Below are 72,089 nucleotides of genomic sequence, written 5' to 3' on the forward strand. Positions count from 1 at the left end.
CTCTACAAACACGGAACGCTACTTGAACATGTAGCTGCAACCTCGTTCCAGGTGTGCCACATGTCAGCGCAGGCTTTAGAAAACCAAATATCTTCAGAGACAGTACTTTGATCTTTCTGTTCCTCAAGTACAACACTGAGATAAACTAAACGTGAACATCCTAGTTGAGCATGTTTTAGTAATCTGCCCAGGAATGCGATGTTCCCTGAAAGCAGATGTATGGGTTTCTCTTTCTGTCCTTTCATAAATTCGATCCCTTTTTGTTAAGGGATATACGAATTAGTTTTTCTAGCTACAAATTCCTGAACAGGCTTCTCATCAGCTCCTGTGTAAGTAAGGACACACTGTTTGTGTCTAAATTCCCCAGTCAGACCACAGCTCACACGGACTTCTGTGTCTTTCCTCTAGTGCAGATCTTGGGAGTTTCCGTTTGTCTGAGGAAGGGTTCATTTATCGTTCATGTGACTCTGGTTCTAGTTCACCTGAGTCTCATGACAGTGTTTTGGAGACATAATGGTCAAGATCTCAGTTTATCTTAATATTGCAAAGCAAATTTCTAGCTTCTGTGATTGAAGCAATAGTTCTGAAAATGTGGAATGCTCCTTTAAACTGCAGAATCCAGAAGGCAAATAAAACACTCTCCTATTCTTTATGTTTCAGGTTTTTATGGCTTTTAGCCAGTTTCTTTCTTATTACTTTTTTTTCTGAAGAACAGGTTTTTACCTACCAATTTTTTTATTCTTTGAGGCTGACAAAGAGCTTTTGCTGGCCTTCTGACTGTAAATGACATCAGGGTAATGCCGATTTCATTATAACTGAAAGAAAGGGCAACTAGCCTCCAAACAGCAGCATCCGCCAACTCCTTCCAACAAGAAAGTTAAGGTCAGTGTGCCATGATCTATCTAAACCAAAGAAAGCTCCAAAGGAACTCCTTCCTTGCAGTGCTCATGGCAGTCCTAGAGAAAAGGCTGGGGTAAGCCCCTAAGAGGAGACACAGCCTGACTGACAGCATTCGGTGGATCAGAGGAATTTGCAGTGCATGTGTCAAACCAAGTGTTTTCCTCTCAGTGTTCTGAGAGGGGTGCAGGAGGCTTTCCTTTTCGCTCTTACAAACAGCCCTGCGGCTTGAAGGTAAGGGTTTGATGCTGGACAACTGAGACTGCGCATTTCTTGTTTGTTAGCTCCTTTCCTGTATAATTGTAGATGTGAGTAATTGGGTTTTTCCTCCTGTCTTTTCTTCCTTTCTTCTTTTTTTTTTTTTTAATTGCGTCACTGGAAACAAAGTATCAGAAGTCTGGGAATATTGGAGCAAGTGGAAAGAGAAAACAGCCGTTTTCCTGGAATATAGTGTTATGTGATGTGGGTCAGAAGCAGATGAAGCTAAACAATGACAAAAGAGAGTGCCTTCATATGTACATTTCTTCTCATTCTTTTTTGAGACATAAAATATTTGAAGTTACTTATTTTACCGTAAAAACAATTACTTTTCTACCCTCTGGGCAACTGGATTCAGATTGAAGCTACTGTTAAATGATTGGTTTCTACTATTTAATTTTTTTTTAATGTTAGTACTGTCAGTATATTCAGTGCCTGTTTAAGTAAGGCTTATGTTGCTCAAGAAAGATTGCAACAGACTGTTTTGTACACACAAGAAAAACTACTGCGTGTAGCTAGCAGGAAAGATGTGAAGGACTGAGAAGGGAACTTGCTGATCTGTATTTAACCCTGCTATTTTGAAAAACATTTCAAGAAAGGGTCATTTCCACAGTTTAGTAGGGGCAAAAAATTCTGAAATGGAAAAAGCTTCAAATAAAACAACTCATCCTCAGAGAACCCACTGGGAATCATTCATTTGAGCTCACCCAAGAAACATTACTTTAAAGTTATTTACAATGCCAGATTCTTGGATTACAAATTCAAGCTATTTTCTTAGTGAAAGCGCTTTTTTCCTCCTCCTTTTTTTAAACAAGGTTCCATTTTAAAATAACAGATTTATTTTCTGAAGAAACACGTTCCTTACAAGTATAGAAAAGAAGTTAGGATTGTTTTCTTTGTTTTTTTTTTAATGGAGGAAAAAGGAATTAATGTGTCTGAAATGCATATTCACCAGTTTAGTTTTGTATGAAGTGGTAGCTTTAAGAATCACTCCTGATTAACTCCAAATGCTAATGAAGTTAGCAGGCCTTTGCATATGGTTCAAATTAAATACATGATCAAGTGATCAGCTGGATCTGACAGGCTGTGCTCTTGAGGAGATGCAAAAAAACACTTTTAGTTGTTTTTTCTTGTTTTTTCCTTGAGAATACATGTAAGGCCTCATGACCTGAAGCATTTCACAAGTTCATTTCTGTGTTAGCTTATCATTAATGCAAAACCCAAATATTAGTCAGATAAAAGTGTTTTGTAGTTTTATTTTTGGGTAGTGAAGAGTTCAGAAAACAATTTTTCATTTAGAAATCGTCTTCTGATGTAATTCTGACATATAAAAAAACCAGTATTTGAAGGTTTAGAACTTTGGATCACAGGGACTTTGGTCTAACTTTGTCAGACATGAAATGAAATTTTCCAGTCTGGTTCCTACAATTGTTCAGGCAACCCAAAATGGCTTTTCTGCTTCAATTTTACAGAGTAGGCAGGAAATTTGTTGTTTTCCTTTGCCCAACATTCCACTTTATCTGGAAAACCTGTGTTTGAATATTAGGAACGTGATGCTCTTTAACAGTGTTTGTTAATAATTTAAAATTCTTGGATCTCTTTCAGGTAGTTCAGACCCTGGGAAAGCAAACTTTTTCACTACTAAGAATACACTCCAGTTGACTCAACCTCTCCAACTTCAGTAACTGTCATCAAAATGAACATTACCCAGAAACATTTAATTTACCCTACCTATCTTCCAATACCATGAAAGAGGCAATAGGTGCTGCTCTGAACCTTAGTGACTTTTTCTCTCCAAAAATGAGTCCATAACCAACAATAAAGAATTTACATTATACTTCCTACAGATAATATTCTTCCCGTGCAAGTTGTTTGTGCCTGGCAAGATCCCTCAGCCACCAGCCCTTGAAATCCACAGACAGACACTTATTTGTGCTAACAGCAAGTCAATTAACTGTTTTATTTTAGCTGAGAAGAGCAAGTTTCCGTCTGGACAACTGTCTCTAATACTTTACATATACTGGAAGATGCCCCATAACAATGTAAAAAACAAAGCAGCTACAGAACTTTGGCTTGGTACCTACAACTTACAGTAGCTTGTTTTGTTGGCTGCAGTACCCTATGGAGAGAAATGAGTACATGAAAGAACTCCCCTGATACATTTGAGATCTGAATCAGAAATTATCCATGATAAAAATGGCTCATGCAAAATTACTAGACCTCTGTGCTATCACGCAACAGCATCTTTGCTGATCATCCTGTGTGTAACAACAGAGGCACCACCTAAAGTGATACCCAGTGATCTTTATCTTCCTTATTATTCAGATCAGCCACTCTAGAAATGCCTTTCTATGCTTCTTTTCAATTTCTGTATTAGATGCCGGTCTTTTTTATTTTATTTAAGGCCTGGTACAATTCACTAAAACCTACAATACTGTTTTATCTTTCTTCAGTCTCATGTGGTTTGGGAGACCTCCTAGTCCCCTTCCATCTTTTTTACACACTTCCTTTATGCCCAGTTACTTACTCTGTTTAAGTTACTGATTTTAAATTCTTTACATTTACAAAGCAGTGAATTCTCAGTCCTTTTTTCTCTCTTCATCATCCTGCAGCTGCTGCTGCAGCTTTCCAGTCCCAGGATAGCATCCCGCTCTCAGAAATACTCTTTTCTCACCTAAAACCAGCAGGGCACCTATTCTTGGAGTAGTTCCCCTTCCCCTTTGGCCAGCGTGCTGAGGCCTGGCATGCATCCCCACTGGACTTAAGGGAAACTCACTTGTCCTTCTAACCTTCTCCTCTCCTGGTGCATGGGGTGCCTGCTCTATTGCTGGAGAGCAGCTAGTAGTAAGGTTAGACAGTGGTTAGCAATGGTGACACGATTACCATGATATTAGAGGCTACATGGAGACTACAGTTAAGGTCTGCTGTCTTCATCAAGCTTCTTCGGTGCCCAGTAAAAAAAGTAACCCGGTATCCTACTACTACTACTCAGACCTCAGTATTTTCATCCGTTTCTCATTTTACTGAGAATTTTATTTTGGCCTCTTCCTCAAAACACGCTTTTGTGACACTCCCATCAAATCACAACAAAAATTGTCAAGAAGGGTCATAAAGAAGGAACTTGCCCCACCCCTGCCACCAGGCCCCAATAAAAGCCAGAAACTGTAGAGAAAAGTCAAGAGTGATGAATGAACTGATTGCTAATTCCAAACCTGCAATTCATCCACTTGTGACTTGTTACTCATGTGAGTGTTTTCTTCATCTGTAGCCCATGAAATCCAAGTCAACAGCAAATACATTTACAGATGTAGTTTGTTAAACTGATGATCCTGTAAAGACACTGCATAGCTGAGCAGGGCCTAAAAAGAAGCCTGTGATTTCTATGGAAGCCTGAGCGTGTATCTTCTGAAATCAGACTCCTCTAAGAATTCCTATTTTCCAGTCTCTCTGTCACTCTGGCAAGCTCCTGGAAGGTTGTGGAGTTTCTTTCAGGAGAAGTTTTAAAAACACAAGTAAAGACAAATACTTGCTGGGAATACTCTGGATACAAACAATTCCACTGGTAGTTTCCAAAGAAAAGCTTCTGGCTTTTTTTTGTGAGATGATTGCAAGAACTCCCTTAAAAAGTTCATCCTGATTTTCTTTACTACTGCTCGCACTGTGCAGGATGGCTGCAGGACATGAGAATTATGTAGATAAAAGTCAAAAACAAGACAACAGAATGACAGGAGGCGAAAAGAAATTCTGGCAATGATGACCTCATTCATTAATCTGTTACTGACCATCTGCAATAACATATAAAGCTGTGAGAAGAAAAGAAAGCGATGGCCGAGAGTTTAAAAACATCTACAAACAAAAATGGTTTAAAAGCAGTAGCAACCAAACAAAAATCCCAACTCCCTCCAGAAGGAAGTAGAGCTAAACCAATTTCTATTCACAATTCTGTTCTACAAGAAGTCTCAATGGAGCCTTTGGGACTATGGTCCCCATATTTCAGTCAGCCATGTGTGTCATGAAAAGTTCAGATCTGAAGATTCATGGATTTATCGACTATTCTTAGCACACTGTCTTTTGTTCTTGCTTACATGCTTTTGCCCCGCACCTCAGCAGTCAAATAAGCCCTTTGGGACTTGAAAAAACTGGGGTTTTCCTCCCTTTGTGCAACAGAATTCTGGTCTAAAAGCTCTCTCCAAAGGTGCCCTGGGACAACCTGGTATGGGAGGAGCCTCCCAAACCCTTCTATTTGGAATGAAATAGTTAAATACTTGTTAAACTGTTGGCCTTGAGATTACAGAACTTGCCTGGAAGGGGAGAAGTGAATATTTCAGCCTGCTCTGATTAATAGCTCACTATTTTATGTTAATCCAAGGACGGAATAGATCTCTAGCATTCTCCTTCGAAGTAAGCCTTACTTTGAAGTCCTATTCACACATTTCTTTTGCTTGGTTTTTCTCCTTTATATGCCACCCCAACCTAGGTGAGGGGTGTGAATACAACATAACTGTAGGGAATCTGGAATTCAGTGCTCAACATTTCCTGTTGCCTGGCTTTGGTGCCTCTCCAGGCATTACGTCAGACTTTGCAAAAGCCTGTTCTTATGTGCCCAACACAGCCTTGGTACCTAACTAGAGTCTGGTGAATCAAGGTATTTATGAGTTCCTTCTCTGGATTTCACCTCTGACTATTTTCTTGTTCTTTATCAAATTCCTATTCAACTAAAAGTAAATCCCTCTGCTAATTGTAGCAGGACATGGAAAGCATTTTGCTGCAGCATTTATATGGATTAGAAGCTGTGAGATACCTTCTGCAGGACCCCATTTGGTCTAAAGTTAGGAACAAAAGTTGAAGTTTAGCTGCATATAATTCTTTGCTCTGTCAATGCATGCTGGTCACATTGTTCGAGGTGATTTGATTCAACACGTAAAAAATGCATTAACATTCTTTCCCGAGGTTTCCCAACTGCTGAAGTAGCCTTCACACTACTCTCTTCTGCAAGAGTATTTTCAGAGGCAAAGAATTTGGATGTACTTTTTCAAGTAAAACTACAGATAGGTTTATCTTTCCACCCTCCCCCAAAGGCAGGGAACTAACTGTACCCTCAAGGGGTGCACAGTAAAAAGCTGCTGAAGATTATTTTTATGATTTTTTTTATCAGGTCTATAGTATTGAAAGATGGTGGAGCCATCTTTCATCCTTTAATTTGTTTTTTATATGTATATTAGACTACATTGGAGTGACTGGGATTGCTAATATTAATGCTGTTGTTTTAGATGTAGATGTCATGATACGCAAAACCATTCAGTGCCAGATATCATAAGAGTCCAAATGCTACGCTGGCTGAAAGAAATCTAAACAACTCTCTTCCTTTAACAATTGTTACAGACAAGGCAAAAGGACCTTAGATGGTTGCAAAATGCTGAAGTTGTACCCATCTGACTCTGAAATGTCCCTGTAGAGCTATTTTGAACTTTCTGGAAAAAACAGAGAGGATATGAGTATCAATTAACATATTACTTCATTTGGCATTTCATGGGAATCTGATACCTGGGGAATATTAGTTATCTAGGCTGACAATAATAATCTAGTTTCTTTCATCCCATACGATCTAGTTTATAGTGTTGCTTCCAGGTGATGATGTTGCATTTAATTACAATGCAATAAGAAATTACTTGTCATACAATAACTTTAATTGTCCTTCCCCGAAGCTGGTCTTCCTTGCAGCTGTGTAAAGCCCAACAGCTTGAGCAATTTGACTCTTGTCCTTGGATAGCTGGGCAGCTTCTACTTACCAAGAGTTTCAGTTCCACCTCAAAAAAAGGCGCTAAATTTCTTGGGTGAAAACACCAATAATTATATTATCATTGTGGTCCCCATGGAGGATACATTGAGGCTGCCACAAAGCTGAGAAATAAAGAACTCTGACTGAGAATGAAAGTGATGACTATCAACAGATTCTGCCCTGTTGTCTGTGTTGCCATGTGTACAAAATGTTTCTCAACATTTGCTAAGAAAGCAAAAGAAATACAATTTTAGTGGTGCTCCTACTGTGAAAACCAAAGAGCCCAATTGCTTCTCATCTTCAGAACAGAGAAATAAATAACAATCCAAAGCAGCAGGTTGAAGGACTCCAATAGTCAACCCTTTTTTTTCCTTCTTTCCCATTTCTTCAGTGATTCTTCCAGTTCCCACTGTTCGGTACTGGTGAATCAGCACTTTGCAGAACTGTGGTCTTAAACCACAGCACTTGAAGGTTGATTCTCAGAGAAAGCAATGATCTTCATTTCACCTGGGGAAGAATGCAAGAACTAGAATTTAAACCTCGTCTGGTTCATTAATAAGATTGTGACTCTGGCATGAGCTGTTGTTATATGGAAGATTTACAGCTGAGAAGAAAGAAATGGTGATGGGGAGGATGGGTGCAAGACCCAGAAGAGGATTACTATGTGTGCAGTTACTATCATGCTAAAGCCAACTAGGCCTTAACATATGCCCAATTGCATTCAAAAATGATCCTTTCTGGATGGTAAAAGTTAACTATAGACACAAAACAAGAAAGACACAGCCTCTTATTAGGTTAATGTGTCTTTAGATTTCTGACTGCTGCAGGAGGTCTGGAAATGAATGTTGACTGCATTGAACTAAACAGACACAGAACAAAGCATTGTCAAAACCAAAATGCTGAAACATCTGACAGGAGTATTTGGCCACATCACTTTTTTTTCATACCATGTTTAAGTGAACACTGAATCTTGGAACAAACCCAGTGAACTGAGGGCAGGGGGTTCCCAGCACTGTTCAAATCACCAGTCTGCTTCATCTTTTCTTTTCTTTATTCCCCTTTTTTTTTTTTTTCAGTTGGACATTTTTGTCTGCAAATCTGACCCTTCCCTTAAGCATCTATACATGTCGCTTAAGGATTTAATAGTCAGAGACACTGAGAGACTGTCCAGATCCCTCTTTGACAGTTCAAGAGACAACTCCAAGAGGCTGAAATACTACTGGGATTTGAAATAGCGTGTGCAAAGAGTCTCCATTTCTTCAGCTAGTCAAAATGGTTTGTTTCTATAACTTCATATGCATTAAAAATAAATGTATAGCAAGTAATATTTTAAAGTAACTTTCTGTTATACTGCTGGCATAATCTCCAAAACAGTCATATGTCTTAATGACATTTCATTTATTTAACTGCTTTTCTCATTAAAAACACTGCCCTGGTGGTACTGACTGCTCAGCTTTTGACTCTAGATTACACAGGTCTGCCTGTTCTGAAGAGACAAAAGCCCAGGGCAGAGCAACAACCCCAGAGAAGGGAAATTCCCTGTTAATAGTTTATCAGGTTGAGGAACAATGTGCATTGCCCGATGCACTTATTATCCAGGAAGTTACTCATCACTGTTAGTTATTCTTACTGAAAATACTAAAATAATTTCCAGTACTTCATCCAAGAAACTGTGTCCTTCAACTGACACTGTTATTAAAATGGCCATGCATGAGTCTTCAAATAGAGCTTTGGGGGTTTTTTTAAATTAAATTAAACACAAAATCTGATGAGGTATTTTTATTTTCATTTTATTCTATTTTATTTAGCTGGAAAGCAGATTTTACCAGTGCCCTGAATGGGTTTGTTACAACACAGTCCAGATCTATGCAATTCAAGACCCTAAGTCCTTGGTATTTTTCCCTCTTCATAAAGCTGGCATAACCAAGGCTTTGTTCCCTGAGGACAGGCTCCTGAGCTAAGGGTGTGAAAAAACATTATAGAGTTTTCTTATACTCCCAGTGTGAGAAAGCTGTTTGCATTTAAGCTCTCCCCTAACTAAAGTTTGGGTTTTGCCCTTGCAATGAAGATCTTAAGCATCAACAAAAATCTGATTGATTGTGAAAAGTCTTTCAACTCACTCTTTCAATGTGCCAAAGGCCGGTGGGGATGTGAAGGTCCCATGGTGCTCAGGAGCTCTCTGAAAGCCTGCAGCAATGGCACCAATGAAGACTTCCCCAGCTGCCCCACTCTCAGGAGGAGAGTTAGGAGTGCTTAGGAGCACAATATAGATGAAGCCATAATGCTCCAAGGATGCCTACCAACTGGAAATACCCCTCTAGGACATGCATGCAAAGTTTTGTTAATGAAAGGTCCCATGTGCTCTTAATTTCCAGTCAGTACATGGTGGCTCAGTGGGAGAAGAGGTGCTATATCAACCCCCCAGGAGCACCCTGAGCATGTCAAAATGGCACCTTGAACCTCTTCTGTGTTTTGCAGGATGTACCTCCCGAGGGTGGTACGCTCAGCAGAGTGTTTGTATCCACTGAGCATACACTGTGTGTTCTGTTTCTTGTGTTTGTGCTTCAGGAAGCTCTGATGTGTTGCACAAGACCAGCTGTTATGTGACACAAAATCGTGACTTCACATGCTCTGTGAAATCAACTGATGATGCTGACACAAGGAAATCCAAAAAGCTGATAGAGAAGTGGAGACTACAGATTACTGCTTCATTTTCTGACTTACACTGTTCATGGACCACTCTGCGTGCAAAGATCAGAGTTGAAAGATGACTCAACAGGTTGCCATTCGCTCAGTGATCTGTGGACCAGGAAGACATGAGTTAACACACTGAGATTGGAGCGGTCTAATAATACAAACAATTCAGTGATGTACCAGGTGTTGCCTAAAGGCACCAGCTTTCAGAGGAGACCTCCAGCTCTTTATCTGAGCTCCAGTGTTTTGCAGATAAATGATGACACTGCGCTTTTGAAAAGAGTGCAGGGACAATCCCAGGTTTCTAACTAACATTCACTTTCTTAACACATAATATAGCATGTGGGGCTGTTACTGACTAAAGCTTGGCTGTTAATGTTTGCCTACATAGTCACTGTACTTACCAGCACCTAATTCATCTGAAAGCAGTCTTTAGGATTTTGAGAGAGATGTTAAATAAAACTAAATTACATTTTTCCATTCTGTCGCATCTGTAAATCCCTACAAACATAAACCAATCCTCTGTGTGCAATTTGAACGCAAGCTTTGCTTCTAAGTAGTTTTAAATGAGAGCTTTTCATATCCTTATTTAAATGCTGTATCATTTCTGCCTTCAATGTTAATAACAGACCCAAAGGGACTGGAAGGTTTGCAACAAAAAAATCACAGCCTGATCTGTGAAGAAGTATCTGAATAAGTAATGCAGCTCAGAGGGGCACTTCTCTTACAGGACCTTCCTGAATGCCTGTGTCTGTGTGCAAAGCAAAGGCCACGCTGGCAGCAGAGTTACCATGCTAGCATTTCCATCCCCATTTGTTATCATCAGACCCAATTGTTACTTCTGCAAGCAGCAGTTGACAAGTAATGGTTTAATTCCTCTGGACCCTGTAGGCTGTTCCCTGCAGAATGCAATCTCATGTTAGGATTTAATTATTTCAAGAGTTTGGAGAACAAAAAGATCTTGACAGCAAGATAAGTATGAGCTCAGGGAAACCGGGGTCCCCGTCCAAGTCACTTTCCTCTGCTGATTGTGGATTTGGTAAAAAACAGATTTAGTTTCTATGTATTATCTTTGTAATATCTGACAGAGTTTTTGAATGCAAAGGCAAATAAAGAGGTTTATGTGCGGAGTTTATAGTTTGCTGGGAAAATTAATATCAATTTATAAGGCCACCAAACCCCTGCACAAAACTACAGTAACATAGAGAAACGAATAAGGGATGGTGCTTGAGAATATGCTTTCTGTTTACCAAATAATTTCTTTTTAGTATGTTGTCTTCCCTAGCCAGACCTTTCATTCTCCTAACAAAAACCTAAGTAAGTCATGTAAATCCCATGTATATGCACAAAGTATAGAACTGTCATTAACTGCAAATCCAACATGTGCAAAATTTAGTGTCGCTGTTATTTTATCATATTTTTTTCTAATAGAAATAAAAAAACCCCAAACAAAACCAAAACTCAACAAACAACCTAATGAAGATAGATAAACATTCAGTATTGATATAGAACATCAGACAAGCTCAGAGTTTTTTATGGGAGAATATATCAGCCTGGGAGTATCTCTATTCAACTGGGGTTTGTTTCCAAAAATTGCAAGTGATAGAGTTGGGCAGAAAATAATGCCAAATCCCCTGCAGACTGTCTCAGGTTATTTTTGGTGGTTGCATCAAGTTTTGTAATTAAAAAGAAAAATAAACAAGAAGAGAAACCTTAGAATGCTTATTGATTTTCCTGGAAAGCAGGATATATGTGTAGATTATAAAATACAAATAATAACCAACACTATGTTATTGGCCATAATGTCTTATTTCAGTGTACAAAGAGGTAGAAATACCTGAGAAACTACTTATAATTGCAACTTATAAAAGTTGCAATCTTTTTAGCTGGTGACTTGCTATGGGAGAAATGTTCAAAGTAACAGAATTCTTAAAGAGATCAAAAAAGAACAAAGAGATTCTGTAGAAACAATGGACCAAAAATATCTCAAGGATAACCCCACTGAGATCAGTGGAATTGCACTAGGGATATACTTGGCCCAGTGACTCCAGAAATGATGTTAATGAGGAACCTTAACACTACTGCTAGAGAAATCTCTATTTAAACCATGCTGTGGCAGTTCATGTGAAAAAGTAAATGGGACCTTCACACGAACTGCACAGCATGTGAGTGTGAATCAACAGGCTATAATAAATTGGTTTGGTTTCCTTCTCCCGGACTTAAGCAAATGTATTATATTGTAGCATTATAGATGTTAGAAAGAAGGTTATGCCGTTATTCCATTATGTTCAAAAAAGCCCAATTGTCTTCAAAAAAGGCAAATAATTAAGAAATAGTTCTTACCAAAAAAAAGAATCTCTCGATCAAATTTAATGAGTGATAAATCCCTGTTAAAGCTCCCGTTTGTTTAAAACCTGATCTGGTAAATGTCAATCAGCTCTGGGCGAGGAAATGTTTTGTAAAATAAAGGCCTCATTTTTTTTCCAAAGGAAAACAGACCTGAGCGGGTTTCCAACAAAATTTTACTTTCTTATAGAAAGAAGCACTGATTTAAAAAGTGTGGAGGAATGTAATATCTGACATCCTCTGACATGATACATCCTGAAGCTATTTAAAAACACAGAACTCAAACTACCAGAGAAAGGAGCGACCTTTTCAACTTAAACTGTTGAGCGTAAAAAAAGAGTAAGACAGGATCAAGATTAGTTTTAATTTAGGGTAAAGTACTCACAAACAACAAAGGCTGGATCTGCCTGGGTTGCTCTGGCCTGCCTCAGACTGAATGCAGCTCTTTACGTAAAGCTGTTCGCAGACTTGAAGGCACTTAACATGTGTTGTTCCTAGGGACAGATGGGGAAACTGAGGAGCAGAAAGATAAGGTGGGCAGCACCCTGAGATGGGGGATAGTGGTGGAGTCAGTATCTCATCACATCCAGCAGCCTTGAGGGGCAGATTCCAGTAACAACATCCCCACCCCAGGTCACCTACATAAAAGCTCTTTTCTGTTTGAGGACTGTTAGGCTTCAGTCTCCACCAAAGACCAAACTCTTGTTTCCGAATCTGCTGTCTGTTTGCAATGAAGTGTTCAAAAAAAACAAACCAACGCCTCAAAACCCCAACTTTCCCATCACAGTCTGGTGTTCCTCTTCCCTCTCCTTGGCCAATGCATGCAATTTAAACACAAAATTCAGAACAAGAACTACCTTTTATAATGTGATTACACAGTGCCCAAGCTCCTTCTTTCAGCCATTTTTTACAGTGTGTTTGCAGTACAAATGATGATGTTGAAAACAATTTGTGTGTCCCCAACGTCACATAGATGGATAAATATTTTTGATAGAGATATATTCTTTATGTGCTATCTCTTTGGTTTAATATTCTGAATAAAACTCAATTGAATTTAAAAAGTACTAGAAGAGACAGAAACATTGCATGCAAGTTTGCCCCCACTATATGAAGGCCATGGTATTACTATGCCTTCATTCAAAAGTTAGAAGCAAGCAAAAGCATTGACTACGCTTTAATCCATACTTCATGGTATGTAATTATCATTCTGCTATGTGTCATTTCCCTCTATATTGTTACAATAATACTCTGTATTTTTTCATGAATCCTTTGGGTTATAAATGTCCCGCAAAATAGAATGGAAAACATTTGTATAGAAGAAAACATCCATACAACCCAGCATGATCCCACTCCTCATCATTTGTTCTAGGATTAGTCAGAAATGTTAATTTCTCTATCATCTGGATTTCATAAATAGTTCAAACGCCCCTGACTGAGCATAAAAATAACTTATGTTTGATGGAAACTGTCTTTTGGGTCCTTAAACTGCTGCTTCTAAATTGGCTATTTTGGTTCTGGTTTGGGTTGTCATGTATGGCACAGAAAGGAGTTGGCAAAACACCTTAGTTATTCCTACAAGTCTTCATTTTAGAAAGTCTTGAACCAAACCCAAGAATCTTTGCCATAGCTCAGGACATCAGGAAAAGTGAGATCTTGCAGACTTGTCATTAATACATTTCTTCAAAGGAGGAAAATACTAGTTCAAGCTTCTCAGTCTTTTTGTTGGGGCTTAAGGGATCTCTTCCTATTTCCTTTCCACTGCCAGTGTCCCATTTTGCCTCCACTTCCAAGGCACGTAAGAAACCCCTTGCACTTATACCTTCTCTTCTTACCTCATTCAACGGATGCTAATCTGGTCAACAGACATAAGAACTGGCACAATGATGTCAGGAAGCATTCCAATCATCAGGTTAATTATCAGATTTATTACTGTTAAATAGCAGTAATTTACTCCCTCTTTCATATTGCAGGAGGGAGTAAATCCCAGTAAACACATAATAACTAACACTTTCCCCAGGTCCCTCTGAGAACAAGGTGAGAAACTCTTAAGTGATGTTATAATATTATAATCATGTCTGTTGAACTCCCATTCTGTTCTATTATAGAATAATAGAATCATTCTGTTCCCTATTCCTGGACAAAAAGATATCCCCAAACACAGAAGCAGACTACAGTTAGGTGCAGATACTGAAGCTAGATTTTAGAAGAAATGAAATATTTTGCACCCATTTTCAGTACCTTGAGGAGTAAAACAAACAAAATAGCGAGGAAAACGAGTCTGAAAATCAGGCTGAGCATCACTATTAAAAAAACCTCAGTGCTTGAGGTATTGCTGAAACTGGGCAGATGGGGTACAGGAGATACATTCTACTTAGAATTTTGAATGAGCAAAGAGATGATCTAATAGCACTCATAACATACTCACATGATATAAATATACCAGTCAGGTGTATTTTCCAGAGTGTTACAAACCCAGCAGGAATATCAATGAATGCTAACTGCAATAAACAGTTAAAAAAAAATAGAGGAAGAGAAGGGGGGAGGGGGGGAAGGCAGAAATTGTGAAATGAAAAAGAAATCTATCTGGTTTGAGGATCTTCCATACTTAGCATGTGCAACGTGACACAGTGGTGTTGTCTCTGATTGCCTGGGAAGTATTTATAGAGTTCGATAGTGTTTTTGCAGTTGTGCTGAACAAATTCTGCATGTAACCACAATCCAAATAGGAGCAGCTATTACAATAACAAACTGCTGAGAATCACTCTGTAACTACCTTCCAGCCTGCTAACAGTAAGAGGGTTTATCATTTAAACAGTATGCTACATTTCCATGCTTTATTGGAAGCAGTATTGGAATCGGTTCCCATTGCACTGGCAAGGGACACTGCTGATTTTATGTCCTGGCAGTCACTAGATGGTTAAACACTAATTTGAAAACCTATCAAAAGATTCCTGTAAAGTGACTGGGTCAGTCACAATCGTTCATGGAAAGGCAGGAAACATATCAAGGCAACAGAATACAGTTTTGCTCTAACATGTAGGAAGAGAAGCACATCAATCACTGTGTCACAGCATCTAAAACATTACAAAACTGTCTCAGCTTTTACAGCAGGCTGCTAATTCTAATTATTGTCATTATGGGTATTCAACTTTGGTACTTGTATTTCCTTAGAACCACTCCTTCAAATGATTTAAATTACAAATTTCTGTTCTTGTATAATAATTTCACCTTATTGCTTTTATTAGGATGACCAAGAACCTCTCGTTCTTGGTCACTTCTTCAGTTTATAGGTAGTTATGGGTAAATTAATCCTCATGAATTACAAGTGTTTTCCCCATTCCGTTGAAAAAGTACACTGAAGTAGATCCTGTTTCTCCCATAGTGACAGAGAGAACAATTCCGTTTCAGCTTCTGCTGCGTTCTATGCTGTATTTTGCCTAATTTTTATTTCTCAGTGGGGCACTTCAGTTGCTCTGAAGATTCAGCCACAAAAGAAGAAACAGGTTTCAACTTCAGGAGACCAAGCAGAACACTACAATAACCTGCAACTTAGAAAGCAGCATCCACAAAAGCTGGAATTGATAAAGGAGCTAAAAAGGCAGAAACCCAAAACCAGAAAAGGACACAAACTGCTCTGTTCTGCCAACACTGCAAGGAAATGAATAAAGGACAACATAGAAAAAAATACTGCCTCATCTATCATAAAATGGTTGAGGTTGGAAGTCTCCACTAGAGATCATCCAGTCCTACCTCCTGCTAAAAGCAGAGTCAATGAGAGCAGGTCACTCAGGATCTTGTGTAGCTGAGGTTTTTGTACCTCTAGGGATAGAGACTCCACAATCTCACCAGGCAGCTTGTAGTAAAAATGTTTTTTCATTTCTCCTGATGGAATCTCCTGTGTTTCAGTTTGGGCCCATTGCCTCTTGTCCTTTCAGTGGATACCACTGAGAAGAGCTTGACTCTGTCTTCTTTACACTCTCCCTTGGGTATTTGTACACACTGGTGAGATTCCCACCATGAGCCTTCTCCTCTTATATACACTCAACAGTCCCACCTCTCACAGACTCTCCTCACATGTCAGCTGCACTTGTCTCAATCATCTCCCCTCACTGGACTGTCTATAAGGATTTCTTACTCACATGAAGATTATTTGTGCATATTCCCTATATTTATAAATCTATTACATATATTTTTACAAATACCACACACTCTCTTTAGGGGGAATGCTCTCGGGAATGCTAGAATCAGATATGCTGCACAGCATTAATTCAGTCCATGTGGTATACCTATTATGATTTTTAACCTAGTTTGGGAGGGACTGGGAATGATTCATCATTCATTCAGTCTACAAAAGGTCAAGCCATATGTGTTTGTTTCTTCTTCACTGTCCAGCCTGTGGCTCGAGGCCTTATTTTCACATTTATAGTCAAACTCTGCTCTGAAAAGAGGTTTTTCTCACAGCCTTTGCAGTAAAACTTCTCACTGGTGTAAGTAGCTGTGCTGCAATGTTCACGGCACTCCGCTAAGGCAAGGCTGCATCTCTGCTCCTGCTTTACAGACAGCCTCTGGCCTGGATTCCTAGAGAACTCTGCATTTAATTGCACTTTAAATGTCCCCACTGACTTTGGTTGCAGCTGCCAGTGCTCAGCACATTTGAAAATCCAGGCTTCGAGGGCTGCAGACTGGCTTGTCCAGCACAATTAGCTTAATCATAAAGCACAGTGTTTTTATCTAGTGAGATAACAGTTTGGAACAAGGGAAAACCCTATTCAGTGGAATCCTTATGGTTACAGTTCCCCAAATAACTGTCCTTTCCACACTCCTTCATTTCTTAACCACTGTATGAGATATACAACATATGGAAACGCATTATGAAATGCAAGCATTTCACTGAGCAAATCTCTCACTTGAAATGTGAGGTCTTGGGTTTGAAAATAAGCATGATTCAGGGCTCAACCGTGGAAGTCTATTTGCTGCTCTGACAGCCAGGTCCCACTATCCTTGCTCAGTCAGCTCTTTTGCACAGCATTACCCTGATCTTACACTTTCCCTGTGACAAGTTTCCAGATGTAAGTGTGAAAAGGCAGATCACTTTCCACTACCCACAGGAAACGAAATGACCCTTCTGTTGTCAGCTGGATGATACATGAGCTGTATCCCCTGCAGAAGCCAAAGCTAGTACAGACTTGTTCTCATTAAACAAAGTTAAAGATTGGAAGCACATTTAAACTGCAATGTAGGAGCTGCATAAGTTCCAGCCGAATGTCTAGAATTAATTCTGTTGGCTTTAAACTATTCAGCCTTAAGGCTGAGGTGCTGGATGATGCCACTACAGGCTTTACCTTTAAGACATAAAAAGGGGGGTGGGGGAAATGGAGGAGAAGGCTAAAGTAGGTGTAAGTTACACTGCTTCTGTCTACTCTCAGAGTATCTCAGAGTTTTAATGGCCTAATGTAACAGCTCTAGAGAGTAGTTTGCATTATAGCAGCCTGAAGCCAGCTGCCCGCTATTCAGAGAGTCCCCAGTCCATCACACTGCCTTTGCCACCTGCTTGGCACCCCCCGCCTCTGCTGTGCCAGCAAACTGCACATCTCTGACCACATTTATCTGTAGCCTGTTCTAGCCCCAGCTCCTGAAGGAGGCAGAAACAGGGGGCAGAAAATGACCTCATGAGAGTCAGGATCTCTTGTTTGAGAGGCTGCATCTTTCCTCGCTGCCACAGATGAAATCCAGACCAAAATAATGCTCCCAAGAAACCTTTCTGGAGATGGGATGAGAGGAAGGGGAAGGTGGATTTCATGATGCTCCATGGATGGCCTGCCTCAGATAGCTTTTCTCTGACTTCCCAGGCACATGGCAAAAGCCATCTCCGTCCTCATCCATGCACTGCCTGTGCTGCTTTGCTTAAGTTATGACTAGGGATGGTATATTAACAGGTCGCCCTTCTGTGTACATTTAATTTCTGAGGCTGATGACCCAAACATGATATGAGCACTGACAGACATTGTAATTGTATAAACTTGGGGGGAAGGAGGGAGTGAAATTAAATAATCATAACAAAACCAATTGTCGAGAATAATAAGATTTTCCTTTTAGTGTAATAATAATGTCATTAATTATTAAAGAAGAAAAAATAACAATGAATCATGGATGTTAAAAGTAAATAAGCCTAGGGACTGCAATTCATTCTTATATAGGAGTGCCCTCTGCAGTCTTGTTCCTGGGGAGTGATGCTGTGCCAGCTCACAGAGTGCTGTGCCAGAGGAAACCAGGAATAACTTGGTCAAAGCCAGCCCGTGCAGTAAGCTGGAATGTGGAGTCATAATGAACACCTGGCATATGAGATTCCCATTACTAACACCCCGTTCGCTAGACTAAATGCTAACCCCATTTTTCTGACAGAGAAGCTGAGAGACCTGTGCACACTTAGTGGTGGTTTTTCAGACCCAAATGTTGCAGCTAAGAAGTAACAACTCTTATAATTGCTGCATAGACATGGGGCACTTCACGCTGTGTTTTAAAGCTTAGTAGAAACTGTAAAGTGATCGTCAGGAAAGTTCTTCAAAGGGGACATTGTCTGTGTCCTTTCAGGATTTTAAGCTCTAAAGCTGGTCACATGCTGCCATAATATTTTAATGTCATTCCTAGCCGGCAGGTAGCAGCTTGCTTTTCATCAGTGCCTTATGCAAGTAACCCAAGCATTAAGACGCGACCTCAAGCCTCCATTGACTGCAAACTTCACAGGAGCATCCTTTTGCCTTTTATGATGCTTCACAAACAAAAAAATACTATTTTAAATAAATAAATAGTGTGCAAAGGAGTATTTAATTTGCGAGGGGAAAAAACCAAACAACAACTAAGCCTCTAAGAGTTGATACCGCCTCCCAATTACTTTTCATGCTTGAACTATGTGGCAGGGAATACTTCATTATAGCAGGTCACCAACTTTGACATCTCTAACCTCACAATAATAGTCCTTTTTGTAATGTACCAGAATTGAAAATCAGTTTAGTTTATGTTCTCACCAGGTTCATGGCTCTGGTGCCTAATATATTGCTGACTTGTATGCCAGCATTACTCCCCAGTGAGGAATATTAAATAGCCACAGCATATATTAGAAGGGGTGAAAAGGTCCAGCTCAAGTCTGCTGTATAGCTCATATTCGTTAGTGCTTTAAAAACTCAATAAGTTGCATAATGTTTCCACTTATCCACAAAATTGTGGTATGATTCATATCATAGGCATCTTTAAATGATTTGTAGTCCACTATTTAAGTATGTATTCCACATAAAGAAATATTTCCTGGGTTTGTATACATGACTTGTGCTAGTCAGTATCATAAAAGAGGCACAATAGCACCTGACCTTTATTATTATGGCAAGAAGTTCATACATCTAATGAAAATCCCCCAAACAGCCAGCAGAAATGGTGTAACACAAAGCACTTCTCTTGGAAAATGCATTTTTGGAGCTTATTGAAATGTGAACGCTATTTCCCTCCATCAAAAACTTCTGTTGTTTCCACTTCCAGTATTCTCTGTGCCTTCTAAAACATTCATGAACTGTGTTGTTAAAACTCATGTTAGTGTGTGGGATACAGTGTTTGACTGTTTCTAGTTCCTTAGCTCTATCTGTGAAACAAATTGGACTACAGCCCTGTCTCTCCAGGGAAGCTGCTTTACCAGTGAGTATTGGGGTTTTTATTGTATGGAGTAATGTTGCAAAAGAGAAGATATTTTTAGCTTTCTGGAAGCTGAAGGATAATAGTTGTTCAGAAAAAACAACTATTGTGGTGTTCTTTCCTCCACCATGATAAATCTTCAATGTCTAGTAAATTATTTGCAAGAAATCTGAGGGTGCTAAGTTGATGAGAATAAAAGAGAAGCTGCAGCAGACCCAACAATAGATGGGCTCAGTCAGCAGTCTTCTAAAACAAATAGTCTGGCCTGTAGCTTTGTACTCTTCTTGAGGAGTCTTTTGGGAATCACTTATTCTTCCAGTCACATTTCCCGGGGGTAATGGTTGGACTTGATGATATTAAAGGTCTTTTCCAACCAGGTTGATTCTATGATTTTTGGGAGCGCCAAATGATGTTTCACTGAACTACCATGCGTCAGAGAATTCACTAGCTGCCATGTTCTCCTCTCTGGACCTTAACTGACTTTCTGGAGCAAAGTGTGTCTTAATGCTTCTTGTTGCATGTTTGTGCAATCATAGCCACTGCTAGTAAACCTGCATTATGCACCTAGCCCGCAACTATAAAACATGGCCCAAATCCTTGCTGATTCCTTACCCAGAATGTGATGATGGTAGTTTCATCATGCTTTTGGTATCAATACCTTGTAAGATTCATGTGGTATTTTGCATCTCTAATGTGGGTGTGATTAGTTCTTTTAAAGTCATTGGGACTAAGCCTAAGTGGAATCAGATCAGATCACAACCTTTTAATTAGCAGTATGTTGTTTGTTATAAGCTTGGTGAAACAATTACTGAAGGAAATTGTACAAGCTGATTTATATGAGTCAGATGAACCAGTGATCATAACAGACTGTTGGCCTCGATGTCTATGAATCTGTAGGAGTCCCAACTAAATAAGAGAATGAGATCTATTTTCTCTGATATCTTTTGAAAAGAAAAACACCTACACTTAAAGAAAAGGTACTTTCTGCAGAAAAAATCCATTACATACTGTGGGTATTTTCTTTCCACAATAAAGTTTCTTCTTTGTTGTCCTTTAACCATTTTGTTTCTTGTTTCCACAAGGTGGAAAGTAGAGCAGCAGGCAATCTATATACATCACTATTTTGTTTTATCATCATGATGGTGGACATTTTCATCTCTCTCAAAACACTTAAGTATTCGCTAGAACTTATTATTTAAACAAAAAGTGATGTTCTTTCACTGAACCAGACAGCCTGATCGGTCGTAATGGTATTTATATTGCTATATACTGCACTATGTTCTTGAATTCTGATTCCAGGGTTTCTTTTTACTGTCTACTCCATTTTTCACACCTTTCTTTTAATCTGATTTCCCTTTCTTCTGTTGTCCATGCCAAATCACCTAAAAGATGTACAAGCCATTAACATGCATGTGGGTCTCAATGAGCAAAACAAGCTGTGTGGTGTGCAGACAGACTTTGCAGCTTAAACGTCTGAACTAGATCTCCTCTGTGACACTGTGTAGGCAAATTCTGAAGTCCTGGAGCACGCTGCTCATGCAGTGCCCTGCACAGATGACCCTGTTCCCCACAGCTGAGCCCAGCTGCGTTTCCCTTGCAGTCTGAATGCCTCACATCTACTGGGCTGATGGCATACAGCTCCGGCCTCACCTCTTCCATGGGAAAGTATGTTAACTCTTCCCAGGGAAAAAACTGACACAACTCTGACTTCCCTACACATCTGTCAGAATAATTTCCTCGAAAACTATTACTTTCTTGGTCAGCAAGGTGAGAACATGGTCCTCTTCCTCCCCAAACTTACATATAATAGTTATGAACAGTCAGAGACAAGACAGAAGAACAGTGGACTCTATATGCGCACAGCTGTTGCCTATAAATGACACACTGTTTCAGACAAAACTATAAACAAACAATCAAAATCATCATTGCAATTTCAGAACCAGCCAGGGAGCACTTGGACATAAATCACTTTGTGTGAGCAGAAACAGAAAGGAAATATTACTGAAATGTTGGCTGGCAGCCACCTTACAGAAGGTCAGATTTTTTGGTTTTAAGTGAACCATACATAAAGACATGACACTTCTGGCTAACATCTTTGGGATTTTCCTTCCTTGAAGATCACAGTATTTTCAGTCAACACTGTGCTTTTTCTGCACGTAAGAATGTGTATTTATGAGAGAGATAACAGCTCAAATCCTCATTACTTTTCATAATTTCACCATTATAGCTGCCTTACATGACTTTCCCAGCCACACCACCACACTAATTTGCCAGTGAAGGAGTCTGCCATCACGACAGAGCCACTGAGCATTCATGTAGGGATGTCTTGGGGAGGACATAGACCTGGACAAGGGGCAGGACAGATTTCCAGTGGCCTTGGGCTCTGGAGACCATGACAAAAGTCAATTGAGAGGCTATTTTATTTGAGACCAAAAACCCTGTCTGATTCAAGGCTTGCCACCTACCTATATTGCCCTGTGCGCACCGTGGCATTCACATGGTCAAGCTCAAGAGTTCTGATCTGCTGCCATGACTGCAAGAAACAACATCATTCAGTAAACCATGTTACTTTTCAGAGCTTTATGAAGCTCACAGAAGCTCAAAATCTTCTGCAGTGTAAACTCAGATACAAAAATCTTACCTTGGGTTTTCTGTGGTGAAACCAACAGCTCTTGTATGAGAAAGTTAACTCCAGTTTTTGCTTACGAAACCAATAGACTAAATGTTACAGGCATTATGAAATAAATAGTTTTGTAGAGCCACTTCATTTACAAGTTCTGTCACTCATTAAAAAAAGAGAATTCCAGAGTTTATTAATTATATGCAAATTTTCATAGTGAGAAAATATTCAGTATTATCATTGAAATAAAATAAGATAGAAAGTATTTGCTGGTGTGCTCATGGCAGCCAGTCTCACAGAGACAACACGTGTATGCAGTGTGAGTACCTAATGAGGTAGGAGTTTGGAGGAGAAGTTGGAATGGCTGCTGCTAGCAAATGTTCTCAAGGTGATTTTCCTTATGTTCTCTTCTGTCAGCCTCAGGCTTGTTGTCCTTTGCTGTGGTTGTCATTCAGGGTCACCCTCAGGAAGCTCCAGGGAAAGAGAAGGGCAAGCAGGGTTTGGCTGGAGGGGAAGAGGGCAGTGTATGGGTCACTCACAGTATGGGGGCATCAGACCTAAACTGTCTACATTGTAGAGCAATTAGAAATGCTGTAAGTAGCTGTAAGAATACTTTTCTGTGACTGGCACTCTTTTCTCTGCTACCCACTACTTCAAAGGAAGAGAGGGAAAAGCTATAGCCTCTCATCCATCCACCCTTCTCCTGGTATTAGCGTGCAGGCAGGGACCCCCACAGAGGGCTGTCCCCACCAAGGCAGAGAGACAGGAGTCTGGCTCTCAGCCCAGTTTGGAGAAGGGGATGTGCCCCAGTGCCCTTTTTAGTGCAGGATGGCGAAGTTCTCCCCTGGCTTTCAGCTGTGCATTGCCCAGCTCTGTCACCAGTTTGTGGAAGGTGGGGTGTTTGCCTTCGTGCATTCCTGTAATACACCCAGTACCCTGCAACAGGATGATGCATGGCCTAAGAAAGCACAAACTTCATGCACTCATTCAAAAAAAGTCCCCTTTCTAAGGATGTGGGTAGTCTTGAAATTTCTTTAAAGCCAACTGCAGCACACACTGAACAATGTCAGAGTCCTCCGGAGGCTTCAGTAACTTAATTATGCTTTATTCTCTTTCTGTCCCACCCACATACATGTTTTACTAATTTAAACTTTTTAGAGATCCTCCCAAAGTCTCTTCTGCTGTGTTTTGCTCTTAGCATCACACTTGTTTTGTTTTGCTTGCTTCAGCCCTTGATCAAGTACAGAGTGCCTTCCTGTGTCTGCGTAATCCTGTGCAAGACAATTTCCATACCTCAGTGTGAAGCAGTGCTAAAAGACGGAACAAGGAAGAAGAAACAACTGGACTTTACCTTCTGCCACACTTCTGTTTGGCTCTTCCATATAAAATACACACCACTGACTTAGGAGCTTTGCACCTTGCACGTCAATAAATTGCTGGAAGTAGACATAAAAGATGATAATGGAGCCATACATGGATGAAACCTAAAGCACTGATAACTTAAGCAACTTGTCACAAAGCAAACCCAAAGTGTTAATTGTATAATTAGGTCCAGGCATACACTCCTGAAACTGTAAAGAGTGGATCTTGCTTACAGATGAAGGCCATATTCTCTGTGTTGGACAGGGTGATTAATATAATTATATAATATTAATTATAAATACACAAGTATATTTAAATGAAGTATCTAAAAAGTCATACCAACTTACTTTTCAAATCAGGAACAATTCGAACCATTTTGAGCCCTATTATTTTCAGCTGTGAGACAACAGCTGATTCCGACAGGCTCTCTATCACTGAAAGGCTGTGCAGTGTTTTGCAAGACAAAGTTCAGATTCATGCTAAGCTAACACATTCATTCCTCTTTGCAATCTTCTTCCCCAGCTAAAATTCTCTTTTGTATTTGAGTAGTTCAACAAATCCCTCATGAACTCAAAGGGATACTCCCTAGAAAAGCACTGAAGTTCAGGACTAACACCAAAACTTGAACTCTTAGAAACAAAAAGAAAATGATGGAATATCTTAGTTGGTAATTACCACCTTCTTCTAGAAGATTCGTGTGCTGAGTTGAACTGACTATAAAATACAAAGAACAGGTTTCCTAGCAAGATGAAAATGCTGTCTTAAAGGAATATGCTTTTCAGATCTAAAATACAAAAGTTGAATTCTATTTTCAAATGGGAAGCATAAACTGACGAGATTTACATAGGAAAGAGCAATGTGCAAAATGTGTAAAGTTTTTGTATTAAGGAAAATTATTTCTGGCAGTAGCATCACTTGAGATAAGGGGGGATGGAGACATGAGCAAGTATCTTGGCATCACTTGGTGTGAGCTTGGAGCTCTGCCTAGCAACATTTCTAAAATGAATCAAAGCTCATCTGGCGTCCTGCTTAATCTTCAGCTAATGCATACATTAGGGCTTGGGCTTCCCTTACATATTATGATGTTACCAAGTCACTAATGACTATTTCATTTCAGTGTGGCATATGAAGGGGAATATTTGGGACGTTATATCCACAGGCAGAGTAATGAACATACCTTCACTGAAAGTCATAGGGTGATGCTCATTTGTACTAGTCCTAATCGTGCAATAGGAGATCAGAATATGCTAACAGCTTGGGCGCAATAAACAAAGCATGCTCCACAGTCTCTCCACCTGAGAGAGTACACAGCACTCTACAAATTCATTTTCTTTAGAGTTTACTGCACATTGAGCTGAAGAACATGACAGCAGGTTCTGTCGGAGGTGAGTCTTGAATGGAAGATGTGAGTGGAAGATGTGAGTGGCTGTTTCTTCTCATGTGTGGGTTTCTGTATTTCTGAACTCCACTCAGGACTGCACTGGGACACAAGGAAGCCAAGCTCTAGAATCAGCTGTATGGTACTGGATGGAATAATTTGTTCGTATAGAGGGCAGATTGTTTCAGAATATGGCATTAGTTTATTCTCTACAAAACAGGAAAGACTTGCTTCAGGCAACAGAAGGAAGCAGCAATTGCCCTTTTTATTCTCTCTTCTCCCTGAGGGGGTATAAGGCAATGAGTCAACTTTGATTCTCCCCTCAGTCCCACTGTCAAAGAGGCTGCCAAGTATATATTGGGTTCCCAAGGGCAAAAGGCCTTCAAGCTGATATTTGTGATGCTTATCCCTGTGGCTAGTGCTGAAAATTAAAGACACATGATGTTCAAACCCAAAACAACAAGCATAGCTTTCCAAAGACAACCAGCTGCTTCACTGGGAACTGCCAGAGCAAACAATTAGGAATTCAGCAAGGCTATTCACATGGCCTGCATTCTCGCGGGATGGTTTGGTATTTTCTGCCATGAGAAGTTTGATATTTCAGAAAGATGATAAGAATGATTCCTCATTGGCTTTGTCCAGCTAGGGAGGTAAGGATATGTATCTGTTTTGAAAGAAAAAAGTAACCGAAGCTTCTCAGTCATCAAGGAAGTTCATGAAATACACATTTTCTAAGTACTAAACATGCATTACGTTCTAACTCAGAAATTATCAATAAAGGAAGCTGCTTAGGAGGCTAACCATCAAAACGGAGAGGAACTGACATGCTTTTTTTTCAAATGATTTTCTGAATGAAAGTAAGAGGGATGGACACAGACCAAGCTGCCAAATTCACCCTCCTCCTGCTAAGCTAATGTAGGACCAGATATCACATATGCTGGTGTGGTCTAGTATGCATAACAGCTCCATCACTGTAGTCAAACTAACAGAGAGGCAGACTGTGGAGTCAGATCTGCTTACAAGAATCACTCCAGATTTACCTGGGTAAGACTGGCAATTGAACCCATTCCATAAAGTCATCCATCTCCTATACGGCATCTGAATCATGTGTAATTGATATTGACTAAAGCCTACAAAATTGAAATAACCCTTGAGTTCAACAAATGCACATTTCTTCACATCTGCCAATACCTTGGCAGAAATTGTAGACAATGCTACAGAAACAAGAACAAAACTAGTTGTTGGGCACAGCTCTAAAACCACATAAAAGGTGTTGCCAGAGAAATACCATTCAGGCTGAAAAAGATGGAGATTTTTAAAATGCAGTACTTAAAAAGTTAAGAATAAATGAACTGTGTACTAGCTGCATAGCAGGTGCTCATATCAGCTTTAGATCAGCTTCTTCACCTACGGACGGTGAACCATCAGGATGTGAACCTTGCCTAAACCTTCTGTAACTCTTGAGCTACACAGTGACCAGGTTTCAGTAGGGCATGAATTTCCAAACAATGATTAAACTTCCTGGTTCTATTTGGGTTGAACACTCTCAGAAAGATAATCCTCTCTGCAAAACTACTGAATGCTTCTTGTTGTTTCACTGAGTTATCTTATCACTATCTTACCACTTGAGAAGTCATACTGAGTATTCCACCTCCAGTGTCACAAACCAGTCTACTTCTTGGAACCAAAATCCCATCTCAGATCTTACCAGAATATTATCACAGGAGCTTAAATACAAATAAACAAGAGGAGTCCACACCACCAAAGGTTTGGCAAAAACAGCTTTTTAACTTTTAGCCATTCAAATCCTGTTGGTTTGAAAAATCATCTGAGAAGTGAATATAATCTTTGCATTCCTTCAACAGAAATAAAATATGAATGAAAAAGAGAGAAAAGAAGTGAAATGATTGCATCTGTATCCATCTATTACCCATTTATAATTTTATAAATATAGCTAGATGAAAAAAGATGAAAAGATGGCTAGGAGAAAAATATGTTAATGCTCAAGGTAAGAAGCAACATTGCTGAATGGCTGATCTTCACAGCTTTTCCTGAAAACCCAGATTGTTGTAAGTGATCTCCCGAGAACTGCCCACAAATGAAACTGGCAATTTAACCCCTGTTCATTGCATATTTCGACCAGGCTTTTACTGAGGCAGTTCTGATTTCTGATCAGAATCCCTTTTTTTTTCCCTTCTGCTAATAACATTTTGCATAATGTGGAACAGTCCTATGGAAAATACAGGGTTTAAATTACTGAGGACAGGGAATTGACAGTCCAGCTGAACTACACAGGCGTTTGAAAACTAAAAGCTCCTCATAACGGTTAGTGAAAAAATATTCTTCCATAAGTTAATATCTTCTTCAAGATATTATTTCTTAAGTTGGTCTTTCTTAAATAGAATTTTTTTGATAGTCTTAGAAACTCAGCATAGGAGCAAAGAGTCCATCTTTTCTTCTCAAGAACAGTACCTCCTGAGCCAGGCATTCAGGGTTCTCTTTCGCAAGGGATCTTTCACAAAGAGTGCAGAAAGGGTTGGAGGTGCTGTATTTGTTAGCAGGCAGAGAATGATGGTTTCCAGTAAAGCTTTCAAAAGCATTAAATTCACTCTGAAACTTGGACTTTTCCTGTGAGCATATGATACACATGCCTCAAAAACTTTAAACCAAAAAACCCATTCAAAATCAAAACCACAAAACCAATAATAAAAAGACATTCAGTTGGAGGTGTACTGTAACCATGATCTGTTTCTAGAAAACGAAAACCAGCTTTGCTCTCTTTCTCTGCATGCATAGGCTGCTGAAGCCTACATTTTGGTTGCCTCTGTTTGAATACACTGCATTCTGGCAATATGGCAAGAAGCCAATAAGATAAAACACGCCATGAGGTCATATTTTGGAAATCAGAACTTTCCCAAACAGCACTAGTGTCATAATATATCTAGAAATTAATATAAAATATCAGCAGTTTCTATCTTGAAAAGCTGTTTATCTTTATACCTATTTACCATCATCTGATGTTACATGAAATTCATAAAAGTTGAGTGCAATGTTACTGAAGAACTGGACTGGATAACCAGTTTAGGGACCTGGATGACTAAAGCAATAGCTCTGAAGCAAATGTAAAGGGATTAAATTTTGTGGTGCTACACAACTGTAAATCTGGATCAACCCTTCTGAGGCCCCTGGAAATTCTGAGATGTTCTAGCAATATAGCAGAGCTCCAAATCTGCCCAAAATCACTGTAATCCTATCATTCCTTCCTAAACTACATGAAAATATATGTATTTACAGGAACAGAAATAGCAAAGTTAGAGACACAAATTCACAGAAAGAATAAATTCCTTAACAGAAAAAGCGAACACCAAGATATCCAAGCTTGAATGCTTTGGTGTTATAAACTACGATAACTAACCAATTTTCCATTTTCTTTCAAACGTCCCCCACACCTAAGCCTACAAGCAGGTTGTGCTCTTAAATTATCTCTGGATGTAATACTGAGAGAAAGACACAAACTGTAAACAATGAAACATGATTAAACTGGTTTGAAAAGTGCCTGTCCAAGTACCTATGACCAAGTACCCAATCTGGGTACTTATTCCTATAAGTAATACAGTTCTGGTTAGATAAATTTGCTCTGTACTTTATCCTTCCTCTGCAAGCTGCAGTTTCACAGGTTTTATGAAGGTGCAACTATGTGAGAGGAAAAATATTATACATGTTCATAGTGGAGTTCTTGAGACATAGAACTTTAATTCCCTGTTCACTATACACATTAAACTTCACCATTTCTGTACTGCTTCAGAGCAGTGTTATAACATTTTAAAGTCACCACAAATAAGTGTTCCTTTGTGGGAAATACATAGAGAACCAGAATCACTGAATGCTTGGGGTTGAAAGGGACCTCTCAAGATCATCTAGTCCAACCCCTCTGCTAAAGCAGGTTCACCTACATCAGGTTGCACAGGATCGTGTCCAGGTGGGTTTTAGAATGTCCCCAGAGAAGGAGACACTGTAAAAACTACAGTAATCTGTGAGCTATTGCACCTGAATTACCTGTTGTGTTCATAGCTTGTCAATCTTTTGGTGTGACCACTTGCAAAAGCACCTGCTGATTCTTTGGCTGCTCTTCTGGATGCCCTGTAACACATAATTAAAAGGTTGTGACTTACACCAACCTTTGCCAATGTACATGCACTAAGTGTGCTTAATTCTGTGTGTGTTAGTACATGACCTGGGGAACCCGAGATAACAGGAGTAATTTTACAGTGTAAGTAGGCTGTTAGGGTGACATTCACCTGCAGAGTCCTAACTTGGCATATGGAACAGGCTATGTGTAAAGCAAAGCCTGCAATCTAGATTTCACTCACCATACCTCTCATGATTAGTCAGACACCTTTTTCTCTCCCTATTTGCATGAACTGTACACAGAAAACTTGTTTTCTTTGAAGAAATATCAAGGATCTTCCTCAATTAGCCACCTCCCTTCAAATCGAATCAAAGTTTTAATAAGTTGGCAAGCAAAGCAAAACTATTAACAACATCCTAAAGGAGAAGGGCATATTTCTTGCCATCTCTCAGTGAGCTGGAGCCCATTTTGATAACCTGATTAGCTTCCAGCTTTGCAAGTTATTGAAATGTTTTTGGCTCTAGACTATAATCATACAAGATGAACCAAAGGGAAAACAATCATTGTAGTGGTTTTGTTTCTGGAATTTAAATCCTGCCAGCTCCTTCAGTTGAGCAAACTGACACCTTTCCAGACTCTTCTTTGTGATAAAAACTCTTTGGTGTGCTTACAGTGCCAGCTGAATGGCAAATGCCCACTACAAGACCGGCAATGGAAAAGGCTTACTTCCCTGCTCCTGCAGCAAACTGCCCACCTAGCCTTGAACTTCCTCTGCAGTTTTGCCTTTAGCTATGTAGTTTGATCTTTACTGCACAGTCTAAATGCTCACTAAAGATGGAGAATTTTGTCTTGACACTGGCAGAGCTGTTCTCATTTCTCCACTGGTTGTGCAGAAAACCATATTCTGTGCTTTGCACAAGAGCTCAGTAGCTCTTTTTTAAAAGAACTTCCTCCCTTTTGGGGGTCATTTACTTGAAACATACAGAGCGTAAGTCAGGGAGCAAATGAAAGAGATGGAAGAAAACAACCCAACAACAAACAAAACCCCAAATCCCATTAGAGATGGCTTTCTGGACATGGCTCTCATTCTGTCCTTCTCCAGCTGGGATTCCTTCTCCTGACAGCAGCCCAAGCAGCCTTTGACACAGACAATCTGCTCCCTTAGTGTTCTCCCAGAAGAGGTGCCCAGTGCCCCCAGGCCAGTCTGCAGAAAAGGCTCAAACTCTGTAAGATTCTGAGTGTTTTTGCAAAGGTCTGAGGATCCTCACAGACTGGGTGAAGCCAGTCTCTCCTCTCTGCAACAGCAATGGATTCTGATGTTGCTCAGAGCAGGGAAGGAGAAAGTATTAATCTAGGCTACCTCAGGAGGACTAGATTGAGAACATGCCAGTCCCTCTTAAATTTTTGGATGTCTTAGAATATTTATAGGACATAGGACATCTTTTTCAGACAATATATGTTGAAAATGCTGTCTTTTGCTGAAGCTTGGAGAACATGAGGCTAACTGCTTAAACCCACAACATACATATGTGAAAGCATGTACAAACCTAAAGTACAAAAAAGAAGTAGGAGTCTGATGTTCTTTGAATCTGGTTAAAACTGTTGGTCTCTTTACTGTTAGGTGAATAAGAGCAGATATTTTTGGCATAATAATACGCAAAAATCATGTCCTTATGCACAAAGTACCAGCTTATACTTTGCAATACTACAAATCTCCATTTCGCCTCTAAGATCTTTCCTAAACAGTGAGTAATTTAAAAGAGGAGCTCAAGGAACTTTACACCAGATGAGGAAATATAGAAGATTTATGCAAACCTTCATTCCCACATTAAATGGCTGGGCACAGCAGAGACACTGCAGTTTATTCAAGCTGAAACTCTGTTTCAGTTCTGTGTGACCTTTCTTGAGGAATTCACCGCACAGAAATAAATCCATTTTAAAGTGTCCCAAAATATCCAGAAGAGGAGTAAACAAAACATTTTGACTTGAAAAGGTCAGAAATGAAAATCTGTCAATTAGTGCTATTAACTTGATTAAACTACTGGAAGAGCAGGTGAAAGAGCTATGATGAAGGCATTTGGAAAAGTTACTTATAAACAACAGCGAAACCCAAAGGTAGGTGTAATCCTGTAGACAAGGACTCCTTCTGTGCAAAGACATTCCCTGTCACAGGACAGGAACAGTGTGCCACAGTGAAAGATGCCAGGAGCGGGAGGAAGCACATAAAATAAATTAGCCCTCTCCCCTTTCCACCAGCATATCCATCTGTAACAGCTGTTACCTATCCAGTTCATACAATCTCTTCTCCAGAATCTTTGATGTCCAGACGGCTGGAAAATCTAATCGTGTCTTGGGAAAGAGAATAACAAAAATATTGAGAAAGTAACGAAAACACAAACAATTCTCTTACTGCAATACTTGCTGAGAAAGTGAGTTCTCCAGATCTGGTTAGTTAGCAGGCTCTTTTATAAACCAGGCATGAATGGATTAAATTTACTATTCATGGTTACGGAAATAAAATTTAAAAAAGGACTTGTATCATTCAGCAATCTTGAGAACAATGATATATTTTCATTTGCTTTGCTAGGGACAACTAGAAAATGAGAGCATTGAAAGTCTTCAGCTTACACAGCCAGGGCATAGTTTAGTCCATCAGCCCAAGGGCCTGATTCTCCATTACATCAGCTCTAATGGAATGACATTTGTGCAATGAAGACAACAATGAAATAAATAAATAGGTTGCAATATTTCTGGTACTACTATATAACCACACTGGCCAGGTACACCGTATGCTGGGAGGGCTGTGGGAAGGCACCAAGCATGGAGCAGCTTAGCTGATGTTTGCCATGCCATGGCTTCCCACGGATCCCCAGCAAGGCACGCCAAACCCAACCATTCAGCGGGAATGATGTAGCTCCTCTCCTCGGCACTGACAAAAGGGCTTCTAGATGTGCTACCCGTGACACATGGCCCACAGTAATCAAATGAGGAACAAGAGCCCTCTTCTGTCCCTTTTGCCCTAGATGAAAAGTGGCAGTGTTACAAAAACAGGCATCTCTTGGGACACATAAGCAGGCTGCAGTGCATTGGCACTCGCTCCTGTTTGGTGCATCAGGCTACCCTGCACTGGGGTCAGCTGTGCAGGAAATAAAGTGCAGCTCCTTTTGGAAAACAGAGGGAAGAGGCCAGTCTGCACACAAATGTTAAAACAAGAGTATAGGGTTTAGGTTAGGAATGCCAATATGCTTTTCCTGCATGGATGCTGCAGGCACTCCTGTGGTACCTACCAGAGATTGCAAAACTTAGCACAGAGCGGACTGCTCTCACCACTGTAAAACAGGAGTAGCACTCATACCAGACCCCATAAGTGAGAGAGAGAATCTGAATTTTAGATATCAATTTTAAAGCTCTCCTTGAATCACCATTCCATTCACCTATAGATCCTGTGCACGCAGATCTCTCCAGACAGGCACCTCATTTACCCCTCAGATAATACCCTCAAGACAGCTATTTTTTTCCTTTATTGGGAGATTATTCAGTACAAACTCTCATTTGCTTATTTTCCTTTTAAATCACTACAAAATGTCTCTCTCTCTTAGAGGGGGAGGAAAGTAGAAGTGGGGAGAGGCTAATGCATTTTATATTGTAAGGGAAGAACCCCTCCAAAGTACAAAATCTCTAAGACAGACTTACATGGTTTGTGAAACTTGTGTGCGACTGCTCTTCATAACTTGTACCACACTCTGCCTCCTTCACCCTCTGACACATAGCAAGAAAACTGGATTCAAAACGAGATTGCACCATGGTGAATTAATTCCTTGAATTGCATCGTACGTTTCAGCAATACACAGCGTGGGAACACGTCGATTAGCTCTCACTTTGAAGAAATTGGATTTGCAAAGGTCAGCAGTGGCTCGGCCCATTTCTCAGCAGATCTTTGGCTCGCTTTTCATCCCAGGACTAGCAGGGAGGAGGTCAGAGAGGAATGACAAAAAGAACGAGCTTTTTGAAGCAAGCCCAAAGAATCTGGCTGTGCTCGTAGCAGCGTGGAGGTTTCTTTTGCTCTGAGTTCATAAATAGGTAGATTTTAAACCAGATTTATGGGAATAACTTTCTGGGTTTACTTTACATGTTAAACAATTCATTATTTTGGTATAAACTAAGAAATGCTTCTCAGTGCAACTCTCAGTCTGAAGCTAATCCACAGAAACAGCCACTCACCCTCCCCCACCCATGACTCCTTTGTGTGACAGGGAGCAGCCAGCCTGGAAAAAGGTGGAAAGAGGCAAAACTTGGCCCCTAGTGGAAGTGCAAAACCCAGAGAGTTTGTGCTCTGTACTTCTCCTTTGAAACATGTTCCCCAGTGGTTTAGCTTGCTCCTGCACCAGCGCACTGAGACAGAGGCAGCTTCATTACCCTTTCAAGCCAGAAACCTCACAAAATATTTTGGCCACCCTCCACACATTATTAACATAAACTGGAGTTTCCTCCCGCTACTGGCAGGGGAGGGTGCTGGGAACATGAGATCAAGGTGTTTGTCACCGAGGTTCGCTTTGGGCCAGTGGTGATGCATTGCTCCTGGATCCCAAGCAGGGGGTTGCTGTGGCTGCTTGCACCGGAAAGCCACAAGAGAGGGAAGGAGGTGGGGAAACTGGAACGAGGGCAGGGTAGAAGGAGGCAAAGGATACCAGCAAGCCTGAGTTCCTTCACCTGTAAATAATAAACATCTCTTGCAGAAATGCAGACTGAAAGGCATCTCCTAGAACACCGGAAATAATGGACCTGTTTCATTCGCTAGCATATTTTTTCAGCAGCTTCCATTCATATGTCTCAATTTCTCTGGCTCTAAAGTCTCGTGAAGGCTTGCAGTGTGGGGAGAGAGCAGAGAGAATAGCTCCAGCTGCTGTCACAGGTCTCTCAAATCTCGAGCTGTAAAAATTTACTTTTGCCTGGATGTTCCAACAAGTAACATGACAACATTCTGGCACCAAATATACCTTAGAAAATATCCAAATCAGTGAAGACCACCTCCTGATGCCCTGTAGATTCTTTTTAAGCAGCCAGTACCAACTCAGGTGCATTCTCCCTGTCATTAACTGAGCAAAAGCTGCATGCCAGCTTTTGGCCTAATTGATTCGACTCAGAGAATTCCCTCCAGAGTCCGTCCCAGTGACTCCCAGAGGTTTGCCTGCTGCAGAAGGTGCCAGCAGATCCTGGAAAACCTGCTGGAGAGGAGCACTTACAGCATGTTGAAAAGAGGTGTGGGGCACAGTATTTCAGGCAGTCAAGGAGATGAAAATAGAGTGGCTATCGTCAAAATGACAGATGAGTGATGTTTTGGTCACCTAACAGGAAGTAATAAACACTGGTTTTAGGCTTTTAGTGGGGAAATGGCTTCTTCACCTACTCCTTCATAACCACATCAGCCTTTCACCAATCTAATCATCCCCATGAAAGAATGAGTCTATGGAGGGCTTATAACAACTGCCAAGGAGACTGTGCCAGCTCCTCTTGCAAGTGTTATGTTACCACAGATCCAGGCATACCCTGGAGTTTCTCATTACCTCACGGTCCAGCAACTCTTTAGCTGAGCCCTCACTTTCTAGCTACAGATGTGGAAGCAAGTAGAGGATCTGAGCAAGGCTGCCCGGCTAAGGAGGCTCTTTCTTCAGAAACAGCACTTCCTGCTAAATACGAGTTTCCCACCTAGAGGCTTTGTTAGAGAATCATATCTAGGGATAAAATTTGTAATTTGATCGATTTCCACAAAATTTGACCTGTAGGAAATATTCACATGCATCATTTGTGCATTTTACATCTGTGCATGTGCAGGTAAACATGGATTGAACACACACAGCTCAGGAATCCTTTTCTCTCTGTTTTCATTTTTAACATGGTCTTTTATGTGTGATACTTTTATCAACACTTACTTCAGCTTCCTTCAGTGGAGAAAGGTGTCCTTACTGCACCTTTCATATGTGGATAAGCTTCGTAACAGAAAACACAAAGTGCTGGGTTTAGCTTTCTTGTTTTCAAAAACAAAGGGAACGGGAAGGTGAAACAACTGCAGTTGAGGCCACCTTGCTGAGCTGCAATGAAAAAAGAAGAGAAAAGATTGGTCTGAACACACATTTTTTGATTAAAAAGGAATGCACGTAAATCACAGCTGCTGACCACGTAGTCATTCTTTTTATGAGGTGTTTCCCTGTACGCATATATGATTTCCACATATAAATTCCCTGAGAACTCCTCATGTGAAACTGATGTTCTCCTAAATAAATTGTCTACAGAATATGTATTTCATCTTGGACATAAAAAGTTCATGAGGGAAAAAAAGCATCCCAGTGTCCTGGTGGAAAGCAATGCCAGACACTATCCATGCTAAAAAAGAAGATCTGACTGCTGCTTGCAAAGCATTTGTTTTCCCTGCTTTTCTACTTAATTATTTTCCATAATTGAATAAAACCCAGTATAACACAGCATACCATAGAATGGTGCCTGCAGTAACAGCCATCCAGGCCAGAGCAGAAAAAAGCAATTTGGTTTTATTGAGGATTTCAGCATGTTAAATTTAATTTCCTTTAAAATTCTCTTGGAAAGGGAATAAGCACCTAGCACTGAAGCAGTCTGTCTCTGAGCACAGAAACCTTGAAGTCCTTTGCTCTGAAAGATGCTGATGGGATGCCCTTGAACCATGCAACGTGGAAGCCTGGTAACCACTCCAGGTCTGCTTACCAGGGTCTTCTCACCAAGGAAAATCACTGGACACAAATTCAGATGTTCCATATGGCATGCTCAGTGAAAGCACTGAAAATATCAAATTGTGAAGAAATTTCCCCAGAGCACGCACACAAAAATAAACATCCACATTCATCGTTACCTCTGTTACTCCATTTGGAACAGAGGCAATGCTAAACTAAACCAGAGAGTCGAGTATTAAGGATCATCTGCTGCTTTTACTATTGAAGCACAGCTGCCTCCTGAAGAAACCAGCAGAGACAAGGTGAAGAATGTGCTCCTAAGAGATTACTCTTTCTGGAGGAAAACACTTGGTTTGACAAACTGTTGGATGTGTGTCAGAATGTGATGAGCGGGGGACATCTTTAGCAGCACTTCACTGAACCAGCGTAGCAGAATGAAGTCCCCAAAAGCACAGTTGCTTTCATTCCCATAACTTACTTTCATCTGCCTTTTTCAAAACCTTCCCTAATTAAGCTTAATTGCCAGGCAGTCACACATTAGTGCAACATTCTGTCCACTTATGGACCACCCATACAATGTTTCATAGCATTAATCCCGGAAAGTGGTAGATTGCTTGATTTGTTTTGTTTTCTAATGTGCATAAGTGCCTATAATGCATAGTGATGGCTTTCTGGAACTGATACTTGACTCTGATTATCATGAAAAGATTCTTCGTTTATATCAGAAAATCAGAGAGGTCAGAAGGGGAAATGCTTGTTTTGGGGAAAAACAAGCATTTGTGAGGACTTGGAATCTAATAACTTTGGTGTAGAATTCCGACAAGGGGATTCCCAGCTCTTTGTGGTATTTAACTTCTTCTTAGGACAGTTATGGGCCAGACCATAACAACTTGGATACTTTCAGCTTTTGTGAGTTAGTCAGGTTCTCTGAATCACTTAAGTCTCAGTGGCTTAGACTCACAATAAGCAGTGACCTGATGACCCGTGAAACTCATGAAAACTAAATTTAAAGCTGGATAAAGGTCTAGTCTGGAGGACGCCTCTAAATAGTTTCTAGGAGCTGATCCATAACAGAGTATTTAGAAATAGTAAAGAAAAACAACACAGCAGCAACACAGAATCACAGGGAAGCCAACTGAAATAGTCTTGTAAGCAGCTGGATTCACCTCTAAAACTACAGTTTATCTGAGTGCAGTAGCTCTCACTTTTGAAGTCTCCTGAATGTCTAGGGTGCTCAAGCAGAAGCAGTAAGTGCCAGGTACCTCAGAAGAAAGCTGTTCCCAATATGCTTCCAGACAGAAATGCTAAGTCAAGCTGGGTGGGCTGAAAATTTACACAACTAGAGGAGAAAACAAGCAAAAGGACAAGCAGAAAGAAGCATTAGGTAATAAATTCAGAACTTTCGCAGCAATCAGGCAACATCATATTTTACAGCACAGAGATATAACAGGAGGGAATTCCAGCTTCTCTCCCTTTGGTGAGAGCTGGAGTTCACACAATATGACTAAAAACTTCATTTACCTATTGCCCTGGCTACTCTTTCCTGTGATTTCTGGGCACTGTGGGACAATGCCAATATTTTTGCCCCTGCTAGAAGTACTTTTCTTAGTCTAGAAATGAGAAACTGAAAGCAAACAACAAAATTTAGGTCCAGGTTAATATTTCTAAATTATTAATAGGTGATTAAGAGTTCTTGTGTTATGTACATGAGATAAGAACAAAATAGAGAACAGGAGATAAGCACATTATCACCTGTGCTCCAGAAGAATGTTCTGATGATGATTTAAGATCTTAATGCAAGGGAAAAATCATTCTTTTCAGTCACACCTTCATGAGTTTCAAAACCGAGAAAACCCCCCACTTCCGGCTTTATTGATTTGAATACAAATGCAAACATGCAATTGTCATTTTGCTTAATAAAAGCTAGAAAATTTCAAATGACTTTTTTTTTTTTTCAAAGTTTCTTTCTTAAAAGGCACATGCACAAAACCTCAGTGTTATCTATGTTGATACTATTTTTGTCCCTTATTTACCATCCAGCCTTAGCATTCTTTCTGGGTGGGAAGAGAGCATGGCAAACACTCATGGGCAAACTGAAGTGACAAGCAAGCAAGAAAAACAAAGTAAAGAAAATGAAGTGTGTACTTGCTCTGCCAACTATGCTGCAGGATACTGAGGGTATCATAGCTATGTCGAGTTGGTCCTACAATTTTAGTTGGTCATTATAAAGGGAATCTGGCATATATTATTAAAGAGAACTCCCCAGCTCAGAAATGCTGGAATACATTAAAAAGTTGCAATCCTACTGACACCAAGTGCATCATTCCCAGGGAGAAACTGGTGTCCTCTTTTGTTTTGTCAAGTACGATTCATTCCTTCAATTTTTAATTCTCTATCAAATGCTAACATGTCTAGATGGCATAAACGCTGCAGTCCTGGAGACTACCATATAGGGAAGGCAGGCTTGTTTGCTACAGGGCTTCTACATTTTGAGTTCTCAATGTCTGAGGTGCAGCCTAATCCACTGGGTATAGAAGTAGGTTTAGGATATGTATGTTGTGGAATATGGCAATCCGGAATGGCTTTGTGGTTACTTAGTCAGGGAAAGCGTGGTGCCACCTCCCTGTGATTGTTTCTACGCACCTTTTTATTTCCTTTTAAAAATAAGCAAAATATCCAATCTCCGAAAATATCAGATACTCAAAACCATGCAGTTCCTTAGGGAAACGAGGTTACAATGTAACTGTGTTGTACGAATGTGTGTCTGTCATCTGTTTGCTCTTTATCCCCTGTATTAACTCCATGTTACACAAGGGCAGAGGTCTCAATGAATGTCAAGTTCTTACAAGCCCTGTGCAAAATGGGGACAGCCCATGAACACGTATGCAGCAGCCCTGCCCTGGCCACACATGGGGTCCTGCCTGCCAGGCTCTAGAGGCATGAAGGACAGGGAGGGCTGGTGGTGGTGGAGGGTTGGAAAGCAGACAGGGAGGCTGAAGAGACAGAAATCTATAGGAAAGCTTCTCTAGTCTGGCTGCCCGCGGGTCAACTGTTAAATGATTTATGACATTTTTTCCCTTCAGTTCTTGAGTTCTGTTAAAATTCTTTTTCTGCTTCTGATGCTTTCCAGGCAAAGCCTGCAGCACTCACTTCAATACTCCTGAAGCATCATTTATATGCTGAACAAGGGAGCACAGCAAACAAGATTTTTCTTATGTTTTGCTTTAACCTTGCTGATGCCTTATCAGTGAACTATGAGCCAAATTCTTCGTTTCACTGATTTAACAAGTGTGCAGATACTGACATCTCCAATCCCACTTTTCTATGTAAGATCACATTTCACTAGAGACCAACTGAGCCTGCAGATCTCTGAGCGTAGTTTCTCCTAAATGCTGGTCTCATGGGTTTTAGTGGGAGAGCATGTGTGGGGTGGGGGCTTGGCACCTACCTGCGTATAGTACATACTTACATTTAATTCTGAGATGCAGCTACCCTGATGCTTATAATCTGTCTCATAGAAAGCAATATTAAGTACAAAAGCTGTTCCTATAGACCCAGTTTGAATGTGGTTAATCAAATGAATTCATATTCTGCAGGTTTCAGTACTCCTAAGAGTAACAGAAATCCAGTGACACCAACAAATTGTGATTAAAAATGCAAGGAGTCTCATCAGGGAATGATTGCAGCTTTCCTACTTTGTTTTGATTAATATTTAATTCTGGTACAGACACAAAAAAGAATACATTTGGGGCTGAAAAAAAAGCAGTTGTTCTAAGGAAAGTATTTTTCTCCCTAACAGTATTATCACTCAGTCAACAATAAAAGAACTGTGAACGCCATTGATTTAAAGAAATTGTTTAGGAAACCAAATATATATTTATGGTTCTAGGCAACAAGCATCAGTTACCTGATGCATGCCAGGACAGAAACACACATTCATGATTCTATACAGAAATACCATTTCATTATTTGTCTGGATGGAAAGTCTTCATTACCTTTGTATTGTTGATTTCCAGATCACTGCAATCTAAATACATACACACCTGAGTAATCTAGCTCAGATAAAGAGGAACACCTTTCCACCTGGGAGGAAACAACAAATGCTACCAATCACCCCGTGGGTGTGTGAGGTGAAAGGGGTAGTCTGAATACATGTGGTGCAGTCACTTCTGCAGAGCTGGCTGCCCACCCTAGCACCCTCCCTGGCAGCCCATAGCCCACCTCTGTGTTCTACTGCTTATGGCATCTAAGAATGGGAAAAAGGTCTTAAGTGAATCCATTAATTATTAATGCTTCTCACTACATCTTTAAAGTTTTATGCTTTAACTGTGATGCAAATCATTAATTTTGGGTGATGATGCCTCGAGCTCAAGTAACTGACATCCTGCATTTCAAAACTAAAGTTTGAGTTAGCTGTGATAGCAGAGAGACAATTTCTGCCATTGCTTGCACTCAAGCAACCAGGCAGAGTTACACATGCTGAAGCTGGCTGAGTTTCTGACACAACTCAAAGTTTTTTTGCTTTCTCTCTGTTTCATAAAAGACAGAGATCAATAAATCCCTTCTATCCACTAGTAAGGAAAAACCACGATGTGCTGCTGTAGCTTGGGAAAAAAGAAACTTTGAGGACCTACTTCTGATGCCATTACAGTGTTGCTTTAATGGTTTGCCTGCTGTCCTCATTGTAATGGTTTGTATTGCAGTCCAGGAAAAATATACTGCAGCAGTGTACTTATTCATGATGAAAATTCCACATGAGTAAAAACCAGGAATATTAGAACCAGCCTATACATATATGCACATATAGTTAGAATTACAATTTTTTTAGACAAAATCATAAAAGAACACCCCAGTAACTGTCTTAAGCCTAATAAGCACAGCAATGTCACAGGTCCAGAAGCATCTAACTTTTCATATTTAAATGTATCTATATAAATATTCATCTGAATAATTTTATCTGCCTCAAGAATGTGAAAAATTATCCAAACAGAAATCCTTTGGCCTTTAGTGGACTTCAACAGCTAAAAAAACCCCAGAATCCAAACCAACAACACAACACCAACAATAACAACAATATTTATCCTGTCTGCTGAAGCCATTACCCAACTTCCCAGCACTAATCCTGAACTCTGGTTCTTGCTCCCACTGTGCTGTAAGTACAGCAAAGGGCAGACGAGAGCACCAGACAGCATAAACTGAAATGCTAGCCTGAGCACAACCGGATAACCAAGTCCTGCCAGCCCCTGGCAAGCCTGAACTCGTGCAGCTTTTCCAGGTGGGTCATTAGAGAAAGCTCAGCTGTGATTACTGCTCAGGCGGGCAGAGCCAAGGGCAGCACTGGACGGAGGCCAGGACGCGCACCCCAGAGCTGCTCCTCCCATCCATCTAGGAGGGGAAATAATGCGTGATAATTGGGCTGCGTGACTTGATGTAGAAGAAGCCCTGACTTACAGCAACAGCAGGCTCTCTTTTGGGAAGGGACAGACCCTCTGGACCTACGGAGCACTGTGGGAATGGTTCTGCCACTTTGATTCACATTAAGCAGGCCTGTTCCCTCAAGCAGACCCAAGCACTGTATGCATGAACTCTGTTTAAATAAGGTTATAAAGCTACTAATGGTTCTTTAACCATAAAGAGATAATACCAACCATGAAACCTGAGGGGCTTTTTCTTGTCTCCTGCACATATGAAAGATGGCATTAAAAGAGATTAGTTTAAACCACTTGCAATTTCCTTTATGCAATAAAAGATTTTCTTTGCTTGGAATTTTCCTATTTATGGTGTGCATTTGGACCCAGTATAACATAATACTTCCCTCAGTATCCCTGCTTTTAATGATGCTAGCAGCATTTGAGCCATTCATCAAACGTGACAATTGAAACAGCTAGGAGTTAATGGGAGCATGAGCAGTTTGACAAACACAGTCTATTTGACAAGGCTGAGGTCAGAACTGAAAGAACTGCTCTTGGTTAAATAAACAGAAAAGCAACAAAGTAAAAGCAAAATCTTTGCAGCCATTTATCAACTTTAAAAGCCTTTTTTGTTATAAGAAACATAAAGTGAAGCTGCACACAGAGATGGGAATTAAATGGGGTTGGAAGAATGCAACTGGCTTCTTTTTTAGGTGAAATTAAAAAGCCCAGTTAAAACTGAAGGATTATGTCCATAAAATTGACATGCAGCTACACAATACCTAAATCTACACTTTAGAGCTAGCTGCTTCAGAACTGACTTCTTATTTTAAAGAACCCAGCCTTTTCCAAGATACCAGACTGATTCAAGTGGCATTGAAAAGAGAATGATATGACAAGAGATGACTCATCTGCCATCTGCAAAGCAAGAGAGCACTGAGTAGGCATGTTCAGGACCACAGACCTCCATCCGTTCATTGCTCCTTCAGTTACAACTTTACCTGATATTAGTCTGTGCGGGGGTTTGCATTTAGACATAATATTGCCTGTAGGAAATTCCTGGAAGCTAATAATTAGCACACCACTAACTTCTTCTCTTTACTTGGTTCATGGGCATGGGGACATTAGTTTAGGCTCAACTTTTTTTCCCTCTGTCCAAGCCCCTGGGGAGTTTAGGAAAGGTAGAAACACCGAATCCACTCTTGTGCTCCCTGAGTGGCTTTCAGAGCATGTACAACACAAAAAAATAAAGGAGTGGTTCTCTACCCTTTTATTTTAAGTGCACACAGGCACACAAAATCAAATCCTTACTATCCTGGGTTCAGTCTCACATCCTATATACCAAAGATAGTCTCCAGGCACTATAGTGTTGACTTCAATGGGAACAAGACTGGCTTTCCTGTGATTTAACTTCCCTGCTGTTTAAATTTGGGAGTGATAATATTCTCATGACTAGATTAGACAACACAGATTTAGGCACTCAGAAATTCTTGCATAGTATAGTTGTGCAGAGTACTTTTTAATCATATGCCTACCATCACTTTATGTAATCGTTTCTATCACTGTCCAGAAACCGCCAGTACCAGTAGGGAATTTCCATCAGAGGCAAATAATCTGGCAAAACTCAGTAAGCTTTTGCAATCCTAAAGTTTCAGGAAAAGCCTTTATGGCTTTTGGGCTGGACATGGTGCCAGATGAAAAATCCCTTTTCTTTTGAGACTTCTCCATCCTTTCTATTGCTTTCATGCTTTTAAGGCTATTAGAAGTTTCGAGACAAGAAAGAAAAAAGGCGTGTATCAAGGCACAAAGACAGCAGAATGACTAAGAATAGGTAGAAATTTACAAATTAATTCTGTGCATCTTGTTTCTCTAATAACTTTTCATTTTTTTCCTTCACAAAGCAATTTGTGCAACTAACCAATATATTTAACAACTCCTATTGCTGCTGGAAAATCATGAAAGGTTTCTTTTCCTGGAAGTGATTGATTATAGTCTGGACAAATGAAATAATTTTCCCTCTTCATTTCTCATTATCCTTTGAGCAAAACACCCATTACAGGAGCTCTGTGCAGCCATTTGGAGCTAGGAAATTCATTCCATTTAGCCTGTCAAACACAGTTTAACTGCTGTATTAACTCTGCCTCTTTTCCAAACCTCCTTTTCAAGACTACACTAATATAACCTAATTTTGACAGAGCATTCTGGACTCTGGGCAGCTCTGTCTCTTGAGCTGTTTTCCATCTGGAATGGGCTTTTCATCTGCTTAATCCCAGGGCTTTCTGGTTAGTTTGGTTTAGTTGTTTTGTAATATACAACCTACAGCTGTCTTATGAAATAATTTATGGCACTCATTTGGACTCCTTTTTGGAACATTCTATTTGGAAAAAAAAAAAAAAATCTCAACCAAACAAAGCTCAATCCTAGTTTTACTTTTCAATAAAAATGTTTTTACCCAAAATACTGGCATGGATGTCTGAAGATTTCACCCTCTTTTCCAATGTCAATAACATAACTGTCTTCTCTACTGGACATAATAGTTACTTTGTGTCATGGTTACATTGTGTTTGGATATTTTTTTTTTTTCTGTGTTCAAAACACATAAAAATACATTTTAAATGTTCAATGTGACAACCATTTAATGATATGATTGTATCTAACTTTCAGTAAAGCAGGATGCTGGAACAGAGCACAAGACAACTAATGTTAATCTTAAAATGAAACCAAGAGAATATACACAAATTATATTACTAACATATTTTTTTACTCATGCAGTAACATAATAACAAGGTCTGGATTCAAAGATTCAGGAGATCCTTTCTAGTCTCATCTCTCTTGTAAATGTTTCATGGATGGAATTATTTGTCAGTGCTACACAAAGAAAATCCCATTTCACATAGGCAGACTTGTAACCTACTTGAATATTGGTTGGCTTTTTTTTTAAGCTTCTGTGATCAGCAGTGTGCTAAACTGCTTAAGGAAATCATCCCCATTCATGCTTTTCCCCTCTTTTCTTAACCAAATTGAGTTGATGCTGAGAGATTTTCACTGCAACAATGGCAACAGCCTTTCTCTTTAGTCCTGGGGAGGCGGAAGTTAACATAAAGACTCTACTTTCACTCTGCAATATTATTGCAATTAAACAATAATAACAAAGTTGTGGTTATTCTTATTATTTAAATAAACGTTTGTGCACTGGTGGCCTACCAAAATCCTTCCCAGGATTCATCTTCACACCTTGTCCATTGCTGGTCTCCGAGACAGGCCTCTGAATAAAGGGCAGTATGCATGAGGCACAGGGAGTAAGAGGGGCAGAAGGAGAGAGAAGCTCAGGAGAGGCTTGCTTTGACTAACCCCAGGGAAGGACTGTCAGGTGCCAATGACCAAGCTTTAATCAGGCCTCAGTTCAAGAAGTAAGAAAAGATACTTACTAAAAACCATGAAGTGCATCTTTCTGATTCTCGGGAAGTACTGTTCCAGGTTTTGTTGTATTTTACTTTAATAATAGTAATTCAGTACACAACAAACACACTTGTTTGCTACCTCTATAATTGCTAGTGCTTTAGTAGAAAATACTAGTTTTGTGCCACACCAGGTTATGCTGACTAATAAATCTTCCTTTTAAGCTGTGTCTGTAAGTATCCTTTTTCACTGAAACAGTAAAATAGGTTTACTGGTCTGTTACTGATCTCTTACAACTACACAACTGCTACATTAGAAGCTCTTACTGTCCATGCTATACAGGGCACAGAGTCGTGTTCAGATCAATAATTTCTCTTGTTGTTATTGCTATTATTTACTATTAGTCAAGTACCAGCAATGTGCTAGCTCCTGTAAATACTATTAGCAGTGCCAGCCCTGTCCCACATATATGAAGCCTTTTGAGTTTCAGTTTTATTAAACCTTCTAAGTTACACTGAGCAGGTAATGACAGATATACCACCAACTAAATACTTTTAAACCTGGGGGGTGGAAGCCAAGTGAGAGTATGAAAAGACACAATTTAATGGAAAAAAACAGAGAAAGGAAACTCTTTGTTTGCTTCTTTCTTTTGTTCCCCCACTCCCCACCCCACCCCTCTGTTTTTTTTCCCTTTGGTGTCTTTGGGTATTATTTCCTGCAGAACAGCCCACGGAGTAGGATTTTACTCAATAGGGACAGGATAATATCCACCCCTTTTTACTCCCCCTTACTGTCTCTGGGCAGCACGGATGAACTGAGTCTTTAAATGGGATGTGAACAGGTAGAACAATATGCCACATATAAATGAGAGGGACTGCATACACAAGGTTTCTCTGAAATTGTCTCTGAAATGAGATTCTTCTGGGTAGGCAAAGACGTATGATTACAGATATAGGCAGAGAGAAAATAAGGCAGTACCTTGAAGATTGAAAGCAAACTAATGGAACACTTTTCTGATTAAAGTATCTTTCAGCCCAGTTTATGTGGTTTCTGTGGCAAATGATACTATGAATCTCTCCTTTTTCACCAAAACATTATGGGGGGGGGGTGTCATTATTTTACTTATCTGGGTGTTGACAATATTTCAGTATTGTGCACTGGAAAACAAAGGTATCTAAATTCAACTGATGGAATGAAATTCGATGTGTAGGGGTTCTGATTTGGCTTGCTTTTTGATAATGACAACTGGCAGAGAAAGGTTTTTATCAGGATTGCTACACAGTCACAAGAAATTATTGGCTTTAACCTTGAAATATTTTACAGCTAGAAATCTTCTTTTCAGCCAGACTTCTGTAATTCTATAACTTAATTATAGTTGCCTTTGTAAAATAAGAAACATGTATTAAATGAGCTAGACCTTGACCTGGACTCATTTTACATAGAAATTTACATAGAAGATATAGTGATTTGAAATGGTAATCTTACTTCTTCCTCCTATATCCATTCTGTTGAGTCAATTAATTTGGTCATCAGAGACTACTTGCCCTTTAAGCCAACTCTGAGAAAGGCCAGAGCAAAACCAGGCTGCAGTAAAAGACATCTGCAAGGATGCTGAGCACTTGGGTCATGTGTTAGAGCTCCAAAACCTTTCTTAATGTATTGCAGATGTTACTAAGCTTTGACTCACTTTAGCTATGTTTTCATTTACTATTTAGGTAGCCACTGTGTTACAGTGTTGCCAAGAGAGCTTTCGAATCAGCTTAAGATGATAATTAGTTATATTAATTCATACAGAAGTAACTGAAAACACTGAAAGTGTCAAAATATTAATTGCAGGCCTACTGTACTGAAATCAGCAGCTAAACGAACATCTACCTTAGCAAACAGTTTTTATTCCTATGCTGAAATTGTCACTACTGGTTAACCCACTGAGATTTTTTGCTGGAAGTAAAGGACTGATACAACTGGGGTCTCCAGAATCAGCCATAAAACAGATGTTCCAAAGAGCCTGAAAAATAGAAAATAGTAGCTTCAAGTAAAGGCTCATAAATGTTTCATTTCCCTTGTTCCCCAAGGCTTTCCAGTCCGAGAAAACTGACTGCTTACTATGGCATTCCTACTTACATTCTTTTCTTTCTATAATTCAGCTCTCAGCCTTCTAAGTGCTGTCCTTAGGAGTAGGGGACTCAATACGTGTGTGCTTGAAAGGCAGAAAACACTGGATCAAAGATTTTACCAAACATTGCTCCTGCTCTCAGTGTTAGCTGAAAGTGGGACTGGATTTTGCCCGTAATTGCAAACACAGCAAAAAAAATCTTAAACTTGAGTTAAACAGAACCTTTTACTTATTTGACGTGCCAGGGCACTGCTGATATTCAAACTAGTATCACTGCTCTTTTGTACTGCCAAGCAGTTCCTAGAGGTTATGGCTACTATTGCCTAAATCAGGCGCATTTGAGAGGAACTAATTCAAACATAGATAACCTGAGCAAACACTCAAGGGGGCATTAGAGAACATCCAGAGAAAAAGAAGCTGCTGGAAGTTTATTGCCCTTAATCCTGTTAATAAAATACACTCCTGAGCTCATTCTTCTGGATATTTTTCTTACAAGGGAGAGGAGTGGAGGGGAGGAGAAAGTGACTCCCCAACCTGGAGGAACGTCCTAGCAAACATGCGTTCCTCCATAATGGGGATATCATTCAGAGAATGACACAGATGTAAGACTTGGGGCCTACTGCACTGCAAGCTCTGCCTTCAACTTTATCCAATTAAAACAGTAACTTCTTACCTACAAACTCAGCTCTGTTTTCGTGTGAATGTACAAACTGCAAAGCAGGAAGAAATCAATTCCTGATACTTTAAATAGAAACAAAGTACCCTTCAAGCCAATAATAAATAAGGACTTAATCTTACACATTTTTTGCCTGTTCAATAAGAAATTCAGCATATGATCTGTATTAATAAAGAAATTATACAGCTATAGTCCAAATCTGTATGTTATTCATATATGAAAGATTGTGTGTATCATGCTATAGGATATAAATACATTCCGTAAACTATTTGCAGGCCAGCCCTCAATCTTTTGCCATATATGAAAGTTAGATCAGTGTTAACTCAGTGGCTAAAAATGCGTTGGAAAAGAAAACATCAGGTTTTCTAACAACATTTATATGCCTTGGCCATGTAAGTTTACCACAGTACTAGAGCTGAAAGAAATAACAGTACAAGAGTGCTTTATGAACCACTAATACAAAAGAGTGTAATTTATCAGATCCAAAGGAAAACACTATCTGACAGGGTCCAAAGTACTACTATTCATTACATATCTAAAGGCCACTGATCAATAGACAGCACTATGCTCTTTTGTTCAATAGGTTCAAGCTTAACTGATTTTCATGGCTTCTTGAATGCTTTATGACTAACAAGGCATCTTCCACAGTGTTTTGTTACCGATTTGCACATAATCTAATAAAGTGACAGTAATAAATCACAAGTATCATTAATAAATCACCAACAAACAAAGCAGCACACTGGAAGCAATGTGGGAAATGCACAGATACTCCTCCAACTACTTTGGTGAGTAAACAGGCTAAACACACAGTATTAGTTAAGAGCTGCAAGTTCAATTCATAGTAATACATACCTCTGAGCTGCAGGAGATTTTCTATTATAGTTGGCAAACACTGCTTCTATGTTCTTTCAGGGCAGGTTCATAGAGAAAAATAAAATGAGAAAAGTTGAAAATAAAATAAGTGAGAGAAAACAAAACTCAGATTGAGCAAACAAACGTTTGGAACGCAAGAATATAATCCAGTTTGGTGATGTTTATATACTGTTGAAAACACATTTTATGCCTATTTACTTTATCATTTTTTACCTTATAAATACTTACAGTAGCTAAAACTGTCAGCGTTGCCACTTCAAAGAGCAGTGCCCCTAAGAACAAGATCTCTGAGATTTAGTCTAGCCACAGTGTGGTTAAGGTTATCACAATGTCTCTTTAAATCTACAATCTAGTTCTCATATATCCATGAAAAGCACAAATACTTTCAAATAAGAAATTCAGGATTCATTTACTTACACTTCAGATGTGGATTTAATGAAAGTTGGACATTTAATATGGTTACAAGCTTCCACAGACTTCATAGAAAAATCCAGCTCCAAGATACATACAGTAGAAGCAAAGGAGCCACTTTGACTCCATCATCACTACAAAAAATGCATAGCCTTCACAAGTATTTACTTGTGGTGGAATCCTAGGAACACAAATCTGTAGCTGTCACACAAATTAGCTGCTTGGGGTTAATGCCAGACCTTGGTAGCACTTTCTTCTACAGCAAAGAGCAAGACAAATTACTTAGTTTCGGACCATTTTGCACTAAAACCCAAAAGATTTAAGTTGTTTCTTTCACTTTTAGTTCCTAAATTTTTCATAGAAGTGGTAAAATTACAAGAGGAAGTCACCTTCCCTGGAATTTTTGCCCTGACCAAAACTTTTCGTAAATACCACAAGACGGCTTTTTCCTACAATATTTTCAATACAGTATTTTAAGGCTTTACTTGTGCTGATTAAAGGATCATGCGAATTCTTGAACACAAATGTGAATCAAACTCTGACTAAAAGTTTTAGGTGCTTCTTGAGTAAATAAATGTTTGTGGCAGTGGCTTGAGCAAAATACACAATTAGAGCCAATACTAAAACTATCGTTCCTCTCAACCTTAGAAACAAAGTTTGATTCAATACTAACAGCCATGGGCAAGACATAAATAAGGTAGTGGCTAATACCAAAGTGAATAAGGATTTTCCCACATGAAGACTAGAGGATGACTAGATCTTGGTTTGTTACTACAAAGGGGACAGATACTATGAATGGCTGTTTACAGGAAAAACTCCTGGTCTCTGAGGTAAAGCATCATCTTTTTATCTGTTCTTGAGAAATACAAGTCCTTTAATCAATACTTTGTATTTTTCAAGGCAGTGAGGAAAACTGGTGAGGCAGGACTGAGGAGCCGAGTGTGGTAAGGAAGCCACCAAGCTGCAAGAAGGAGAGGAGGAGTGAGGTGTGTTCCCAGCTTACCCCACTAGCACATGAGAAATCCCTGCTCCTCTCTGCAGTCATCAGCCTGTAACAGCAGTCAATGTCCCCAGCACATCCAAAGGGTGAGATCTATGAGTTTTAAATGGATGTCTTAAATGGATTCTCTTTAGAATACTGAAATGCTGAGACAGCAGTGGAAGAGGGGCTTATCCCTCCCAGGAAAATGCTATGGGTCAAATGTGGAACATGGGACCAGGGCAGCAGTGCCACAGCCACGAACTGGACCTCAGTACCTCTGTGTTTATTTATGGAAAGCCAAATTTAACTTGCTTCTACGTACTATGAATTTTACCAAAAGAAATCATTGGACAAAAATGAACGTTTTCTTGTAAGAAAAACTGGTACAAAAAAAGAACATAGAAATCTCTCTTTTTTTTTTTTTTTCCGAAAAAAGAGAGACCTTAAGGAAGTTAGTGTTACCAAAACAAACCTATGGCTTAAAGCCATAAAGCATGACCATCATTCTCTCCTGTTCATCAGCATGTGACTTTGTTATTTTTGATCCAGAGGTCACTACTTACTTTAAATGTCACTTTGGCTTTTGGGCAGAGATGGCCCTGGGGCCAGAAACTCAGCTGAACCATGGAGAGATATACATGCAAGTGAATATTTATAAAACTGCTAAAATGTCTAAAAGTGTTTAAAGGTAGAATGAGGCTGCCTGCTGACATTTGCCCTGCACGTACTTCCTATGCAATCATTTGTTTTAAAGTGTTATCCTTCATTAATTTATTTATTCACTTAAGCCACAGAAGTACTACCTATTTTACTGCTTATTCTCATATGTGTGTAATAGTAAAGAGCTCCCCAAAACCTTCACGATTGTCTTTTCAGGAAGAACCCCTTTACAAACGCTTCTGATTGCAGTTACATTTGCTAATGTTCATCTCTCCTTTTAATTACCCTCATACGCTAGTCCTTTAAGGAATGTTTAAAACAGAAGTTGCCTTTGCTCCCACCACTCCAAGACAGCCCTTCCCAACATCTTCCAGGCAGGCCCAAAGTATAAAAAGAAACTTACTTTTTCCTCCTGTGCAAAAGTGAGCTCTGATCTAAGCACTACCATACCCTTTCCCTGCCTCAGTTTGAGTGTTGCCCTTTGATTGTTTTTCTCCTGAGGTGGTTACTCCACAACACCCCCTGAGTGAGCTCTGCAGCTGAAGAGGGAAGAGGCGCAGCCCCAGAAGATGCGGTGTAGTGACACAGTATCATCCTCTTTGACGCCCCGCTCACGCCCCACCATCCAGAGCGACGCCTGGTTTGCTCTGGGGGTGAAGCTCACCCCATGCAGAGGGGCCCACACAAGGTTTGCTATGCTGCTTAACCCCATGGTGATGCCAGGGAGGGAGGGAATGGCGTGTCTGCTCTGGCTCCAATTAAGTCAGCATGGAGGGGGACCTGAGGGGGGGTTAGGGGAGGGTCTGCTGGACCCACACTCCTGCAGCTATGTTGGAAATGAATTCCCACACACGGGGTGCAGATGGGCTCCTTTTCCAGGCTGCAGCCTCCAAATAAACTTAGTAGCAGCTGGGGAGGGGAACCAGCAGAGCCTCATTTGTTTTAATGGGTTCTGTGTTTTTGCATATGTGAGTATTCCCTCCCCTCGCTAAACCATGCAGATCCTTCTGTAAAGTCCTATAAACAAAGCCATGGATATAATTCTGAATGAGAAACTTGCCACCAGGGAAAACAGCGGTCAGGAAAGCACAACATACCTTTTTTATTCCAAGAAGGGTGTTTTGGTGTGTTTTCATGGATTAAAACCAGATTTTGCTGGTTTGAGCAAGCAGGCAAACTGCTTACCTTTGTTCACGTAATAAACCAGTGCTGGTCCCTAACCTGTCTTGAAATAGCCGAGGGGCCCATGGAGCCTGCAAGTGAAGCTGCACTGCCATGTGCGGGTGTTTGTCAGCACAGCACACACACGTCCATCTCCCAGACCTCGTGCCCTGAGCTCGGTCCAATAAAGAAGTTGAATGTGTTGAAGTTGAAGCTTTATGTTTTGAGGAGCTGGCACTCAACAGGACCTGAAATCAAACATCTACATAGATGCTTTTCTGCATCAGCCCTATGGAGCTCAGTACTTGCTGGTTGCTCAGTTGCTTGCATAGTTGCTCAGTACTTGCATAGGGCACATATGTGCCCTATGATGCCAGCACATATCCAAAACCAAAGTTTGTGGCTGAGAGCAAGGATCTTTGAAAGCAAAGCATGATTTTTACAGCTCCACATGGAGCTCAAAGTGAGGGAAATCTGCAAGATTAATTTTAGTTTAGCCAAGTGAAATCAAGTTGAAGAAAATTTCCTACTTCTAAACCTGTGCCCAAATACACTCTGGGTGCCATTTTCATTAGTGAAATAAATCTAATGAGGTAAACATGCTGACTTCTTCTCAAAGGCTTCTGTGCTCAGTCATCTTTGAGCCTGGAGTTAAAAGGGGATTGCAAAAATCGAGGTAACCAGTACCTGAATTATAATGGAGAAATCATTTTGAAGCAAACTAGCTGCACTGTAGCAAGGGGCTCTAACAATACCTGTGAGAAGCAAGACACATCCATGCACATGTCTGCAGATATGAACAGGCAGGGACAGAAGACAGTGGTTTGATGCTGCACTGTCAGCCTCTCTGTGAAAAACTACTTTTGTCTTCTGAATGCATTCAATCCTCAGCGACAACCAGCACATGGATAGATCTTACATGTTTTCTACATGGTTGTCAAGTAGATCTCAGGCCATTTTTTTTTATATGAGTACACAAATCCACAGGCACCATCTTTCTACTGTTCTAGGTTAATTTAATAGCCTTAACTTCAACTTCTTGTTTCTTTTTTGCTAGATACAAATGTAGTAAAGAGGTTATTGAAAAAAACGTTAAGAGACTGGTAAAGACAGAATGTTCTCAAGATGTTGTCAAATGTTGTCAAGATTTTCTCAGAAAATAATGAATTTAAGTAAATTTGAGATATTTAATCAAGCAGCAGTCTAATACTCCTCCTGATGATTCTGATGCTGCTGGAAAAATCACATCATTGCCTACATTCATTCTGGTTGCTTTCTCTTTTAGCACTAAAATGAGAAGCCAAAAAAAGATACTCATTTTTATAGCTTCTCTCAGGGGTCCATAAAATAGAGTAAAACAAAACTGACAATCCAATTGTTTTTTTTGTTTGGTTTTTTTTTTTTCTTTTGTAGTTTAGAAAAGTTAGACAAAAGAATAGGAAACAATGAAACGAAACCCAACTCCCCCTCCCAAATCAACCAAACAGAAAAAGAGCACAAGAAAAGCAAACCATGCTAAGGCAGTACAGAATCCAGGGCCAGGGAGCAGCCTCTGATCCACAAGACTTTGGGGTTTGTTTCTAGGTTAGTTGTAAAACGCATGTGGGGTTTGCTCTGTACATGGGTTAGTGTCTGTGAGAGTGCCAGTAAAATATGAAAAGGACTGAGGAACAAGTTATTTGAAGCCATAACTACTGAGCTCTTTCCTGTTTGCTTTGGCTGTTGGAGCTGTGGTAGGTGTTTCCCACTTTTAGACTTCACACCTTTATTATGTTTGGGTTGCACATTAGAGACATTCTAGCTGCTGTGGATGGAGGCTTCCTCTTGGCCCAAGGAAGAAAAGGTTTCCGTCTCCTATGGGTTCCCTCTCTGCTGATCAGGAGACTTCACCTACTGTTACAAGGGCTGAGGTTTATGATACTGGTGCTGATGCTTCTATTGCTTACCATAACGAGCCAGTGACTCGTAAGCCCAAGTCTTCTGAGCCTTCTTGAACAACAACAAAAAAAACGCTTTCAAAATTGATGGATGATAAAAGCTGATCTTTAAATTTAGCTTAAAAATAGAAGGAAAATAGTGTGTTTTGTGGTGGCTGCCTGCATTTGATACCTTACTGTCTGGCTTAGATTGATGCGGCTTGTCACTAGAGAGATGGGCTCCCCAACAGAGCCAGAGTATGAAGTATTAGGATTATATATAACCCTCTGCAGCCATACAAAGAGCATAAGGCCTGACAACCCCAGCTGGCCATTTGTTCTGTAAAATATACTATAATAAGGGTAAACAGTAGAGGTGTTGAACGGGAAAGTTAGAATTGCAGAACATTTTAGGGATGTCAGTGCATATACTGGACCTGCTGCACTTGATGGGTTCCCTCCCCAGCAGGGGCTGCTCCTAGGATCTGCATTTCACTTTCAGACATACATTAAATGCTTTAAATATTTTCTCTTGACCCTCATTAAATCCATCCTTGGGTAAAAAAACTTAAACAATGTTTAAAAAATGGGTAAAAAAGACATTGCCCCTCTGTTTCCATCCTGGAGCCCTAAACGGCATGGCTGCCCTCTGTTTACTTCCCTCTGCTGTAAGGTAGCAACATGTGTTAATTAAATACCACTCTCTCTTGTTTCTTTGTCACATTTTCCTGTTTCCTGTCTTTAGACCTCCTTCCACCTCCTGTTTTTATTTGGGTTTATATCCTTTTATTTTCTCTTTCACTTCTACCTATGATTATTTTTCCATCTCTTTCTGTTACTACCTTTTTGACCCTTTTTTTCCCCTTTTCTCTCAGTCCTTTTTCCTCTCTGACTTTTTAAATGGCCCTCTTTCCCACTTTTCCTTACTATTCACGCAGATATTGTCTAACACAAATATGCAAAAGCCATCTGCCTAACATAACAACAATTCTGGTGGTTATTTGCATCTTTTATTTTGGAGCAGTCAGCAGCTATTTCTTAAAGGATCCTAAAAACATCTTCCAATTCATACAGATAGAACAATGGTGATTGGGTGTGTTTCCTGTCATTTCAATTATAACTGAAGACTGAATTTGGACGCACCATTTGTGGAATAGCGTTATCTAAAGTGGAAGTTTGTTTAGGACAGTGATAACTCTAAAGCACACTTCATAGAAATTATGAATTAACTTCGCTGTGATTTATAGCTATTTTCCTCCTAATAGAACAGTAAATTGTTTCTGTGACTGCTACAAACTCCAGAATACAAGAGAAGGCATAAAATCACTAAAGCATCTTTGATATGCTTTCAATCTCCCTTTTTCACAATGCCAAGCTATTTTGGCTCTGCGTCATTCACCTTCACAACATTTCACAGATACTTGTGTTTTGAGCAGGGATGGGATCCAATGTTTTAACTTAGGGTAGTATTAGCACTGCAAAAGTGACAAGCCACTTCTCTGCAACCTGCTTTCTTGAAAGACTTCTAGTTCACCTCAGGCATCAGAGAAGATAACACAAATAGTCATAGTTTCTACAGGTTCTTGCCCCTCTGGGGCACTTCCAAGCCTGTTTCCTTGTGGGACCCGCCCTTTCTTTCCCAGATGATACCTCCTTGAAGCACTTCAGCTGGGTTTCAATGGCGGAGCATGATAAAAGTAACCATGGAAATCCAATAGCATTAAAATGCTACTCAAAGCAGAGACCACCAAGGGCAGTTTTGTCTGGTTTAGTAGAGCTGGCTTGTAAAATCACAGCCATTTCCCAAACTAACTGTTAAACCCACAGACAGCAAATTCTGCTCTGCATTACATTGCCTTCCCTAGCAGGTGCTATGCTGCTGTGCTTGGCATGAAAAATACCACCGTCCCCCCCTCCGTTTGTTTAAAGCCTGTAAAAATCAAACCCCACATGAACATGCACGTGGGGCGAAGAAGATGACTAACCTGCTGGGTCCCTATTTCCGACATGCAGCCATGTCTTTTGGCCCCACACATGGAAAGAGCTGCTAGGTCTTGGGTAGCAGCACTCCCAACCAAACCAAGGCATTTCAAAGCTGCAGAGATACCAGAGACAAGAAGTTTTTAAACTTGACTGTTCACTTCTTGGTCACAAGTGGAAATGAGAAAAAAAAAACATATTTAGGGTTTATTCAACTCCACTGAACTCCCAGCTTTGACATTTACTTGACTGAGATCAGAATTTAACATTAGTTTACAAATATGTAATAATTCAATTCCCTCCTCCTTCCCCTCTTCACCACAACATGCATTTAATTGCAGTACTTGATAGACTGCAATTAAATATGCAATTATAACACAAACTCATAGGCACTTGACTTTGGGAAATAGAAAATTTTCACTGAAGTAATTTCAGAAGTATAGGACAGAATAAAGTGATTATCAGTTCTTCCATATCCTCTTGTTTAGGCAGGTTAGGAATGTAACATCATTGTGAAGCTCTCCACAGGAACTCGTAGGACTAGGTTTGAGATCAGACTTGCTTTTCTAGTTGATAGATATTTGTCTTTTAATATTTTTTCCCTCTGATACGTGTTACTAACTGATACAAGAACTAGAAATATTTCAATTAGGTTTTTTTTCATCTACTTATCTCATATAAATAAGTTCAGATCAAATATGCTGTTGAGGCACAGCAACAGCATAAAGCTTTGCCAAGCATAACAATCTGTCTTTCAAGGTACATTTCTCTTTAGTGATTTTTCTGCAGCCAAGAATAAAATGAAAGAATGGGAGGAAGACAGAGAGGGGGAATTAGTACATTTGACTCATCTCACAAGATATGATACTAATCAGGCAGATTCCCATCATCTTACTTACCACCTTGGGCCAGCCTGCATGTGATTCTCACACCAGACATGCAGGCTAGAGAGGAAGCTGTTCTAGGACTACACAAAACAGTAACTCTTTGAGGACATACAAGCAGGACCTAAGGACCATCCCAGCAAAGGCTGCGGCTCTCAGCATGTTGCATTTCACACAGCGTGCAATTAAATTGTGGTACTCGCTGACTTTAGTTGCTGTGGAGACCAGAGTGGATTCAGTGATGGACTTGAAACAATTTGGAGATAATAGATCCATTGCCGGTTATTACCTATAATGGTCAAGAAAAACCTATTTCAGAAACTCAACTGCTGACACAATCTGGAAGGAAACATAAGTTAAATGGTCTGGTGTTAAAGTCGTCCCAAATTACCACACAACATCAGTGAGAGGACATCAGGCCAGATGAGCTGTTGGTCAGACAGCTCTGTGCCTAAGTAGAAGAAATCAATTAGTCTTTTGTTTGTTTATTGTGTCCCTTTATTCACTGCCATTTTAGATTGCACTCTGGTCTTGCTCTGGATGTGGGAAAGGTTTAGCTATCAGTAAGAGGTTATCAGCTCTCGATCAGTTAGCTATCAAAGGTTATCATACACGGGCCAGAACCTTTGATGGAAGCAACAGAACTTTACTGGCAGAGCATCTGAGATAATAGTGATATATGCAGCTTGGATCCAATTTCTTTTTTTTTTCTTTTTTTTTTTTTGAGATGCAGATGTCAGTGACTTCATTTTAAAAATTCCTACATGTTTTTCCTCCTAAATTTAAAGAAATAAAGTTACTGGATAGCAGTGATTTTAAATTCTCAACATTGAAAGGACTGAAAGCTTTAGCAGGAGCTCTTAAAAGTTTATGTTGTTCCCCATTATACCTGCTAATACTACATGATTGGCTTGTTAATACAGCTAACTCACCAGCAGCATTCGCATTAATTTTCACCTTTTACTGTATAATGGTGGTGCTATTTATTAGACAGACAGACCATTTTTAGTAGTGTTATAGGAACAGAGTGTGCATTACACAACAGAACTAGGTTACACCTGCAGCTGGCCATTTCTATATTTATGGCTGTCTGACATCGGTAATGAATGGCAAATGGAAAATATTTGGTATTTTTCTTTGGTTTGGTAATTATTTTTTTTTTCACGTTTTATAAATAAAAGTGAAATACCTGGCATTAATTAGGGGGTTTAAACAGCTGCAAGTCTCTTGCCAAGGTGCCCTGGAGAAACAGAACAGATCCTTAGGGCAGTGCACAGGAAAGAAATCGTTAGCCAACCTCAACTTTCACTGGAAAATTTGACTGAAAAAGCCCAGATTACATTACAATTCAATTTGTAATCACATCCAGCCCCTTTCACTTCAAGTTTCAAGTATTACAGCCACTCATTGTAAGGGTATAGCTTTAAGATGGGGAATTTAGCATGTATTCCTAACAGATGATCAAATGTTTTGCAAACTTTATAACAATATGGTGGACATCAAAGTTGAATGAAGTTAGGTAATCCATACTGTAATGTTTCATCTCATAGATGTCATCTGATTATTACTAACATGCAGAACCTATCTAATTTTTATCCTCTCTCCCTCCCACCGATCATGCAACAATTTGACACCATACAAAGAAATCCTTTGGAAAACAAATGAAATTCGGGCTGAAACTGTTCCAAGTGGTACATAGCACAAAATTCTTCTCATTTAGAGATTTCAGAATTTCTGTTTAATTGTAGCAGTATTTCTGTAGCTAATCACTAATAGGCCTGATTGAAATGATACAATGGTAAAGAATAGTATTAAAAAAACAAAAAAAAGATAAAATTGCCTGCAGCACACTCAAACATAAAGGTAATACATACAGAGATGTGCTTTTTGGGGCATGTAACAATTAGAGCCAAAATAGCCACTTGAAACAAAGCTGGAGACATGGATAGTAAGTAATCTGAGAGCGACGAACCTATTACACAGACCATGGTCTCCTTCTGACTTGGAAATCAGTATTTTATTTTTACCTTAAGGAAACCTTCATCAGGTACAAACAAAATGATGCCCAGATTTTCAGGAAAAAATTACGCTTACTCAATTTGCTTGATATTCTTTACTTATATTTAGACAGGGACCTTCTACCAAAATTCAGCCTGTAGGATCTTCTCTGCTCCATGGAAGGGGGAAATCACACTGTAAAAAAAAAAAAAAAGGCCACAGTGAACATGGCTTTCATGAGGAGAAGTGCAAAGGCTTTTTTAAAAAGAACTCTATTATTTCTGTGGCACTACCTTTGGTCAGCTGCAGGCAAATGGATTTCATGGAGGCCAGAAGGAAGTTTCTCCATCATGCTGGAGAGAACCCAAACACTTGAATTGAACAGAGTTTACCACCCTCTCTCTAGAATCAGCTTTTAAAACGAATCTTCCAGAAGTCTGTGTTTGGTTTCACTATTTGAAATTACCAAGATATATTCTTTCTATAGGCAAAACTAGGGGGATTTCCCATTCCCACATTCTTCTGCTATTCAGAAAAGAGCTTTGTAACCTACTGACAGGGCATATATCACCCTCTGTATAGATGCTGATAGCACAGAGATGGTAGGCTAATGTAACCATCGGAGTCTTTCAATCCAAACTGAAAGACTCCAAAGGTTACATTTGGAAATCATACACAGTGATTTGGAAATATGTGACGTGAAAAAGAACATAAGAAAATCTGACTGCAAATCCAGATTAATTGCTCCTCAAAGTAAGTGAATATTGCGTTTGTCCTCATGCTCTTTGTTTCAATGAAAGACATTAACTGACAATACCTTGGCTGAATTTTCACGTCAGCTGTTCATAGTCTGCATTTTTAATGACTGGTTTAGTGTGCACCTTCATCTGAAGGATTTTATTGTCATCCTAATGCGTGGGAAAAGTATCACTTTCCATCAGCTTCCTTTTCAAAACATCACATATATGTTTCCCTTTGGTGTGTCTGCAGCACGGTATGCGGGTTTGATAGACAAGGTATTAGCAAGGCTAATCATAATTTAATGAATGGAAACTCTGCCTTCAGCTCATCCTGACAGGGTTGGTAGTAGGGGTGGTTCTTTTGTTACTTCTTTTTGTTATTGTTGTTGAGGACATTCTTGTGGGTGCAATTAAATTGGTGCCAAATTACCTGAAATAATTTGTGGTTATTAAACAAACCATCTCTGATGTGGAAAGAGCATTGTTCCCCGGCATTCCAGAGGCTTGCCTTTCTTAGATTGTAGTAACTGATCTCTGACAATAATGCTTTGTGTATGTTGCCTCTTGGGTGGTGGAAGAAAAGATTAAGCCATGTCACAAAACTGCACATATGATCAACAGCTGGCATGTCACATTATAACCAAACAAAAACGATCTCATGACTTACAAAAGCTCTTTAAGGAGGCATCACTTGCAAGGTTAACTAAAGTGGCTGACAAAAAAGACAAGGTGCAACCTATCATCCAATTTCCTGACACTGAATAATGGGAAAGTACTGTGTCTGCTCAGTCTGATTCTCCACTGGGTATTTATTGATATTTACCTTATTTCTAGAACTGGACTTTAAACTAAAACTGCAAATCATTACTTTTTTTTATTTTACTGGAACATGAAACCCTTTCCACTTCACTATCTTTGCACACTTTTCAGGTGTTTGACCAACTGTTTTTTGGTAACATAGGAAGGGCTCGTTTGTCCAAACCCATATGTTACTACAAATGAAAGGTTGAACTCATAAATTATACTACCCTTTTCTCACAAAACCTGCCTTTCTTGCTCTTTCAGTGTATAAGGATTCCATATCTGTACTCATAAGTATTCTTCATCAGTTATATGTAACAGCTGCTTAAGGTTCATAGTGCTTGGTCTTCTAAGGTTATTTAGCTATCAGATTTCTTATTCCCGAGGGTCTTACCACTTTCAATGTATTCAACTGGAGGAATTCTATACTCACCAATTTACATTAGTTAGGGCAAACTGAGGCATGTCTACATTGGCCAGTCATTCTATACATCAGGATTCATGTCTTTTCTCATTTGTATTGTTCTGAGCCACAAGTAACTTGACCAAAATTGAATGGCATCAAGTCAATATAAAAATGACATAAATGAGAGAAGAACCAAAATCCCGTGTTATCCTGTGGTACTTCTAGGGCACCTTCGTTAGCATCAGTTATTTGAATCAGGTTTATACTAGTGCGAAAGAGACTTTAAAAAATGCCCCACTATATCACATTTGATCGCTTGACAAAATTAACTGGAAAATCCCAGCTAGTCTGTCAGATTGTTTTGACATCTCCCATAGGAAGTATCCATTTTAAGACAGTCAATACCTTTCCTAGACACTTGTCAATCTGTTCGGCCAAACAACATTTACAGTGTCAGCAAATTAAGACATAAAAGCAGCTAATCAGGACCTCTCCAGGTACTTTCTTTCCACAAACGATGTACAACGCTTAATTTCCCTACCAGGAAATTACAGAGTCTACTGAGATTTTGAGATCTGATTAGTTTCAGAGGCTCAGGTTTTGTAAAAACCTGTAATTCAAAATAAAGATCTAAACTTCCTCGGCACCCTATGCCTGAAATCTGGAGAAACCTGGTTACTGCAGCCCCTCTGGGGAAAGAATGGGACCCTTTAGATTTTTACTGATAAGGTATGAATAACATTCTCATAAAGCTCAAAGATTGCCCAGATATACACATTTAAAATAATTATGGTAATTAAATAGAGTTGCAAGCAGCTATAGCTCCAGGCAACACCAGTTAAATGTAAAGAGAAAACATCTTCTGCATATGTTTGTGATTTATGCAATTACATGCTTCTACAAGCTACACACCATTCACTGGCAAACAGCCATCTCTTCTTTCATTACAATTTAGCCACAGTAAGTAACATACTTCATCAGTTTGAAAAGCTCCACTTAATAATGCCACGGAGGATGTATACGACAACAGTGAATGTGAAAAAATTCAATGTCATTTGGTTGTGTGTGTGTTAAAAATAACCTCTGTGGGCCTGTTTCTGATGTAAATCATGAATGACTCCATTTTAGACAACTAAATTACACCTTATGTCAGTGAGAAATGAATAAAACCAAAGGTGTGTTTCATGCATGAGATTATGTGTTTGCTCTTGAGAATTGCTGTTTTTCAGAATGTAGTAATTTTTCAAAATGAATCTGTACTGAGGCAAGTCCTTACCTCACAAATCCAGTGAAAGGAGAGCAAATTCAAATGTTACCTGAACAAAAATGGATCCAAAACTCAAGAACCCTCCCTAACGCAAAGGCTTCCCTCTGCCAACAGAAGCACAGACAAAGGATTTCCCTAATATTTCTGAGACCTGGCCTCTGGACAACCCTCACACGCTCACTGGAAACTTGGAGTCAATTTTCAAATAACATTTTCAAGTAGTTAAAAAAGAAAATGAAATGAAAAGGATTGGTTTTGTTTGGGGGGGAGGGATATCTTGTTGGTTTGTTGGGGTTTGTTGTCCCCACATTTCATCAGACTTTCAGATTTCATACCGCTCACAGTCACACTGCAGTCCACGGAGTTACTTGTAAAGTACATTTTTCCTCAGAATAAAAGGCCTCAGACTCTTGTCCTTTTAAATACAGTATTTCCTCAGCTACATTAGTTTCACCAGACACAACTGATTTTGCAGTTCTCTGTTAAGCCTAGTTTATTTGTTCATAAAGGGTTACACTAACTACAAGACACTGGTCTAGCACGACAATGGAGTGCAAATGGGAAAAACACGTTTGGCTACAAGAAATGTAGAAAAACCTGTTGTACCTGTAAAATTGCATATGAACTATAAATATGAGATTCTGCTTCTACTGTTGTTTTTTCATTTCGGTGTGCAATTGTGTCTTGAACTATTTCACATTTTAATTCATATAAAAGTTGCCATTATGGAAAATATTTCTAAGTATGCTCTACTGCCCATAAAATTGTGTCTAAGTACATAATTAAGAGATACAGTTTACACATGAAATTTACTGTATACATACTCTATATTGTAGTGTGGTATCTGAGCAAGTTGAAAACACGTTTCTGCTTAGCTAGAAGATTTTCAGTAAGTCATGAATACTTTTGTCCTTCCCACGACTCTTTCATTCCAATGCCAGTATGCCATTATTTATAATGTATTTTCTGGCTCTTCACTGTATCTAGAAAGGATTCTGAATGAAGATATTTTGGGGTTTTTTTTATTTCATTCTTTGCTCTCACCCAACTGTTGGTAGTGAGGAAGCTTTGCACTTTGGGCATTGAAAAGGAGAGGCCCCTACCTCTCTTGAAAGACACTGATCTGAACCAGGCTCTCTGAAACCCCTGTTCTGTTCTCACCACTACATTCAAAAGAGTTCTGTGAATCTGCCTCTTCTGCTCATGCAATAATTATTCTTTTACAAAGTTTAGCATCTTCAACAGAGACTAATGTGAAAACTTGCCCACACAATCATCAGTAGTCTCCAGATTAGCATATTTACCTATGACAGGAAGAACCAAGCCTCGCTCCTTGCTCCAAATCACCCTGACCAGAGACCAGAACCTGAATCTTGTGTATACTGGGACCAGGCACTTTTAACTAGAATTTATACATTGTGATGAGGAGAAAAAACAAAACAAACTCAACTAATCAAGCAAAACAACATATAAGACAAACCCACCTTCCGTTAGATTAATTTCTTACCAGATTTTCTTATTCCCATGACTCATAGATACTTTCCCAAATCTGAACTGAACTGGAGAGAAAAAATCCAATTTGAAGGTGATGCTGCCTTCTTTATTTCAGCTGGCACAGGACGCACACAGCCCAGAAGGCAAAGAGTAAGAGATGCGATAATCCAGCCTCATTGAGGAACTGCTTTAGGAAGATGTTGAAAGCCATGTGAAGGCAGCTCTGGAGGTGTGTGCTGTGGCTCACGGGCCACAGGCCACCTGCCAAGGCCAAAACTGGACACACACGAAGTTTTGCTTGAAGTTCTCAGGATCAGCTGTAGGCATAGGAGTCACAGTTATAGTCATGTCCCTGGTCTTAGAGAGTTAGACTAGAAACAAATTGGTCTACACCACTCTGCATATTTTAGATCACAGTCATAAACTGTAAGCAAGATGACACAATGCTAAACCATTAGGCAGCAAGAACTATTTTTTCCTCTATGTGTTTGTGCACTACAATACAGCTGTAGCCTGTGACTGAGCTCTTAAGGCCCTGATACTACAAAGGTGTAATTGAAGGCCACAACAAATTTAATGTTGCCAAGTTTATTACATGTTTGGGGTGCTTGTGCTCCTTACCTGCTAGTCCACAGAACGATGATCTGTTACTTAACACTTCTGGCCCTGTGTCACTCATGCTAGAAGCACAGAAGGATAAGACATACCCAGAAACTGTGGCAACACTATGCAGCACAATCACAGTATGTCTGCAGATTGCCACCTTAAAACCTGTGGAAAAAGAAGAATTGAGAATGGGATTCTTAAAAATAAAGAGAATTGGGAATTTAATTACGATTTAGATGCTTAGTGCTCTTAAGCCCTTATGAAAGTCATAGCTAAGAAGAATAATAAAGCTTTGTGACACCTTTCTCCAAGTTTGTCAGAGAAGGGAAAATGGTGAAGAAGTGTGAAATCATGACAGGTCAAAGCCTTCATGAATATCCTGGGCTTCTCCCAACATACTTAGCCATCTCTGTATTCAACTTGAGGGGAAGTTTCTGGATGAGGAGACTGAAGCCTGTAAAGTGGAGTAACATTCAGTGTGTCTCAGTTGGCTTCCAACTTGCAAGTGTTGGCCAGTAAACACTCCCAAGGCTGGAGCTCACAGACACAAAATGGCCTATTGTTTTCTTAGTGGAGACCACAAAATCTTCAGGATTTTGACTCCAGGAGAGAATAAAGGTCAGGTAACCTGAGGGCACATCGCCATAGTTTTGTTCCTGTGTGGCAAGAGAAAGACAGTACTTTATTTTCCTTTTTCTTTTTGCTTTGGTCTGCTATGCTTTTTTTACCAAATCTCTGGGAACCTGAGTAATCAGGGACTTTTTGTAAATTAAGAAAGTAGATAAATAAAGGCTTTTAAAAAGACATTTCCCCATCATTCTCTCTAAAGGAAAGCAGGTGTTTTGCTCAAAGGTACTTTTTCTCTTGATAGCGCAGTAGAAGAGTAAAACTGCACTGTCCCCTAAAGCAAAAATAACTAACTTCAGAACACATGAGAAGTGAGCCCTTGGTGAGGAGGTGAAATGGGTGTCCACCCTCCTGAGCTAATTTATAACACCAAAGATGTCAAGTGATATGCTGAATAAAGAAATTATTTGTGGCTGAGAAAAGCTTTGCAGAGATCCCAGAGGCTTGGCCAAAGGCAACTGTACCTTGATAGAAGCGATCGGCTGCCAAACTAAAAAGTGCCGTTAAGAATCTTGTCTGGGAAGGGGGGGAGAGCTGCATTTTCCAAGTGTGGACCCAGTTATCCATAGCCTTTGCCAGACTGCGTAGCCAGGATGAAAGCATGCCAAGAATTCACTGGGTGCCCTTTGGAAGGACACATAAATCTTAGGGAAAGGTTTCAATACTTTAAATACGTCACAAACAAAATAGTATCAGCAGTCCAACTTTAGAAAGCATGCAACAAATGGGCACCTAGCACTTCAGGCACTTGGCACAAAGTAAAATTTTACACAGAGGTTGTTTAAAACTTGTACTCATGTGCTTACTTATCTGCAAAGCTTCCTTATCTTCTTATTCTTCTAAGAACCCAAAGTTTGCATGACCAGTGCTTGTAACTCTCAGGGCAGAGGCATAGCCATAACCAGTTTACACAACTGAAATCTGCATGCCAGCTTACACATTCCAGTTCAGACCAGTAGTTACCACTTCCAGTAACACTGCCACATTTGGGGCCAGATTCACAGAGCACACAATTAGGCAGCTACACTGCTTCATGTCAGCAGTGGATCAGCCTGTTCGGTCAAGGGTGTATGATGCTTTGTGTCATCCACATGTTCTCCTGCAATTTGAAAAGCAAAGAGGTATTGCAACACAGCATAGAAACGCATCCTGCAATTCAGATTGCAAGGTGTGGGCAAAAGATGTCAGTAATGATATAAAACTGACAGTTGTGTGATGTGGTGATTCTCTACCTATTGCACAAAATCAATTAACAAGTTAATACTCCAAAGTTAAGGATCTAACCATTCCGGTTTACAGGGCTATAATTCAGCCTAGGGTAACATGTTGCACAGTAGAGGAATTTAGCCTTTGACCTGATTAGATGCTAGAGTCATCCAGCTCCATTTTACGTGTGAAGTTTCACACAGCTCTAGCCCTGAAGAAAAAGGCCAGAGGTGCTACAGAGCTGGCAGGTGTTAAAAAGAGTCAGAGGTATCTGTTCCTTATATTACCCTCCACCTCCTGAGAAACAATAGTTCAGAAATCACATACACTTTCATGGGAAGACTTTCTAAAGGTGAGAGGCAGAGGAAAGAGAGAGATTCGATATCTAAATCCTATGTGTGACTGTGAAAATCCCCCCTTTGTCTAGAGTTAACAAAGTACTTGAGAACCTAATGAAACATATATTTTTAATTATGATACTTGGGAAATTACTCACAAAGCTCTTTTTAATGCTGTTGAGAGCAGCTCATTTTCTCCTGATGTTGAATAATAGCACATAAAAAAAGGTAATTAATATGAATGCTAGTACAGGAGTGAAACAAGAGCTTAGAGTGAAATGCACTCAAGTCAAGGAACGCTAACAAATCTCCATATAAAAATGCTAAGTGTCTCATACCACTGTATTGGTACTACATGACTAGAGAGTAACAAAGGTAGTCCCTTTATTTCAGAATAGGAAAAAAGTGATTTGAGGAATCACAGGTCCCATCCTGGGCTGTTACTCAATAACATACTAGAACCTAGGAAGAAATAGTAAGGTTAAAGTAAGGACCATTCAAGATAAAAGGAAAACAGAATAAAACACACCTGAGGTGTGCCAAAAGTATGCCATACACTAGACAGTACACAATACTGTATAAAGAAGGAAATTATCTGGCTTTCAGAAAATCATTGGGTATGTTTCCAAAGGAAGAAATATGGTGAATCTAAGTACCAGCATTTCAATGGGTATAACAAACCAAATGACAACTGATCATATAAAACCAAAAAACAACAAAACAACTGAAGGACAGGAAGGTTATTAGACATGTATCTAAAACAAAACAAAACATTAGTCTGGAGCAGCATGCATTTAATACTTTCGTTAATGACTTCGGTAACAATGAATAGAAGTGCTCTAATGAGAGTTAGTGACCACATGAAGCAGGTGAACCCTGTCCATGCAGGGAAGATAGAAGTATTGCACAGGAATGATCTTAAGAGGATTCAGCTGCAGAGACTGTGATGCTGTATCAGCAAGGGAAAAACAGAACTTCTCTTACAAGCTCAGAGACCATGATTTATGCAACAAAGGGGAAAAATGAGCATGGTATTTTATTTGACCACAGTCAGCACTTAAAAAGGCAAATGCATCCTCACAAGGCTTCAGGCAAAGTAGAAAAAGGAATTACTGAAACTATTGCACTATGCCCTAGTACTAATTTGCCTGAGGCTGTGCATATCAATTCTCATAATGTAGGCCAAGAGTGAACATGCTCAATTATTTTATCTGTGCTAGGTAGCATAGACAGCAGAGGTCGGCACAGCCATCAGTGCGACTGAAAATGAGGAGAAAATTTGGAACTGTCACAGCAGTGGGCTTCTGGTACAGCTTTCTAGTAAGGGCTGCAAAGGCAAGAAGCTGCCTCGCATAAGATGAAGGACATTAGATTTATAAGCAGGATAACAGTGATGCAGTTGTCTGCCACAGCAAGGGAGCTGAGTCAGTGAGCCCAAACTCTCACTTCTGTTAGGAGTTTTCTGATACTCAGACTGTCAGACCACATGCAGTGCTGCGATCTGCCATCAGCAGCTATGGCACTGAGCACCACCGCAGCTGCCCAGTGTGCCAGGACAGATGCAGAAGTCCCGAAACAGAGCAGATCTCTGATGTAACTCAATACACATTGGACCACAGTATCTGATGCAGGACCCTACACAGTCCTCATGGGCTCTGGCTGCACTGCAAAACTGTTTCCTTCACTGATTTTGATTTATTTTCTCTTCCTTGCTTTCCTCACCCACCACTTGAGCCAGATCTTTTAATTCCGCATTTTAATCACATTAACAGTAGCACCAGTTTTTCTTTTGATCTCATGCTGGAGGTCAGCATTTTTCTCTGACATAAGAGATTAGAAATAATAAAGGACAAAATGAGAAAATTTGGTACTGAAACCAATATGCAAAGCAAACTTCTAAGCAATGTAATTTGTCAGCTTTTAAGGCTGGCTCAGATTGTGTTGCTGAGAATTGCAAGAGGGTGCACTGAAAGATGTTCTGATAACAGGAATTATTCTCCACATTGATATGTGAAAAATGTTGCAATTATATTATTTTTAAAGTATTCATCTTACTAAACTGCTGTTTCACGGCCTAGTTGGAACAAATCTATGAATTCTAGCTCTGTTTTTCCCAGTCTACCCTAACAGGCATAAAAACTTATTGAAGAAAATAATGAATACAAAATGCAGTGCCATGACCTTCATTACAAACAGAACAGCCTGAATATTTTTGTTCCCTTCACTTTTTTCCAGGATCCAAAAAGCCCTGCTCAAAGGAGCTGATGCATTGTGCTGCCTGGGCTTTTCATAAAACTTCCTAGCAGGGATGAATGAGGGGAAAGAATGTTCAGGATTGGTTTGATTCAAAGTCCTGCTAAACTAGAGGCACAAATCTTGGTCCAGTTATTCGCTTTAACCATTGGTTATACATGATCCCACAAAATTACTATGATGCAAAGTTAAAGGTGCTGAGCTTGGTTACGTTTTCAGAACTGTTGCAGTCTTTGAAATGTCACTGTTTCATTCAAAGAGAGGATTAAGAAAAAGTTACTATTCTTTGTACTGTTTCAAATACACTGGAAAGCTGCTTCAAAGCATAAAAACCCTGCTTCAAGCCCGCCTGCTCTGATTTATATCCCACAGAACTGTCCGAAGATCCTTTGTAAATACTTAGATTTTGCATGATAAAGAATGAGCAATTAAATAAGACACTTCCCAATGACATTGTTTGCTATTTATGAGTGTGACATTATTAGCTTTACAGTTTAGATGGCCTTTGTAGAAAAGTGGTTTTAACTTCATTTCATGTCCTAAGAATGATAAGATAGATATCGATCAACAGAAATGGGAAATCATTTGGAGAATATTTTTAAATAATCTTTCTGATAATTATCACATGACCCCAGGTTAAATAGAGGTTTCCTATAGCATATCTGGGTCATTTAAATTCACTAGTTAACAGAAACATCATAAACACTGTATCTAGTTTATGTTTATCTTGTAATTTGCTAGAATTCAATTCTATCTTCAGAATTAACTAGGAAGACAGTGTACGGGATAGTACATATTATGCAGGATGAGTTACAAGCAGCCAACAAGTCAAGTTGCATTTTCTGGCTTTATACTTCTAGAAAATGTGTAGAATTTTCTACCATTTGGCCAATGAAGAAAATGTAACATTTTTCCAGTGAACTAAAAAGAAGGGGTCAGATGGAAAGATTACCGTATACACACAATTACCAGTCAAAAAAGTCAAAACACTTCAAGAGATCTGTAATAAACCACATATTCATTCACATATTCTGAATATAAAAACTCAGATATGATTGATTGTTCTGAAAAAGTTCTCTCATTTCCCAGATATTTTTGACATTAAACCCATTTTAGTCACTGTATAGCAGAGAAGATAAACCGTGACATGGGGCTCACACTAATTTCAGTATAGCTTCTCCTGAAGTATTCTCTACTGATAGTGTGTTCTAGAAACAGAAATACAAGTTGTAAAACTATAATAAAACTCAAACAAAAATAGTCTGCAATGTTAGTTGCAATTTTCTTTGTATTTTGTCAGTCCTTGAGTTTACTATAGTTCCTGAAAAGTCGTTAGCAAGGCTTTCATTCTAGCTTTAAGCCCTTCTTAGTTTTAAGATAGATAAAAAAGGAATCGTCACCTCAACCCATCCAGATTGGCCATTCTTGTTTTATTCTCATATCATTGGATTTATTTCTGCTTCTAACTTAAACATGGAATTTTAGTGGGAATGTCTTAAGACCTGACAGGGCAACTAAGTAAGCAGCACATTGATAAGCAGCTCCATGTCCTTCAGGCTCAAACAGCATTATACAGATGGAATTTGATCAGCTTTTTCCTTTTTTTTTTTTTTTTTTAAGGAAAAACACCCTCTTAAGAAAAACACGTTGATTTCTGTGGAGCTTATTGCTTTCCTTTGGTGTTCCATAAAAAAAACAAACTCAGTTCTACGATTCTAATGTAATGACTAGCCAGGATTTTAATAAGCTTTCACCATACAATAACCAGCTTATACTTCAAGCAAAAAAATGTTAGAACTGACAACCTTATTTGTAAAAGGGAAAAAGGAGACAGGAGTCCCCACTGCATGCTGGGAATGTGGCACATGGGCTGAATGATCTTGCCCCCATCAAATACCCTACTTAATCTTTTACTGTCTATTAGCTGGTTATCAATATTTAGAAAATGGAGGATATTTTTACTGATGTAACTTTGTTGGAAACAGTTAAACAGCTGACAGCCTTTTAAAGTTTTCATTTTGATTTAATGATGCCTTGTATCTGACAGCACAGAATGTCAAAGAAATGTGTTTGAGGAACCCATTCTGACAATATCAAGACATTGCATCTAACTTTACAATACATTAATGGCTTGCAGACAACTTCTCCTTCTTTGTTTATTATGCAAGGAAGTGGCTGTCTTCCCATGGGATGCTAGCCCATCTGCTAGACAGCCAGACAAGATCAGCAACAGAGCTGTTTTGTTAGATTAAATATGGCAAGCTCTTATTTTCTAGTATGGTTTCCGATATATTGTAACAATGATTGACAACACTTCACCAAATTGGGTCAAACCATGCCAGAAAGTTAAAAATATACAGGGCATAAGAACCAAGTATAAAAACACAATAGAACTGATTTGGCAAACTCATAAGCTTACCGCAAAACTGCATTTGCAAACTCTGCATAGCAATATGGAGAGCTTAACTGAAGGAAATAATTCATTTATCAGTTAAGATATATTTATAAAGCACAGCTGGACAAGACTTTAAAGAGAAGGTCACCCATAGCTAAAAGTCTTGGAAAAGAAGAAGTCTTTTGGCAGCAAATGGGTTTTCAAAAGCTTCCATTTCTTAACATGAGAGCATAGTTGCACTCACTCTTTGAAACATCACTATCTCAAAAGAGATTATCTACTCCATTTTCAAGAACAGCTCGTGATGAAGAAAGTAAGGATGACTGGACTCCATAAGACCAATTTTTCTCTTGCAAGAGTGGGAAAGTTACTCTCTAACTCAGCTCATCATTCATAAAATGGGAAGACTGGTACTATTTTTAAAAAGGGGATCTGAGGAACATTATTAATAATCCAAGGGTGGCAAAATACCAGCAAGGAATCATACAGATGTTTTAGAAGTATCTATTGCAAATGTCTTTAAGATGACACCTATTTTCAGCAGAGTCATAGAATGGTTTGGGTTGGAAAGGACCTTAAGATCATCCAATTCCAACCCCCTGCCACGGGCAGGGATGCCTCACTCTAGACCATCTTGCCCAAGGCTTCCTAAAGGAATCCCGAAAGTTTTAGCAATAACAACTTGGTATATATTTAACATAACTCTCTATTTAACCTCTTTAGAGGAGCATGGATGTGTGGTTGGGGCACCACTACTAAAAACTTTCTTAACTCTTCCAAGTTTGAAGGCTGTGGGAAGGCAGGATGGGATGAATACCTTCTATTGTCCAATAAAATCAGTTCAGGAAAGACCCAGTTCTGAGATGTGATCTAAACCCCTGAAACATTTAGTCTAAACGATGACAACCACTCAAGAGGAAGTTAGCACTGACTGGAAGAAGCCAAATCTAACATGTATTGGCCAGGCTAGAGGGTATCTGTTATTGCATTCACATACAGAATATGGGATTTTCAGACAGTGAAGCTAAAGGAACAAATTTATGAAGAAGGAACAAAGACAAAAATACTTTTTACAGGGCTTTGAAAGCAAAGCTGGAGAAAACTGCAAGAAGATAATCCCAGGACCAGCAAGGAGGTGGGCTGGGTACACTCATCAGCTGGGGGGGCATAATCACCACATATGATGCGATGGTTTATAAACGCTATAATTTCAGCTGAGAAACTAAAATCCAAACCACACTGTAGTCAGCATCTGACAGGAACTGAAGGAAGACAAAAAGAATAAGCAACTTTGCTGACCCCTCTTCTTCCCCTGTGTTCCTGCTTTCTTGTTTCCAGTTACAGTGCAACTCCCTGACTCTTTCACTTGGGGCAGTTCCCAAAACACAGACTGCAACATCCCTCGAGTGCAATGAAGAGAAAGACAAACAGAAGGCATGTGACGAAAGTACAGCTCCATTTGGCTCATCCAATGCAGACGAGCCAAAGCTTAACTGAGAAAGAGCACGGTGCTTCCCTAGACACAGTCACCAAGTTGGTGTTTGCCATAAACATGTGTCAAAGTTTGGTTCAAATCATTATGCAGAAATATTTGATAATGCATAGATGTTCTGTAGTCACTGTACCAAGCAGTAAGGGACATTAG

The 72,089-nt window shown here is 39.6% G+C and overlaps 2 long non-coding RNA genes across 3 annotated transcripts; both read right to left on the minus strand.

The window, feature by feature from the left end:
* Positions 1-6,820: 6,820 nt before the first annotated feature.
* On the minus strand, positions 6,821-48,371 carry LOC115613741. 2 transcript variants are annotated; one of them, XR_003993493.1, is made up of 10 exons: positions 48,299-48,371; positions 35,074-35,232; positions 32,837-33,103; positions 29,071-29,154; positions 23,626-23,710; positions 22,602-22,778; positions 22,120-22,187; positions 12,360-12,468; positions 9,659-9,733; positions 6,821-7,441 (listed from the first exon to the last, which is right to left on the minus strand). It is a non-coding gene; the product is annotated as an uncharacterized LOC115613741 (long non-coding RNA). The 2 variants fall into 2 exon arrangements; XR_003993492.1 differs by having other exon boundaries at positions 22,602-23,710.
* Positions 48,372-56,355: 7,984 nt separating this feature from the next.
* On the minus strand, positions 56,356-63,330 carry LOC115613742. Its single transcript, XR_003993494.1, has 4 exons — positions 63,033-63,330; positions 58,408-58,506; positions 57,503-57,553; positions 56,356-56,602 (listed from the first exon to the last, which is right to left on the minus strand). It is a non-coding gene; the product is annotated as an uncharacterized LOC115613742 (long non-coding RNA).
* Positions 63,331-72,089: the final 8,759 nt, after the last annotated feature.

This window comes from Strigops habroptila, chromosome 10, assembly GCF_004027225.2.
Source record: "Strigops habroptila isolate Jane chromosome 10, bStrHab1.2.pri, whole genome shotgun sequence".
Lineage (NCBI taxonomy): Eukaryota > Metazoa > Chordata > Aves > Psittaciformes > Psittacidae > Strigops > Strigops habroptila.